At 54.4% G+C, this 70,350-nt stretch overlaps 1 protein-coding gene across 1 annotated transcript; it reads left to right on the top strand.

Annotated features, from left to right (window-relative positions):
* The first annotated feature begins 6,414 nt into the window (after positions 1-6,414).
* Positions 6,415-31,069, top strand: CPZ (carboxypeptidase Z). The gene is made up of 11 exons (XM_057705938.1): positions 6,415-6,596; positions 12,563-12,595; positions 13,540-13,914; positions 16,895-17,107; positions 19,165-19,361; positions 20,012-20,173; positions 20,580-20,738; positions 24,562-24,697; positions 26,601-26,740; positions 29,841-29,940; positions 30,605-31,069. Exons 1-11 carry the CDS (start codon positions 6,509-6,511, stop codon positions 30,952-30,954), a joined length of 1,953 nt encoding a protein of 650 aa, XP_057561921.1. The 5' UTR covers positions 6,415-6,508; the 3' UTR covers positions 30,955-31,069.
* The last annotated feature ends 39,281 nt before the right edge of the window (positions 31,070-70,350 follow it).

Genomic DNA, 70,350 nt, shown 5'->3' on the forward strand with positions numbered 1-70,350 from the left:
GGAAGCCGACATCACAGGCCCCTCCTCCACACCTGAGGCAACAGGGGCCTCATCTCAGCTCTTGTCAAAGGCCCTGGGACTGGGACATCACCAACCCCACTTCCTGTGCTTTAGATGAAGAGACTGCCCCTGTCCAGGGAGACTGACCTGGTCAGGTGGGTCTGTCTGAGCCAGCACCTGGCTCTTTCTCATCCTAGGAAGTTTTCAAACTCAGGCAAACTGGGAGCAATCCAGGCCTAAGACTCAGCATCCCCTGGGCATGGGTTGTGGGCATGCCGGGTGGAGGGCCAGGCCGGGAACTCAGGACTGTCAGAGCTGGGCCAGTGGCCTCTTTGCTCCTCCTCCATCCCTCTCCCTGGAGACCCTGGCCTGGAGCTTGCAGGAGATTGGGGAAGAGCCCGTGTCGTGGGCCTGCGGGGGACCATTGGCACAATCCAGTGATGAGGGCAGCGTGGGTCTCTCTTCTTGGGGTTCCCATTCTTCGGCCAGACCCCTGCTGTGGTCAGACTCGCTGGAGGGTCCTCACTGCCCCTGGGAGGAGCTGAAGGTCCTCAGCCTCAAAAGGCTGAGGTCACCCATGTTCCAGGCCACTGCCCCAGGGGAGAGAGCAGGCACGGGGTGTGGGTCTGGGCTCCCGGCTTGGTTCACACAAGGTTCTTCTGGGACTCTAGGATGCCCTACAAGGTCAGCTCGTCTGTCTCCTCAGGCCATTTGGCTTGCTAGGTCTTGCTTGGAGGAGATACACATTCCCCACAAGCCAAGGTGGGGGGCTCCTGAGCTTCCATGCTGGGTGGGGTGGGCGCTCTCCTCCCTGCCAAGCTGCCTCTGAGCATCAGTGCTCCGGGCTCGAGTCACGTGACTCTTGGCCACCGATCCCGTCTGCTCAGGGACGTGGAGTGGCTTTCTCCCGCATCACGGGCACCGGGCTTCCTTGCATGAAACATGGCAAGGACCAGCCTGGGAGCTGCCGCTGACGGAGGGTGCCATGTGCTCTTCCCCGTGAGCCAGCGGATCATGTCTGTGTGTGCACACATGCACGTAGGTGTGTAAGCACGTGTGTGCGGGCGCACGGGTACGCATGTGTGTGTGTGTAGATAGGGCAGGAGCCTGAGTTTCAATAGCTTGAGGCAGGCAACTCTTTCCAGACACTAAGCCGTGCTGCTCCCAGACTCAGTCCCTTGAAGCCGCTCCCTGGACGCCTGTGTCTGAGGCCCAGAGCCACTTGCCCAGTAAGCGTCAGAGCTGCTGTTTGTACTCCCCTATGATTCTGTGGTTCTAGAACCTTCCAAACCTCTCGAGCACAGCTGTGTATGTGAGTGTGGTCACCCGCTCCACGGAGCACATGCTCCACTGCCCAACAGGCTGGTGGAGCTCATGCGCTTTGTCACCATGGACATTCACTTTGTCACCGCGGGGGTTTCAGCTCCAGGCTCGGCCTCGTGGCCTCGGGGTGGCTCTGGGACAGGGGCTTGCCCTCCCTGAGCCTCAGTTTCCCCACCTCCTTCTGAGGTTGTGGTGATGCTTCAAGGTGGTGGGTCGGCAGGCACCCTGTGCGGTGCCCGGTGCCAGTGCGCCTCCTGCAGCTGCCAGCTGTCATCGCGGCTAGGGTGACCACGCCTGGTTAGGGTCCGCTGGGGGTCCCAGGTTAGCACCTGCTGTTCCAGCCCAGTTATTAATATTGCCCCGCCCCCTGCCGGATATCAGAATCCCCCAGGTCTGGGAGCTAAAGTCTGGGAGAGTCTGGTTTGGGGCTTTCACTCCTCACGTCCGACAATCTGTGGTCAGAGTGGGACATGCCAGCAGGCAGGGGCGGGGCCCCCTGGGAAGTCCTGCCATCAGCTCCCTCTGCTCCACCTCTGTTCACCAAGATGCTCGGGGGCTGGACTCACTTGTCCCACCTGCATCGAGTCTGCCATGTTTTCAGTCTCCTTACTACAAAGATCGGAATCTTGACTAGGGATGTAAAGAGGATCTGAGTCTCAGCCTTTTCTGATGAGGAGGTAAGAGCACGTGGACCCCGTGCCCATCTCCCAAGGCCGCCATTGGGCCTCTGGATGACGGTCACGAGACGGTCAAGAGAATAACAGCAGCGGGTAGAGCCCAGGCGTCCAGGGGGGCCTCGGCTGGTGGGTGGGGGCCTCCCTGCCCCGGTGCAGCTACTCTGCTCAGCCCTGGAGCCCAGAGGTGGGGGGCTTCCCTTGGGTGGTGGCATTATCCTCGGTCAAGTGGTCCAGGAGGCCACTCCTGGGGTGGGGGCGCTCGCTGTCATTCCTGCCAAGTGGACCAGGGCACAGTGTCTGGGAGTTGTGTGCACATCTGTCATATTGCACAGATCAGGAGAGCATGGTGCCAGCATAAGCAGTTCGCCCTCAGCGGCAGGGCGGGTGGGGGTGGGGTACGCGTTGACTGAGCGCATGAACAAATGAAAGGATGGATTCGATGCCCTCTTCAACCCTGTTCATCCCTCTTTCCTTCCTCCCGGCCCCACGCCGTCCTCTGCAGAACCAGAGGTGGGCGGTGTGATTGGGGGCGAGGGGGGCGCCACCTGGTAAGATGGACTGTCTGACAGGGTCTCGCCCACGGGACCCTGCACAGCCCGCAGCACTGGCCCCCACCCAGGTCCAGGGGGAGGTGGGTCCCGAGTTCCTTCCTTCCAGACACACACACAGCAGTCAGCTCCTTGGGCCTCTCGAGGCGTGAGTAACAGTTCATGGCCTGGTAGAGCCTGCTCGACAAATTCTTTTCCAACGAACTGCGTGTCGTTGGCTGTGATTGCATTCTCCAGCACCTCTCGCCAGCAGGATATATTGAAGTGCTCGCAAAATATAAGGTGAGATTCAAATAATGCAAATTATTTGGGAGAATAATAGCTATAGGTGTGGGGTCAGGAAGCAGTTAAAAAATGAACCACCCAGGCAGGTCAATGAAAGCCATCATTCCAGCCCTGGGCAGGGGCTGCAGGCATGAGAGGTGGTGGTGGGCTTCGCCGCCCTGATTCTCAGGAGGCGTGTGCACCTAGAGCCTGGGGCTCCCCTGGGCACCCCCAGGGCTTGCAAAGGAGAGCATGTCCTCTTGCCTGCGACTTCAGAGCCAGGCTGTTAGCCTGCAGGTCGAACCCTCTCTCCTTCCTGGGAACTTCTCCAGGGTGGGAGAAGCATGCCAGGCGGTGGGGCTGGACCCTGTGCCACCCTGAGCACAGCCCTGCAATGTTAAAATTCACTCTTACAGCCTTAAATCCACTTGAGGAAATGTGTGTATCCTGTTCTGTGGAAAATGCCATGGTTGGAAAGAGACAACACTTGTTAGAGGTGGCGGCTGTTCCTTTCCCTATTTTGCCTTCCCTGAAGCCCCCACAGAATTTTCTAGAAGATGGCTCAGGCACAGGCCCCTCCTGGGGGAGTGCTGTTAGTTGTGTCTGTGCCAGGCATTCCAGAACAGTATGTCAGCTGATGTGGCTTACGCCCTGTGTTGTCTTTCATCCTGGGCTTGTGGTCTTTTTTTTTGAAAGCTACTTTTCATGTGCACTTAAATGTATTGCAAAACAGTGTTGTGTCCCAAGAACTTTGTGAACCAATAAACACTTTATTCAAAGAGTCTCTCATTTCTCTGGGAAGGAGAAAACGCTGCCTTTGCATGAGCTCAAAGCCAGCTGTCTATGACCAGGAAGGTGGGCTCCCTGCCGGGCCTCCAGGATGACCCCAACTAGACCCTGTGCCGCACGTGCTGGGAGGGGCGCTCGGTTCTCCTGTGAACCTCGTGCTTTCCCGGGGCCCGAGCCAGGGGCACATGATCTCCTGGGGAGGGTTCCTGGCTCCTCACTGATGCCCAGAGGACCTGAGACCCACAGGGTGGGAAACACTCCCCTCTGCACAGAGGGTGGCTGCTGGCTCCCTTGTCGGCAGCTCCAAGCAAGGGCTGCGTGAGAGGAGGGTGGCTCTCCAGTGCCCGGCAGGGGCGGCACCGAGCCTGCGTCTGGAGAGCCCTCATGCTTGAATTAAACATGGTAACTTTACTGACCTAAGCGCTGTCCCAGAGGAAGCATGGGGAGGGGCTCCTGGCGGGGTGGAGGTGTGGGGGTGGCTCCCTGAAGCTTTGATGCTTCAGCCAGGCACTGAAGGAGGGGCGCACAGGAAACCATCACCGGGCCGGCCAGGGAGTGGCCCCCCGATCACCTATAGGCTTCTGGCTGCTGGACCACCCCCACCCCATCATCGAGAGCCCCCTGCTGAGGTCAGTCTCTGGCTGAGGGTCCTTCGAAGGATGAAGTGGTAGATAAGGGATGGCAGAGTTCTGCGCTTTCCGAGATAACGTGTGGCTTCTCGCCTGGCATCTTATTCCACGAGCAGCCACTGCAGGCTTGTCCGCAGCCCGGGGAACCGAGTTCCTGCAGACCCAGTCTCCCCCGCACCTGCTGGTGCACCTGCCCCGTCCTGATGCGCAGGTCTCAGGGCTCGCTGCGTGCTGTCTCCGCCCCTCTGGCCCATTGTGCGGTGGGTGGGCTTGGCTGGCCGGGGTTCAGTGGACGGGGAGGATTTGGCCCTTGGAAAGGGTTAACCTTCCTGTCACTTGCCCCTGATGAACAATTGGCGGGTCAGGCTCTCTCGGCCAAAAAGCTTTTGCAAGAGGCTGTTCCTTCCAACTTCACTGGGGAGGAAAGAGGGTGGTCCCAGAGGGGATTACCAAATTATTCTCCCTGGGTCTTTAAAAACAACGACAGCGAACACTGATCTTTTCCATCCAATCTAAAACGCCTCTGGTTTAAAGCTGTATCGTTATTTTTATGCACCACTCAGAAAAACAAACCCGATGAGGGGGCTGTAATTGGAGGCGTGAAGCTGACCAGCTAAGGGCTCAGGCTCAGAACTGAGCTCGCCCGCAGGAGGGGACAGTCAGGAGACTCACCTGTGCCCATGTGGGTGCATGGGGTTGGGGAGGAGAGGGAACACACCTCCTGGAGGACAGGCACCACCAGCTGGCATTCGGGAAGCCTGGGGTCTGCACTCATCCTCCCAGCATGGGCCAGAAACCTCAGAGGGGAAGTCAAAGGAAAGTGCCCAGGAGACTGGCTGGAACAAGGTCAGGAGCTCCTGGAAGGATGGGGCTGCCGTCCACAGGGACAGGGGGCAGCGTGGAGGCCAGCGCCCAGACTCTGGAAGTGCTGACACGGGTGGAGTGAGAGCCTCCTTCTCTGAGCCAAGGATGGGTCGAAGCCCTCTTCCCATGTGTACTCCCCAGTAGGTGCTGCTGCCACCCAGTCTCTGAGGTAAGTGGCATCTGGCTCTGGGGTCCGGCCTCCCGCTGACCAGGGCACTCGGCGCACGGGGCCCATAAAGACACCTGGCTCCAAATATGGTCTGGGCCAATGGCTCAGCCAGGGAGGGCCCTGGCCCAGGGGACAACGCTGCGGTGAGGACCTCCATGTCTGTCCTGCAGCGTCCCCCGTGCCAAGGGCACGAGCACACGCTGGCTGGACCACAGCTGTGGGGCTGTGAGAGGTGGCTGGCAGGCAGACGTGAGCACATCTGGATAGCAGAGCCAGCACCTGTCCAGCTCCACGGGCGGGGGGTTTCAAAGGCGTTGGCTGAACCCCAAAGCAGTCCCGACCCTGGGAGGAGAGCGGGGCTCCGGGGACCCCCTTTTTCTCACCTTGGGGCTGAGGTCCTGGGCCTCCCCCCTCCCAGGCCCCTCAAGCCCCCTGCCCGGATGGCCCCCGGTGATGCAGGCTGGAGCAGGGGGAGGGGAGGCCGTGGTAGGGGGCTCTCTCACAGCCCCAGGTGCATACAGGTCCCCCTGGAGTTGGGCTCTCTGCCCCCCTCCACACTGCCTCTGCTCTGTCAACTGGTGGGGGCGGGGGAGACACCCCGGTGAGCCTTTATGCCCCACCTGGACCTCTACTGGCTCTTTTAATGGACTGAGTGGAGAAACTGCCACGTTTCACCGAGGACCCCTGGTTTCACCGAGGACTCCCTCCCAGGTCCTGCTGGGAGACACCAGGAGGGGGCTTCTCCCCAGGGTGCAGGCTCAGAGGTGAGGAGCTGCCCACTCTCCCTGGTACCTAAAGACCCCCCAGAGACCCTTCAGGTGCATCCCCAGCCTGCGACTGGGTGGGGGGTTGGGGACACTCCCTCACTCCTCTCCAGGGACCCAGGCCCAGAGCTGGGGGGATTTGGCCTGGCTGCCCGCCAGCCAGCGGGGTCCAGCACCCGCCAGGACCCCGCCTCGCCCACAGATCCCTCCGGTCCAGAAATCGGCGTTCGTAGGCAGGATCGGCTGGGGATCCGAAGGTCAGGTGGGAGGTGGGAACCGAGCCCCAAGGGGGGGGCCCACCCCTGGGGGCGGAGCGCCGGCCCGGAAGCGGTCCCTCCCGCCGCATCGCCCCGCGCGGTTCCTGGCGCCGCCGCGCTGTAACCCGACTCCGCGCTCGCGGGGGGCGGGAGCCCGAGCGGCGCTGCGCCCCGGCCCGGCCCGAGTGCCACATCACTCGCCGCCACCCTGCCCGCCGCCCACCATGCGGCCCCCGCCGCCGCCACTGCTGCTCGCGATGCTGGTCCTCGCGGCCGCGCGGCCCGGGTGCGAGCCCGCCTGGGACCCCGCGGGTAAGGCCGGACCGCCCGCGTCCTGGGGTGGAACTCGGCGCCCCGGGACCGGGACCTTCCCCCCGCGTGACCCATGGCCCTAGAGGACGTCCCCACGTGCGCGCCCTGTGACCTTGGACCTCGGGGTCTGCCCAAGAGGGGCACCCGGCTCTCTGAGCGCATCCAGGCTGCGACCCCGGGGCGGAGCGCACGGCGCTTGGGGGCAGCGGAGGTACCCAGTGCTGCGGCGGGGGGTTCTTCTCTGTCTGGGCACAGCGGGCGGGGCGCCCTGCAGGTGGGGTCCGAGGGAGCAGGTGCCAGGACTTCGCGGGAGAGGTCGTCCGAGGTCCCCGTCCTTCCAGGAAGGGGCTTGGTCTCTGGGCCGGGCCGACTCTTGACCCCTCCTTTCCATCTCTGTGGTGTGGACAACAGCGTCTCCGGAAGTGGGCGCAGAGGGGGCCGGGGAGGGGGTGCGCTCCCTGCGGGGCAGGAGCGGGAAAGATTCTGGGGCAGGTGGAGGGAGGCAGGATTCTGGGGCAGGGAGAGGGGAAGAAAGGCGGGGCCCAGGGACCCTCCAGGGGCTGTGCGCCTGGGAGTGTGGGATGCAGGGCGGAAGCAGGGGGCCAGCGCGGGGTGGGGGGAGGCGGGGCCTGGGCTCTGACCCTCACCACGGACCTCCTGTTCTGGAGTGGGCTTCAGTTTCCCTTCACATTTAAAGGTGAGGGGGTATGTAGTCCACTGCCCTCAGGGTCCTTATCAGCAGTAGACGTCTGTGCCCCTGGAGGGCCGGCGTCCCCTCTGGCACAGGGGTCTGGGCGTGTCAGGTTCAGAATCTCTGGAGCGCTGGAGGTTTGTGGACACCTGAGAACTTGTCCCCACCAGCCAAGTGGAGGTGCCAGGCACAAAATGCCTCTCTCACATGTGCCAAGGGCCATCTATTCCTTTCCTTCTCTCTCAGCCCAAATTGAATTTTCTCTCCACCTCTGCCCCCCTTTCACCTCTTTCCTCCTCCACTTTCTGCAGAAAGGCCGGGCCAGGCAGAGTGTGTATGCACGCGTGCACGTGCGTGTGTGTGTGCCTGCACATTGTGCACAGGTGAACACACGGGATGCATATGGAACTTGTGTCATGTCATGGATGGACCCTCCCCTGAACCCCCGAGACCCCAGGAAATGTCTACTCCTATAGGCTTCTCAGGGATTACAGTCCCCTCCTCCGGGAAGCGCTCCCTGACCTGTCCTTTTCCCAGGGAGAAGTGCAGCCCCTCCCCTGGACCCAGGCTGCCTCTTCCTCACCTGGAGGGATGGGCGGGGTGGACCTCGGTCCTCTGCTTCATGGAGGCATCAGTGCCTGCTTCTAGAATAATTCCTCCTCCAGTGGGATCTTCTCCTTACAGACGAGCATGTGCGGTAATGCGGTCCATGGAAGCCTTTTCCAGACCGCACTAACGTGGGTGGGGCCCGGCAGCTTGAGTCCAGGCTGCTCTGTCCAGGGCTATATCCTCGTCCCATCTTACTGTCCCGGGGCTCAGACAGGCCCCCTGCCTGTCCCTTGCCTTCCTCAGGTCTTTATTGGGAACCTGGGGTTTGAGGCAAGTTTCATGCTCCCAGGGGCTGGGCGGGTCTGGGTTCAAATCCTGAGTCCGCTACACTGCTGTGTGGCCTTGGGCAGGTGGCCTGACCTCTCTGACCTCATTCCATGATTGTTCCTTGTCTTTAAGAGGGCCAGGGCTGGCCCCAGGTCAATCTCACTCCCTTGGCTGAAGACATCCTGACACCTTGTGGTCAAGAGGTGTAATGGTCACACGTGGACTGCTCAAAGCAGCCTGTGGACCAGCGCTGTCCAACAGAAGGATGCCCGCCAGGTACATCATTTTACATTTCCCAGAAGCCACACGAAAGAGGTGATAAGAAACAGGTGAAATTGACTTTAGCAACAAATTTTATTTAACCCAACATATCCGAAGTATTGTTTCAGTGTTTTGTCATCAATATGAAAATTATGAACTATTTTACATTCTTTTTTAAAAATAATTTTATTTATTTATCTATCTATTTATTTATTTATTTTTGTTTACTGGCTGTGTTGGGTCTTCATTGCTGCATGGGGGCTTTCTTTAGTTGCAGAGATTGGGGGCTACTCTTCATTGCGTTGCGCGGGCTTCTTATTGTGGTGGCTTCTCTTGTTGCAGAGCACGGGCTCTAGGTGTGCAGGCTTCAGTAGTTGCGGCACTTGGGCTCTGTAGTTGTGGCTCGTGGGCTCTAGAGTGCAGGCTCAGTTGTGGCACACGGGCTTAGTTGCTCTGTGGCATGTGGGATCTTCCCAGACCAGGGCTTGAACCCATGTCCCCTGCATTGGCAGACGGATTCTTAACCACTGCGCCACCAGGGAAACCCTTACATTCTTTTTTAAGTGCTAGGTCTGAAAGTTGATATTTTGCACCTAAAACACGTCAGTTTGGACTCACAGTATCTCAAGTGCTCGATAGCTGCACATGGCTGGTGGCTCCCGTCCTGGACGGTGTGTCCTCTCTTGACCCCACCCCCAGCCCGAGCTCCCCGAAGGCACCTGCTGGGGCTCACTTATTGCTCTGTGTCCCCCAAAGATATGTTGAAGTCCACCCCGCCCCCAAGACCTGTGACTGTGACTTTATTGGGATACAGGCTCTTTGCAGATACGGTCACATTAGGGGGAGGTCTCACTGGTTCAGGGTGGACCCTGAATCCACTGACTGGTGTCCTTAGAGGAAGACAGAAATTTGGGCACAGACTCCAGGAAGGATGTGGGGGGACAGAGGCAGAGATCAGGATAGTGTGGCCACAGCCGAGGGCTGCTGGGGGCCCAGAGGCTGGAGGAGACAGGAGGACCCTCCCCCGATCCTGCAGAGGGGCGTGGCCTGCCAGCAGCTTGATCCCAGGCTTCTGGCCTCCTGAACCAGGAGAGGATATGGATCCATGTCTATTGTACCAAGTTGTGGTTCTTTGTTATGGCTGCCCCAGGAAGCGAGTCCACGCACCTCTGTGTCCTGCTCCCTGTGGCCACCCCGGAAGTGTCGGTGACCAAGTCAGCAGGTGCTGCCCCCTTGTCCTCCCACTGGGCATCCTGGCCTGGCGGGAGGGTCACAACGGGCCGTCCCTCCTCCTCCCTGTGCGACCCCAAGGCGCTGTGTGTGGAGCCCTCACTGGGCCCAGGCCCTGCCCTCAGCACCACCTCGTGGGACCCTCCAATGGCAAAGGGCACCGTTGTCATCACCTCCTTTTACAGACCAGGAGACTGCACACCAGAGGAGCTCCATCCCCTTGCTTCAGTTTTCTCATCTGTGACTTAGGGAGGCTCGAAGCCACGTGAAACTGGGAGGGATCCACATGTCATATCCACTCAAATCCAAGCAGCCGTGTGGCATCTGGTGGCTTTGAGGGAGCAGGTACGGGGGTAACTGCGGCTCCGGCCTCCTCCCTGTGTGTTTTCCAGAGGCTAGCAGGGGCCCCAGGCCGGTGGGGGTTCAGCTCGCTGAGTCTGAGTCCATGTTCAGGTTCACCCCGCTCAGCTCCGGGCCGGGCTCAGGGCATGGGGGATGCGGGCGTGAGGAGGGTGCGGGGGCCTCGGCCGGAGCCGTCCGTCTGGGGAGGCCTCGGCCTCCTGAGCTGACTGAGTCGTGGCGTCCGCCTGGGTCCGAGCTCGCACGGGCTGCAAGGGCAGGCCAGCTGAGCGTGAATTCTGAGTGTGCGCGCTGGGCCTGGATGCTCCCGGGGGCCCTGCTCCCACTGAGTCCTTTCATCTGTTCTCCCAGCACTGACGCAGACAGGCAGACAACAGCGCAGTGTTCCAAGCAGAGTCCTGGGCTGGTTTCTTCTTCTCTCCTCCTTTCCCTCGTGTTTTGGGTCGTCCTCACACCTCCACCTTCTGCAGAGGGCAGTGGGCACACGTGTGGGGACACTTGAGGCCGTAAAGGCTTGGAGTTGGGTGATGGAGTTGGGCCTGTGCCGCGGGCTGACAGGAGGCAGCTCACGCTGCCTGGTTCCTCGCTCACCTCCAGCCTCATCCCAGCAGGCGTCGCGGGGCAGCGAGGGCACCGGTGGCGGGCACACTGGAGCCCTCTCTGCTGCTTTAGGGGCCGCAGTCCCGTTGCCTGGACACTTTGGGAAGATTATTCTTTTGCCTGTTACTTTATCAAGTGGTGCCAGCCTGCTAGGACAGCCTGGAGTCCTTGGTTCACCCGGTGGTGAGAGGGCACCTTGAACGTCTCCATCCCACGAGAGCTCCGAGAGCTGGCCCAAGGGGTCCGGGACTGTGGCTGCCCCGTCCAGGGTGGGGACAGCGTGGTTCCTAGTCCACGTTGGGGGAACTGAATGCAGAGGTCCTTACATTGGGTCTGCCTGGCCATCCCGGCTGGACCCCCCGCCGTGTCCCCCCCACTGGGGCCTCATGTGTGCTCAGGCAGGTTTCCCAGCTCCCAGTTCTTTTTTTTTTCTCCAAATATATGCAGTTTATTGTATGTCAACTGTATCCCAATAAAAGTTCTCAAAAAAAAAAAATAGTGGCTTCAGAGTCAGAGGACCCGAGGGTGTGTCCAGGCTCAGCCATCCCCCAGCTGTGTGACCTCAGCAAGCCTCTCGCCATTGAGCCTGTGTCCTCACCAGCAAAGCAGTGATGATGGTGGTACCTGCCTTGTGGGGCTGTTGGGAGGGGAAGTGAGGGGGTGCTCGGGACACACATGGGACAGTGCCTGGCACAGAGCGATTGTGGTCATGGCGACAGTGACCCCTCCCCTGTGGGGCACTGCGCTGATGCTCCCGGCAGCCCATAGGTGGATGTGCGATTATAACCCTTCACAAAACATGCCGTTTCCCGACCCCCAGATCTTAAGGCGAATCCCTAGACGCAGCTCCCGCCCTTGCTCTGTGGTCCAGGTCTGGTTCTGGATGAGGATATGGGGTTAGAACACGGCCTTTCCTGCTGGTCCTTGCCCCCTTCCCCCACTCCTCCTGTGCTCCCCCTGCACCCGCTTCCTGCTTTCTTGTTTATTTATTTGTTTATTTATTTGGTTGCCCCTGGTCTTCGCTGTGGCAGGCGGGCTCCTTAGTTGTGGCACGTGAACTCTTAGTTGTGGCACACATGCGGGATCTAGTTCCCTGACCAGGCATGGAACCCAGGCCCCCTGGATTGGGAGTGCAGAGTCTTAACCACTGCATCACCTGGGAAGTCTCCCACTTTATTCTTTCCTGCTGTTCTGCCACCCAGCCTGCCCTCCCCCCAACCCCAGGACCCCTGCACCAAGTGAGCTTTAAATCTGATTCTGTCTCATGGAGCCAGTTTTCCCCTCTCGGCGCTCACAGAGCACCCGGGACCTGCCTCTGACGGGGGACCTGGCAGGCAGTGTTGGTTGAGGCTGGTCTTCATGGCCTTCCCAGGGGTCTCACTGTTGGGTCCATGTGTCTGGGCCTTAGGGAGGACCCTTGAAACCCACAATTCCAAGGACAGTTCATGCATTGGTCCTCTTTTCAGGAAACAGGGGACACAGTGCTACAGCGTGTTCTGAGGGGAAAAGGCCGCTGCCCGCGTGACTCTTGGGGGAACTTGGAACGATGTGGGGTCAGAGTCCGTGGTGGGGCGGAGCCTCTGGTACCGGCTCCGAGGGCTGCTTGTGAAATATTTGGGAATTTGGTGAGAGCTAGTTCCGCTGCAGGAAGCTGAAACTGGCCATGGTGGAAGTACATACACCACGGCGACTGGCCAGCTCTCTGAGTCAAGGCTGTCTTCCGTTAGGGGAGTCGTGTGACCCCTCTGAGACTCAGTCTCCCCACCTGCGACTTGGGGGAGGAGTGGCCACGTGGACATCGGATGGTGGCTGTGAAGGGGAGGGCGGGCAGGGGGCTGGGGGCCCGGCCAGTACCCCGTGAGAAGCAGTGGTGCCTTTGTGCACATTTGGGGGATGACTGACGGGCAGGGGTCTGCGCCCCTGACAGCACCGCCCTTTCTCTCCGCAGGTGGATGCCCCAGGCCGGCAGCTGCGGACAGCGGTATGGTACATGGACTTCCTGGTTTTGTTTCGTAGGCACGATGCAGGGCCCCCACGCGGTCAAAGCGTTTTAGGGGGTGGAACCCACGGTTCTGAAGTGGGTGATGAGTAAGATGGCCTGTCAGTCCAACCTAGACCCGTTTTAAACAGCCAGACATTAGACAAAACGAAACAGGGAGGCCCTTCCCTCTGTGCAGCTGGGCTCCGGACCCTGGTTCTGCCTGGGGCGCTGCCGAGGGTCCTTCTGTTCCTCCCTGCAAGCCCCACCACCCGCGCCCCTACCCCATCCCCGCCTCCCACCCAAGGTGGGCACTGGGTGGTCCGACCTCGAAGTGTGCGTGTGCCAGGTTGGCTCTTTACCCTGTGTGTTCCCAGCTCCGTGCCCGGGACCTGCTGAGTCTAGGGCTGGGCTGAGCCCCTTCCCTCTCTGGCCCTGAGTTCCTCCTTTGTAAAACGAGGACAGAAATACTGATCTCATGGGATGACTTTGGAGATGATGTGGGGTCTGATGTCTCAGAGATGCTCAGAGCACACATTTCTTCAAGGCTCCTCCTGCCAGATTTAGGCATCTAGTAGATTCTGAGCGGAGAGAGTAGATTTTTTTTAAGTAGGAAAATATTTTCCCCATTGAAAAGTCAACGACGTGCCCTAACATGGTAGAACCTCGGCCAGGCTGGCTTTCCTGTGCCCATTTTGCAGATGTGGAAGCTGAGACCCAGAGCAGCCTGCCTGGCTCTCTCACTAGTGAGCCCCGTCTAGTCCTCCCACAGGCCCCAGCTTCCCCCCACAGGAGGCCTTGTCCTGCCTCTCCCTGCCACGCTGCAGCTGTGCATCCCTGCGGGCCCCGGCCCTGAGTGGGCTCGACTTGGGCACAGCAGGCCTGAAGTAGGCATCTCTGGGGGGCCACCGTGGGAGGGAGTGACCTGGTGACCCACCTCCCTCCAGCCATGTGCGTGGACCTGCAGCTCCAGACCTGCAGCGACGCCGCCTACAACCAGACGGCCTTCCCCACGCTGCTGCAGCAGCGGTCCCGGGCTGCGGTGGAGTCCAGCTCCGAGTACGTCCTGCTGAGCGTCCTGCACCACCTCCTGGAGGGCCAGTGCAACCCGGACCTGCGCCTGCTGGGCTGCGCCGTGCTGGCCCCCCGCTGCGAGGGCGGCCGGGTGCGCAGGCCCTGCCGGCACGTCTGCGAGGCGCTGCGGGAGGCCTGCCTGCCCGCCTTCGACGCCATCGACATGGCCTGGCCCTACTTCCTCGACTGCGGCCGCTACTTCGCGGGCCGGGAAGAAGGCTGCTACGACCCCCTGGAGAAACTGCGAGGTGGGCTCCGGGGTCCCGCCGTGCTGGGCAGCTGGGCGGCCGGGCGAGTGAATAGGACACGTGTCAGGTGGGAAGTGCCAGGGCACCGACGAGGCGGCCCTGGATGCAGGTGCCTGGCGGGGAGGGCAGAGATGTGCGAGAGCCTGAGTCCTCGATGGCACCCCCCGAATCAGAACCACGGGGCACTGGTGTGGGGAGGGCCAGTTCCCCATGAGGCCTGCCTGGCAAAGCCTGGTGATTGCCTGTGGCTGGTCCTGAAAGATCACACGTAGGATATTGGCCGGGAGTGGTAGCCAGACTCCTCAAAGTGGGGTCTGTGGAGCCCCGTGGGAGAGGGGAAGAGGGGCTGCAGAGGTGGGCTTTGGTTTCTCGTGTGACCGACCAGTGGAGGTGGAACGGGCAGCCCTGGGTGGTGGTGAACCCCTTGTCTTGGGGGTTGTGCGAGGGGCTCCTGGGGCCCTGCTTGGCAGTGATGCTGGCGGGAAGTGGGCCACAGGTGCCTCTGCGGGCCCCCCTGCCCCCCGGCTGGGCTTGCAGAGTGGGCGAGAAGGCACGGCTCTGGTGCACAGTGGAAGCTGCAGCAGCCCTGCTACTAGAGCCCTCTGTGCCACCGCTGGTTGCACGCGGCTCCTGAGTGCGACTGGGGATCTGAATTTTGATTGGATCGGATTTTAAGGAATCTGAGCTTAAAGCAAATAGCCACATGTGGCCAGGGTGTGACACTGGGCGGTGCGGGATGACGCCGGCTCCTGTGGCTTCTCTCGTACTCATGTCAGAGCTTACGAGGAGCCTCATGTGATCTGGGGCTGAGTGCCACACACGCACCATCTCAGGAAAACCCCACGGCAACCCTGAATCCTGGTGTAACCATTTTACAGATTACAAAGTGGAGGCTCTGGGAAGGCCAGTGGCCGCCTGGCAGAGCTGGTGGGGCCGGGCCAGTCCCTGGTGGGTGGATTGCTCTGTCCACTCCCCAGACAGCTCTTGGGCACCCGCTGTGTCTGTGGCTCCAGGCTGGGGCACCGAGGATGGCAGGGGAGACACAGAGGTGTCTTGGGCTGGGCCTCCCGCGAGCCCTCGGTGCCAGCTGCGCCACTCGCTGGCTGTGCTGGGCTCAGGGCTGATCCTGGAGCTGAATCTGGGGGTGGGGCTATTCTGTCCACCTGCAGCTTCATTGCGACGCGGTGGCCAGTGGGTGGCACTTCGCAGGCAGACGGGAGCTGTCTGCACGTGAGGGGGCAGGAAGCGTGGGCACTGGGGGCGGCCGGGGGGGGGGGGGCCGGGAGGCAGAGGAAGGAAACCAGACGTCTCTGTGGGGTCGAGCCTGCCTGCCCTGGGAGAGCCCGCGGAGAGGCCTGGAGAGGGTTTATTTTGGGCAGTTCCGCCACCAAATTGCCAGTTTCATCTGCTTTCTTCTCCCTCGGAAACCATTTTGAGCAGAAACAAAACCGCAGGGCAAGTGAGACGCTTGGGAAAAGCACTCGCTGTCCGTACCCCCCGGGGGACCAGCCTGCAGGGACCTGCGTCTGTCCGGCAGAGACCCCGGGCAGGGGGCCGGGCGGGAGCGACCAGGGCCAGCCTTGGGGTGCTTATGTGAGCGGGAGGGGACAGCCAGCTGGCCTGTGGGCTGTGCTGGAGAGCAGCTTTCCCTGGACCTGGAAGCCCAGGAGTTTCTCCTAAGAAAACTTCAAATTTGGGGAAAAAGCTTCTCTCTTGCCCCTCTCCCTCCCTCTTTCTCTTCCTCTTTCCCTCCCCCCTCCCCCCTCCCCCCTCCCCCCTCCCCCCCTCTTTCCCTCCCCCTCCCCTCCCTGTTTCTGTCCCTCCCCCCCACCCCATGCTCACTGTTTTTTTTTTTTTTTTATTGGCTGTGTTGGGTCTTTTTTGCTGTGCGCAGGCTTTCTTTAGTTGCGGTGAGTGGGGGCTACTCTTCATTGCGGTGCGCAGGCTGCTCATTGCTGTGGCTTCTCTTGTTGCGGAGCACAGGCTCTAGACACGTGGACTTCAGTCGTTGCAGCACATGGGCTCAGTAGTTGTGGCTCGCGGGCTCTAAAGCACAGGCTCAGTAGTTGTGGCGCACGGGCTTAGTTGCTCCGCGGCATGTGGGATCTTCCTGGAGCAGGGATCGAACCCGTGTCCCCTGCACGGGCAGGCGGGTTCTTAACCACTGCACCACCTGGGAAGCTCTCACTGTTTTATGGGTAATAATAACAGCTAACTTTTGGCCTCATCATGGTAGAGGAGTAGTCGACAGCAAGGAGCCTTTCTGAGCCCTGACAAGACGTGGAGGCGGTTTCCACTGTGTTGCTGAGTAAACAGAGCAGAGCAGGACCCTGCCTCTGCCCCCGTTACAGCTCGCTGCCCCCGGGACACAGAAACACCCGCCGTGGGGAGACAGCCAGACAGGGGTTTTCTTTGAGTTGAGGGTTCTGTCGCTGTGCCTCTTCCTTCATATTCTGCTGTTCTGTATTTTGTAGAACTTCCAAACTAACTACGTGTGACTGTTATTTTTGTTTTTGTGTTTTTTTTGGAAAAGTCGTTTTTAAAAAATTTCCTTTTATTTTACTGCCGTGTAATTGCTTTACCATGTTGTGTTAGTTGCTGCTGTACAAGGAAGTGAATCAGCTGTTTGTATACACACATCCCCTCCCTCTTGGACCTCCCTCCAGGCCCCACCCACCCGTCTGGGTCGTCACAGGGCGCCGAGCCGTTATTCATCGTAAGATGGTGAACTGTGGTGCTGTGTACGTGCTGGGGGCTGTTGTTAGCTGTCGAGATGAAGTATTCTGAAGAGGACTTTAATTGCAAACAAACACAGAATGTCCGGGGAGCCATCCAAGGGGGGCATGCGGGTCCCGACCCCCAAGCTGCCACAGTGTTTGGGGGGGTGGGGTGAGGGCGCTGGGCGTGGTCAGGGTCCCTCGTCCTTGGGGGGGGCCGGGCAGGCCCAAGGTGACCCCCAGCACCCGCGGTCCTCCCCCAGGAGGCCTGGACATCGAGGAGGCGCCGCCCTCGGGCCACCCGCCCACCTTCATTCGCTTCGCCCACCACTCCTACGCCCAGATGGTGCGCGTGCTGAAGCGGACGGCGGCCCGCTGCGCCCACATCGCCAAGACCTACAGCATCGGGCGCAGCTTCGACGGCCGGGAGCTGCTGGTCATCGAGTTCTCGAGCCGGCCCGGCCAGCACGAGCTGAGTAAGCGCTGTCGCCGCGGGAGGCCGGGCTGCTTGGCCTTGGGGTGCGCGAGCCGGGTCTGGGATCCTAATCAACGTCCCCGATGTCGGGGGGACAGGGCGTGGGCGGGGGCTTTGGGGTGTACCTGGGGCTCTGGAGTGCAGGCCGCATCCCACGGGGCGTGTGCGACCACTGTCACAGCCACGTCGCTGGGAGATGGGGGGAGGCGGCGGGCAGGGTCACGGTCCTGGAAGTGTGGGCTGCAGGAGTCGGGGCGCTCGGGGTGAGGGGTGTACGGTGGCTGCAGGCACGTCGGGCCTTGTGCGTCTGTAGTGAAAACTTAGCTGTGCTCTGTCTGTGCATTTTGTTGTTTCTGCACCCTTGCCCTGGCACGCCCGGACCCCAGGCAGGTATGCGGGGTGCTGGGTCCTGGCCCTTGACATGTGTTCCTTCAAGCTGCTGGGTCCACATTCACAGAGTCATGTGACTACAGCGACGGTTCCATTTATTTAAAACCCAGGTCCGTTTCAGCTCACATCAGGCTCAGGTCCTGTTTGGAGCTGGGGGACCACGTGGAAAGTGCCAGATCTGACCGCTCTCGGAGTCGTGCTCTTGCAGGGCTGATGAGGCGTCAGACTCCACCGTAGCCCTGGGTTACCTGCCGTAACTGAGAAGGCCATTCGGGCCTGCAGTGCGGATGCTGAAAAAATTTACTGTGGAACTGAATTTCAGGGGCAGGTTGAGGAAAAGGCAGTGGGCCCTGGGGGCGGGGCTCGGGGGTCTGGCCCAAGAATCCAGATGTTCTAGCAAAGGCTCAGCAACCCTGGCTGTAGCCTGTTTCCGGGGTAGTGAGGCCACGATGACCACAAGCCCCACTCCAGGGCACTAAGAGCACCTGGGCACGGGGGCCGCATTCTGGCCTCTGCCGGGGAGTCAGTGAGTAAGGGTCCCAGTCCATCCTTGCCTGGTCACTTGTCTGTCCCCGTGACCGTGTGAGTCAGATGGGATTGGTCTAGAAACAGCCCCATTTGACCTTGGTCTTTATAAATTACTGAAACGTACCCCTCGTCTTGGTTAAGCGGCTCTGGCTCCCTTTGCAGGGCTGGCCACACACAACCAGTTTCCATCCTGGTGGTTTGGGCCGTGTGAACATTGTGAGCCCAAAGCCCTGTCTCTCGTCAGGGGTCAGAGGTCATCTAGCCCCACCCCAGCCTCCAAGGCCCACCCTGCCTCATACCCCTCCAGCCCGGGGCTGAAGACAAGACTCTGGCTTTCAGAATGATTGGCCCACAGCTTTGGAATATGTGGGTGAGGGGTGTCCTCTGTGAGAGGGCCAAGGGCGGTGACTGGGCCGGAAAGCCTCAGGGTCGTTTATACCCTCGGAATGTGGGCGGGACATGGCCACGTGCTCTCACAGCTGGTGTCCTTTGGCTGTGCTCAGCCAGGGGGTGGGATGTCATCTTCCAGATGAGCAGTGTGAGGCTCGGAGAGGAGAAGTGACACGTCCAAGGTCCCACAGTTAGTAAGAATGTCAGGCTCCTGGTCCACTCTTCCGTCCATCCATCCATCCATCCATCAGTCTATCCCTCCACCCACCCATCCATCCATCCATTTATCCTTTCCTCCATCCATCTTTCTTCCTTCCTTTCTCCATCCCTCCTTTCCTTCCTTTCCTTCCTTCCATCCATCCATCCATCAATCAGTCCGTCCATCCGTCCATCCATCCATCCATCAATCCGAAGGCCAGCTGCCTTCCTATCTAAGCACCAATGTACAGCCTACTCTATTACACAGACATGAAGAGTGGCCATGAATGAAATTCACACGGACCAGTGATAACATATATCATTATTAATCAACATCTTGGATCTGTCATGCTAATAATTATGGCTGTACATCACAAGTGAGCTCAACAAAAGTGATGATCTTGATGAGACCTCACTGGTCACAGAGACGCTTGGGCCGAAACAAGTACGGATAGGTTCCAAAACCACGGGCCCCCCCTTGCCGTGTGGGCCCTCAAGTCTCCAGGGACCCCGGGGCGTCGAGACGACCCCAGGTCGCTGTGTCTCCCCCAGTGGAGCCCGAGGTGAAGCTCATTGGCAACATCCACGGCAACGAGGTGGCGGGCCGGGAGGTGCTCCTCTACCTGGCCCAGTACCTGTGCTCCGAGTACCTGCTGGGCAGCCCCCGCATCCAGCGCCTGCTCAACACCACCCGCGTCCACCTGCTGCCCTCCATGAACCCCGACGGCTACGAGGTGGCGGCTGCCGAGGTGAGCGCCCACGGGCTGGCCCCGCGGCTGCTGCCTTCCACTTTCCCCGTCCGCTCCCCCGCCAGCGGTTGTGCGGGGGTCTCTGCGCCCGCCGACCTGGGGGACGGAGACTCAGCGGGCATCTGCCTGGGCAAGGTCGTGCTTGGGGGCGGGGGGCAGACCGATGGCAGTAAGTCTGTGGTGGGTTAAAAGGTGATGTGCGTTGTGGAAACAGGATGATGGGGGTCGAGGGGGAGGAGCCGGCGAGGAGGAGGAGCCGGCGTCGAGGGGGAGGAGCCGGTGCTAGCTGGAAGGCGGGGGGGGGGGGGGGGGGGGGGTGGGGGGGGGGGTGGGGGGTGGGGGGGTGGGGGGTGGGGTGGGGGCCCAGAGGAGGTGACCCTGAGCAGGGCCTGCAGGAGGTGGGGAGCCAGCAGTGCAGCCCTGGCGAGGGGTATTCCAGGTGGGGCACAGCCAGTGCAGGGCCTGACGGTGGAGGATCAGCCTGGAGGATCTGATGGCAGTGGCGGTCAAGGGCGGCTCCCAGGTTCATCACATGAAGCCAGAGAGAAACCGCAGGCCCCGCCTGCGCCTCTCAGCCCAGCCCTGTGCCCCCCACCAGGAGGATCAGGGTAGGCGTGCTGACCCCTGGTTGCGGGGTCCTGTGTGTTCAGGGTGCCGGCTATAACGGGTGGACGAGCGGGAGGCAGAACGCACAGAACCTGGACCTGAACCGCAACTTCCCTGACCTGACGTCCGAGTACTACCGCCTGGCCTCGACCCGCGGCGTGCGCAGCGACCACATCGCCATCCCACAGCACTACTGGTGGGGTAAGGTAGGAGCCGCGCCGGGCCCCTCGGGTGCATCCGAGGGTCTCTGGTTATTCCGGGACCCTCGGGTGTCACCCCTCCCCAGGGCAGGAGTGCACGGCGTTTTACAGCCTTAGCCTCCGAGCCTCGGTTTTCTGCCTGTGAAATGGGGATAATCCTCACTGGGCCGTTGGTGGGATTCGGGGAGCATGCGCTGAAAGCACCCAGAGTCTGGCAGGTGCCCAGTGGCGGTGCCCAGGAGGGCTGCCTGGAGGCGGTGGCATCCGCAGGGGGTGGGGAAGAGAGTGCCGGGCTGGAGTGCACGTGTGAGTGCCTGGTGGGGCCTGAACGGAATCCTAGAGCTCGGGCATGGGGCCAGGTGGTGGGCGGGGACGTGCCTGGTCCCGAGGACCGCCTCCTCCGCCTGGGCAGGTGGCCCCCGAGACGAAGGCAATAATGAAGTGGATGCGGACCATCCCCTTCGTGCTCTCGGCCAGTCTCCACGGGGGCGACCTGGTGGTGTCCTATCCCTTCGACTTCTCCAAGCATCCCCAGGAGGAGAAGATGTTTTCTCCCACGCCTGACGAGAAGGTGAGAGGCTGGCTGGGCGGGCGTGCTGTGGGTGCAGGGGAGGCGGGGGTGTGGGTGGTGGCCTCGGGGCCCTGGAGTCCTTCCGGTTACTGGTCGGTGAAGCCCATGGAGCTCTGAAGTGTCAGGAGCCTTCTAGGCCCACCTCCAAACCCCCTCCTCCAGGAAGCCTTCCAGCCAGCTGGGAGCAGCCCCTCCCTCCTCTGGCCACCCCCCCCTTCCATCAGTGTCTGTCTGGGAGCTCCTGGGGTGGGGACCCTGGCCGAGTGCCGTCCCCCCGGCCGCCCGTGTTTTATGTCCCAGGGAAGCTGGGGTTCCGGGCGACACCGGCAGAGGGCAGTGCTGCATCGCGCATGGCGCCCGGCGCCCCCTGCTCCTGGTGGACCGGTTGTTAAGGGTCAGGTACCCTGGGCTGCAGTGGGATCAGAGCAGGAATTCTGGCCCCAGCGGTCACCTGGGCCCTGAGGAGACCCTTCCCCCCTCCGGGCCTGTTTCCCTCGCGGGTCAGCCCAGCAGGGAATGAGACCCGTCATGATGGCCAGACCCCTCACCACCCCGTTCTTCCCTTGCCCAGGGCACCCCCCGCCCTGACGGAGACCAGAGGCTGGTCTTCTGGAAAGGGTGTGGGGGTTGAAAAAACTGAGGCCAGGGAGGGGGGTGATCTTTGTTGGGCCACAGCCAAGTGCACTGGAGCTTAGTGGCCCAAACTGCCCAGATGGCCCCCACCCCCAGGCCAGCTCCTGCCCCCGCTCCCTGCTCGGGAGGCAGGAGATTTTCCTGCCCTCCTGGGAGACAGAGCTTGAAGGTCTTTCCTTGACAGGCCTGAGGGGGTTGGGAGGGTCTGAGCTGTCCACTTGGTCACTCAGCAGGCCCCTGGTGGACTGGACTCAGGCTGGAGAGCCAGGCCTGACCTCTGCCTCCTCGCACTTTCTACCTGGTACTGGGGGAAGGGCGGGGAGGGTGGGGCTGGTCCTGGACGGACAAGTGCCCGGAGCTGGCTCCCCCCTGTTCTCCCGCGGCCACTCGGAGGTCATCGCTGTCTCACCCCGCCTCTCCCTGTGTGTGCCAGGCCCCACCCCCACCGCAGTGAACAGGACTGGGCCCTGCGCTGAGGGTCCTCGTCTGGGGTGGGAGACAGACCCAGAAATGGGCAACGATGAGAGGGTGTGGCCTGACCAGGATGGGGCTGCCCAGGAGGCCAGGACGCACAGGGATGGTGTGTGTGTGTGTGTGTGTCTGTGTGTGTGTGTGTGTGTGTGTGTCTGTGTGTGTGTCTGTGTGTGTGTGTCTGTGTGTGTGTGTGTGTGTGCATGCACATGTGTGTGGTGAGCCCTCAGCCTTAAGGTGGACTTTAAGAAGGATGTCCTCAGGGGACAGCTATCCCAGTAGAGCCTGAAAGGTCAGGTGGGCACTCCCCCAGACCCCCAGGAGGGAGGGTTCAGGGGCCTGTGGGCAGTGGGAGCTAGGGAGGCCCAGCGGGGATGGGCTGAGCCCGCCTCCTCCAGAGCTGGGGGGCAGCACCTGTGTCCCCGTGACTCTTCCTGCCCTTGTTCATTCTTGCTCCCACTCACTCACTCACCGACTCCTACGACCAGCACTGTCTAGTGCCTGGAGGGGTGCCAGGTTCCATGCTTGGTGCAGGTGGGTCGTCTCCCCTGTGCCTGGCCGCCGTCCACTGTGCTCTCTGAGACCAGGGCCAACTTCTGGGTGAGGCCTGTGTCCTCCAGGCAGCAGGAGCCCCTTGGGGGCTGGACTGAGCATTTCTGGATCTCAGGGGCTGATGCTTGAAGGTGCCTCTGGAGGGGAAGTTCGCCTCAACAAGTCCCCGCAGAGTCAGAACACAGAGAGCCTTCCCCACCAGCCATCAATCACCGATCAATAACCCTTCAGCCCTGCAGCCAGCGGTGGTCTCTGTGGAAACCAGGCTCCCAGGAGAGGCTCGGGGAGTGGGGGAACATGAGGAGGGCTTGGCCAGGGTGTCCAAGTCACACCCCCAAACCTCCATGGTGCCCAGTGGGTGAGGGCCAGCGCCTCAGGGCAGGGTTCAGGGCCCCCAAATTGGCCAGGGCTGCCCGCCCTGCCCGCTCTGTGCCCCCTACACCTGCCCCTTCTGCCAGAATCCTACTCCCCAGCTGGGCTCAAGCTCCATCCTGCCGTCCAAGCCTCCCTGATGCAGTCCGCCCCGCAGTGGGAAGGAGTTGAGGTGTGTCCCAGGCAGGCTGGTCCTTCTCCGTGGCCCCGACCCGTGTTCCTGGGCCCGTGTCAGTCCACGTCTGCCCCTCCTAGCAGCCCCCCGCACCCCACCTTGTTTCATTTGGAGTGGTCATTGCCTCTGTGTCTTTCCCCCGCCCACCCACGCCTGGCCCCCTGGTGAAGCTCCTTCCCCCAGGTGGGGACTGTTTCTGGCCGGGCCTGGGGCTCCAGCGCCCTGGGGTTGTGGGGACTGGCGGTGACTTTCCCTGCTCTCCTGAGGGGGCTGACTGACAGGCGACAGGAGGAGGCCTCAGGGCAGGATGGAGAGAGGGACCGGGAGGGAGCATGGTGGGGGGAGCAGACCTTGGAGAGGGGTTGGGTCAGCCTCCCCTCACCAGCCTAGGTCCTGCTCTGCAGACAGATGGCGGAGGCCAGAGAGGTGGGGACCGGAGCAGAGTTCCAGAAACAACCCCATCAGCATCTGGACGCCTGGTGGCTGATCTGACCACCGGCGTGGGTGGCAGGGGCCGCTGGCAGGGTGGCGGTCCCTAACTGCCAACCTTGGTGGCTGAAGTACACGCGCGGGGTTGTATTTTGGGTGCTTGGTTTGTGTCTGTGGGGCTGAGCTGAAGCTTCAGTCTTATCCCTGAGAAACCAGACCCATCCTTCCCCAGCCCCGAGGTCGGTGTCTGGCCTGGAGCATCTCCCCATTCCTGACCCCACCTGCCCACCTCCCCTTTCCTTAAAGAGGGGTCCCCCTCCCAGGACAGACCTCGCCAGGGGCCGTGGGGCCTGACAGGCCCAGTTCAGGTGGGCGCCCGTCCCCTATCCATCTGACCCCCACTTGGAGCCTCCACCCTGGGTCAGACCCGCGTCCGGTCCTGGGATGGACAGGTGGCTGAGTCCCGCCCGGGAGGAGGACCCGGGGGCCCTGTTGGGGTGGGGGGCGTCATGGGGGGAGCTCTGGGCTGGGGGAGGCCAGTGAGGGAGGGACTCTGCGCCACCCAGGAGTCCGGGCCACACCCAGAGGGGCCTGCCCCCGAGCCGCCCCCACGCGGCAGATCCCCTGAGCCATGCCCCGTGTCTGTCCACCAGCCGCGAGGGCGACTGCACGTGGTTACGGCAGCAGGCAGGTGGACGCCCGCGGGGGCTGGCTGTCCCCAGGGGAAAAGAAGTGACGATTATCATAGAAGATGGCTTGGGAGGTGACGTCAGGGAAGATGAGACCCATCCCAGCCACCCCGCTCTCCCCGAGGCCTGCCCTCTGCACGGCGGCAGGAAATGCTTTCTAAATTGCAAAGCGGACCTCCAGGCGCCCTGCCAGTATCCCCACAGGGTGCCCCCTTCTCCAGAGCAAGCCCATGCTTCCTAGCCAGGTGCGCAGGGGCTCCGTGACTACCCACCACCGGTGCCCCGAGCTCTGGCCGTCCCGCCCTTGGGCCTTAGCACGTGCGGTGCCCTCTGCCTGGACCCTGGTCCCCTCTGCCACCTGAGCTGCAGGTGTGCCCTGCGGCAGCCCCTCCCGCAGGAGGCCCCTCCTCATCGCACTGCCCCCAGCTCTCCGGCCGCCCTGCAGAGCGCGCACCTTCTGCTCTTGCTCTTGCGGGGACGTCTCTCTCCGTCTCCTTTCCAGATGTTCAGGTTGCTGGCCGGGGCCTATGCCGACATGCACCCCGTGATGATGGACAAGTCGGAGAACAGGTGTGGGGGCAACTTCCAGAAGAGGGGCGGCGTCATCAACGGGGCGGACTGGTACAGCTTCACGGGAGGTGCGCCGCGGCCTGGGGGGCGGGGCGGGGCGGGGCGGGGGCCGAGCCTCCTCTCAGCAGCTTTTCCTGGGAACTCGATCCTGGAACTTCTGGGAGGGAGAGAAGCGAGGATGCGTGACGGGTGGGGTGACTTCTGATCAGGGGCGGGAGAAGTTAGGCGTGGCCGGCTTTAGTTCTCTTGCTGCCTTGGTGACGTTCACGGGTGACTGTCGTGGAAGGGCGAGACTGTGACTTTGTGTCGCCATTTCTGTGGTTTGTTTACTGTCACTTGACATCTCATGATTCCACCCATGACCAGTTCTTTGTTGCCCTCTGGGGGTTTCGTAGGGGTGCCTGATGGAGTACAGGATCCGCAGTTACATGTGAATTTCAGAGACGTGGAAGAGTTTTTAGTTGTGTATAAGCGCTGTGTGAGCCCCAGGTATCGCGTGGCACAGACTTACGCTGAAACCATATTCGTCGTTTCTCTGAAACGTGGGAGCAAGGGACACCCTGTGTCACGGGGCCACCGGAGGCCGGGCCCGCGTGCTGCCGGCCATCCCTCCACGCGGGCCCGACCCTCGTGCATCATGTCATTCGGCAGATGAGGAGACGGGGCTCAGACAAGAGAAGGACCAGCTCGAGGGCCGCGGCACGTGGCAGAGCTGGGACTCCCCCTGCCTGTCCCCCCACGACTCCTGTGGGGGTGGAGAGGGCGACCGCTCAGCTCCTGTTCCAAAGCCACGTTCACCCCCTGCTCAGCACCCCTGCTGCCCACGATGGCATGTGTGGTCCTTCCTGGGGGGCAGGTGGCTTCTCGCCCTCCCGGGACCCAGACACACGGGTTCCCTGATCCTTGGTGGGGAGGGCTCCAAGTCTCGGTCATGACCTGTTCCTGGGGTCTGCAAAGGCCCCGCTGCGGGGCTGAGCCTGGGAGGGGCCAGCCGGGCTCCCTCATATAGGACATGGACCCAGGGAGGGCATGGGGCCAGCAGTCAGGGACAGAGGGGCCATCTGCAGGGCAGTGTGGCCCCACTGTGTAGGTGAATGTGAAGTCAGGAAGGGTGGCCTCCAGGTACCAGGGCTCGGAGGAGGCCCTGAAGCTCTGAAGGCCCGGGGCCCCAGCTGCCCCAGGCCTGCCTCGGAGCACGGCTGCAGCTACTGCTGCACTAGACTTCCCAAAGCATGGGACTTCCCTGGTGGTCCAGTGGTTAAGACTTGCCTTCCAATGCAGGGGGTGCAAGTTCGATCCCTGGTTGGGGAGCTAAGGTCCCACATGCCTCGTGGCCAAAAAACCAAAGCATAAAAAAAATAGAAGCAGTATTGTAACAAACTCAATAAAGACTTTAAAATGGTCCACATCAGAAAAAACTTTAAAAAAAAAAAAGAAAGAACTCCCGAAGCAGATGGGGTGGAGGGCAGATGTGGGTGGAGTGGGGGGTGGCGGGGTGCAGTGGCGGTCAGCCCTACCTGCTCTGAAGCCTCTGCTGCCTTCCTGGCTGGCCATCAGCCTTACTGGGCGTGGCTTCCCAGCGATGGAGGTCGTAGGACCTTCCTCCCTGGGCTGTTCTCAGGACTGTCCAGATAAATGGACATTATCCTTGGGGGCTCAGGCCAGGGGATGGGCCAGCAGCTTGGACCCCAGGGGCACGTGTGGCCCCACACGCTCCCAGCTTCTCTACTGGAAGTTCTTCCTTACCCCCCGAGGAGCCACACAGATAGTGGGTGAGCCCTCAGACATGGGCGCCAGACTGCTTGGTCCCCGATGCAGCTCCCCCGTCTCTGGGACCTTGGGTGGGAGCCGTGAAGCCCCCGGGCCTCAGTCTGCCCATCTGGGAGGCGGGGGTAGGACCACAGCCCCTCCCTGCGGCCCAGCCCGGGGCCCTGCAGGGGCCGGTGTTGAGGGCCGTCCCCTGTGCTGCAGGCATGTCCGACTTCAACTACCTGCACAGCAACTGCTTTGAGATCACGGTGGAGCTGGGCTGCATGAAGTTCCCGCCCGAGGAGGCCCTCTACACCATCTGGCAGCACAACAAGGAGCCGCTGCTGAACTTCATGGAGATGGTGAGCCCTGGTGGCCTCCAGGGCCCGGCGTGGGGAGGTGGCCCCCTCGACCGGGACGCCGTGCAGTGAGGCTCAGTGCCACCCAGTCACACGATTGCACTGCGCTTGTTTAATCATTAACTATCTACGTTCATGAGTGACGTCTCGCCGGCCACCCTGGGGTGCAGGGACCAGGGCAGCCCTCAGGACGCGCCTGACCCAGCCTTGGAGCCCACGGGGTCTTCCTGGAGGAAGTGGCACCTGGGCTGCATCTTGAAGAAGGAGGGAGATCAGGTGACAGGATGGGGACCCCCCCGACAGAGGGGGCGGCACATGTTAGAATTCAGAGGAGCGTTTAGACTTTCGGGGGTCCTGTGGCCGGAGTGGGGAGTGTGGCCGTGGGGATGGGGTGGGCCCTGGGCGGGGCAGGCCTGGAGGTGATGTCTGGGCAGCAGGGTGTCCGTGTGGTCCAGGCAGGGCCTTGGGCACATCTGCCCCTGGGACTCAGAGGGGAGGACATGGGCTGCTGGGGCAGGAGAAGGGCAGCCAGACCGGGGGGTAACCCCCACCCCGGCGTGGGGCTGAGGTCATCCAGAAATAGGCCGTGACTGGGGGCCTCGGAGAACATGTCTAAAATCACCTGTCACTGGACCCAGAGAGCCAGGTCTCGCAGCGGCCTGGTGGCCACGTGGGGACCTGATGTCACCACCAGAGTGGTCCCCCCACCTCTCCCAGCCCTGCCCCGCCCTTCAGTTTCCCCCGCATGGCCCGCAACGGAGGGATGTGGTTCTGAATAAGGTAACGCTCGTGAAAGGAACGCAGGAATTCGCCATGGAACGTGACAGGGGTTTTGTAGAAGCCTCCGTGCCTTTTTGGTTTTTCCCAAGCATTTTAAGAATCATAAAAATGGCGTGTTCCCGCAGTGCCCCAGTGAGAAGCGGGACCTAAGAGAGAAACAGGGTTGCCCGAGGGAGACAAGGAGGGGTTGTGAGTGCACAGAGCTTTACAGTGGGTGCCTGCCCTGCCCCTGCCCCCCCCAACCCCCACCCCATGTGGCTTTGAATGCTGACAGCAGTCCTGGCCGGGAGGGGGCTGCCCGGTTTTATAGATGGAGGAGTGGGGGAGCTGGGGAAGGATCATGCTGGTCGGGGGTCTCTGGGCTCCCATCCCGGCTCACGGGCTGTGAGACCGCCAGAGGAGGAGACAAAGGGTCAGGAAGTGACCGGGCTGGTCCAATGTCACCCGTCCCTGCTCAGAGCTCAGACTCAGATCTGCCTGCCCAAACCCCAGTTCTGTTGTCGAGGGCCCTCCTTTCTAGAAAGATCAGGAACCTTCCCCCAGGCAGGAAGCAAGCAGAGCCTCCGGACCAACATCTGCAGCAACAGGAAGAGAGCAAGGCCGCGGAGGATGACTGCGCATAGTCAGCGCTGCTCCTGGCTCGCGGCTGCGCCGGCGACCTCGCGGCTCGGGGCCAGTTGTGGCCTCCTCGCTCGTTTCACTTTATGGCTGTCTGGTGAAAATGACTTTTAAGGAGCCTTAAACGGAGCTGGAATCGCTCCGTGGATATTGTATGTGAAGGCTCGGGGTATAAAGATTTAATAGCAAGCATGATACCGCGGAAGTGCAGGCAGCACGCGGCCGGGCGTGGCCGGGCCCCCCAGGCCGGCCCTCAGGACGGCCGCCCAGACCTCCTGATAAGGATCCGTCTGTCTCGTCCACTGAGGCCTTTCCCGCAGTGATCCTGACCAGGCCTGGGGGGCGGGGCATCTCCATCCCCCGGGTCAGGAGGGGAGGGGCGGGCCCGCCATCGCTCCTCTGCCCGAGAGCTCCGTGTTCCTGGTGCTGCATGAAGGTGACCTTGCTCTCTTCAGCCTGAGCGCAGGGCCGGACCAAAACCTAGCCAGTGCCTGCTGGCCTCACACGAGGCCCTGCTGTGTGTCTGGCCTCTGCGCTCAGGTTGGGGGGAGGGGAAAGGGCAGATGGTGACATCACAGTAAGGTCAGGGCTGGGAGAGTGGAGGCCAGGACTGTGGGATCCCAGTAGAGACCCCTGATGTGGCCGGTCATCAGGGAGGGCTTCCTGGAGGAAGAGGAGTGTGTACTGTGTCTCTAAGGAGGAGAGGAATAGGCCAGGTGAGGGAGCTGGTCAGGTGTTGTGAGCAGAGGAAGGGCCAGGATGGAGGCTGGGAGTCTGGGGGCAGCACTGACTGCGAGCAGGGTAGCCTCCGGGGGCAGAACAACCCCCCGCGCTGTTTCCCCTCCCACCCAGGCATCCCAGCCTCCTTTGACGTGAGCTTCAATCTCTGGTTGTTCTCAGCCTGATAGAGCAAGGCTGTTCAGCTTGTTCGTTGCTGGTTGTTTCAGGAGAACTGCACGGGCTCAGGGTTCTGGGAGGTGGTTTCTTTGGAAAGCGTGGCTTCCTCGTCTGCCGTGATGAGTGCAGGAGCTGCGGGGCGTGTGCTCAGGAGCGGCTGTGCTCAAGACCAGCCCATCATGAGGGTGGGGCCATCTTGCGTCCAGCTCGGCTGCTGTGCCTCACGTGTATTAATTCTTATTCCCCGAGGTGGGCACGGTGACCCTGTGTTACAGATGGGGCGAGTGGGCCAGGATGCCAGCTAGCTTGCCCAAGGTCAGGGAGTGCGTTGGTGCCTGGCCAGGACTGACACCAGGGTCCAAACCCTCGGGCCTGTGTCCTCCTGCTGCCCCACGCTGCCTTTGGGACCTCAGTGCAGAGAGACCCCGCCACACCAGCTCTGCTTATGCAGGCAGGGGGCTCAGATGTGTTCACGGGTGGACATGAGGGGGTCTGCTGCTCAGTGCTCGTGGCCCAGGAGATGTTGTCAGCCAGACCCCCGAGCTGGACTGTGGGCCATTCACACACCCGTCGCAGGGTTGACTGCTGGCGGGGTCCCCAGAGGTGGGCTCCCTGGTCACCCTTGCTTCACAGATGAGGAGACTGGGGCCTAGAGTGGGGGTGGCTTACTCAAGATGGCAGGGCAAGTGGTGCAGAGCTGGACTCAGCCGGGCCGTTTCCCTGGAGATGGGTGGGGACTGGCTGGGCGGGCTGCCGGGTGCTCAGGAGGATGCATGCCGTGCCCATGCTCTGTCCTTGGTCTCCTCAGGTGCACCGGGGCATCAAAGGCGTGGTGATGGACAAATTCGGCAAGCCGGTCAAAAACGCCCGGATCTTGGTCAAGGGCATCCGCCATGACATCACCACCGGTGAGCTCTTCCTGGGGCCACGTGATGCCAGCGCCTGCAGCGCTCAGAGCGTGCCCGTGGCTCCTTCCATCCTCTGCCAGCCTGGGGGGGTGAGGGTGGGGAGCCCGGGGGCCTGCGTCCACCTCGAGCGGCAGCATTGGGTCCGAGGTGGTGGGGGTGCACGCAGGTCCTGGCTGCCAGTGACCAACGATATGGATTCCATGTTCTTCAAGAAGTGACTTCTGGGCAAACGTCACCTCCTCAAAGATTACGGGAGGGACCCCGTTGGTTCCTATCACAGAACTTGTATCCCTTTGATAAGCTGGTGTGTCCATGTGGACTCTGGGTGCCCTTAGGGATTTCACAGCTGATTTAAAAAATACTATACATTGTGATGTGAGTTCCTAGTGGAAACACAGTCCAGAGGAAGGAGGGATTGCTAACTGTGTGGGGGATGGGATGGGATGGGCTGTGAAGGCTTCAGGGAGGAGGTGCTGCCTAAGCAGGGCTTTGAGGGATGAATAGGAGTTTGATAGAGGGAGCGTTGGGAAGGATATTCTAGGCCAATGCAAGACAAGTGCACCTTGGGGTCTGTCTGCCCTCCAGGCTGACACCCCCTGCCTCCCATTGCCCAACATCTCAAGGCTGTCTGCTCCCGGGTCATTTTCATTCTATTTGTCCACAGCTCCAGATGGTGACTACTGGAGACTGCTGCCCCCAGGGTCCCACATCGTTATTGCTCAAGCCCCCGGCTACTCCAAGGTCATCAAGAAAGTCACCATCCCTGCCCGGATGAAGAGGGCCGGCCGCGTGGACTTCATTCTCCAGCCGCTGAGGACCGGACCCAAAACGTTCCTTTTCGGGCCACAAAGAAGTGGACACGGAGGTGCCAGCCCACACGGGGAGCCTGAGGAGCCCGGCCAGGACCCCCTGGGGGCCCAGAGACAGCCCACGGCCAGCGGCAGCAAGCCCTGGTGGTGGTCCTACTTCACGTCGCTGGGCCAGCACCAGCCACGCTGGCTGCTCAAGTACTAGGCACCCCTGCCCCTGCCGGACGCGCAGGCCACACGGTCTCCTGCTCTTGATCCCGTCTTCCAGAGACAGCCCACAAAGCCGTTTCCATTTTATTAAAGTGTTTCTAGTCACCTCCGGCCGTGATGAGAGGCTCTGTGTGTGAGGCCCTGCAAGGGAAGACATGGCCCCTGGAGGAGAGAGGGCTGCCCGGCCTGTCCACCTCCATGACCCTGGGTAAGGGCTTCTCTGTCCCACAGGTGGCCAGCAGCAGGGCTGCCCTTCAAACCCTTCTGTGCGGGGCCCGTTCCCAGAACGCGAGGCCTTGAATCCAGAGGGGTATCTACTTTACAGACCGGAAACTGAGGCTCAGCGGGGCTGTGATGCCACAAGGTCCCACGTGGAGAGGCTGGTGCTGGGCTGGGAGCTGAGACTCTGGGTCCTGTGGCTGAAGGTTGTGTGTCGGGGAGTATGTGGAGGTGGGAGGAGAAGGAGAAAGGTGGGGGGAGCCTGGCTGGGGGAGTCGGGGGGGCAGCGTGGTCACAACCTCAAGGGCAGGAGAGCTGGTAAGAAGCGTCACCCAGGCTCACACTCAGAGGCTCTGATTCCAGGAGGGAGGGTCTCCCTTGGCCCTTCCTCATCCCATGTTGCCACCAACTTAGGTCCAGGGACACCCAAGGCCCCAAACTCCCCACAGGACCCCCTTCTGGTCCGCCTCTGGAGTCAGGTGGATCTGTCCATCCTGGGATCTTTCGGGCATGGAGTGAGGTAGCCTATAGAGAAGGATTGTAAAGAGGGTGTGCTAGTCAGCTAGGGCTGCGTAACAAAGCACCGCAGACCGGGCCTCAGACCACAGACACTTGTCTCCTGGTCTTGGAGGCTGGGGGTCTGAGTCAGGCTGTCAGCAAGCTGGTTCCTTCTGAGGGCGTGGGGGAGGACATGCGCCAGGCCTGTGTCCTCGGCTTCTAGATGGCCATCATCACCCTGTCCCTTCACATCCTCTTCCCTCCATGACCGTCTGTCTCTCTATCCAAATGTCTTCTGTTTGTAAGTCCTATTGAATCAGGGTCCACCCTGATGGCCTCATTTTAATTTGATCACCTCTGTAAAGACTCTGTCTCCAAATACAGTCACGTTCACAGGTACTGGAGCTTAGGACTTCAAAATAAATTTGGTGGGGGGGGGGGGGGTTGGCAGGAGGGGATGCAATTCAACCCACAAGAAAAGGATCATCTGCAAGGCAGTGGCTTCCATGCTTGCTCCTGGCTGTGTTCTTGGGGTCCCTTGCATCCTAGTGTCCCGTACCTGGGCAGGGTTGACCCCACACAGAAGTGGGTTATCCCACTGGAGCAGTGCCTTGACCCCAGCCCTATACCAGCCTGACTCGCACCAGCACAATCAGCACTGTGGGATTACTTCCTGGGCCAAAGCCAACAGGAGCGGGCATGCTTCTGATGCTAGGCGCTGATGTTTTGAGGGGAAGGTGGAAGGGGGGTGGCTAGGGCATCTTCCAGTCACAAATCTGGCCCCCATACAGTGGTTCACAGTTTGCAAAGAGAGACACGTGTACATCCAGGGATGATCTGGAGCTTTGGTCAAATGTCACAGCTTTTGGAGCCCCTCTACCCCGCATTCACCCATATGTCAGTGGTCCTGAAGATCAGCATTTATTTGGCCCCACTGTGTACCAGGCACCCTATCCCTGCTGCACAGATGTGGGTGCCGCCTAGAGAGCTTGTGGGACAAATGCAGGACCTGGAAGCTTGTGGGTGGCAGCTGGGCCCCTCCTACAGGACCCGTGTGTGGGGCTCCTGCTCTCCCAGCATCTCTCACCTGTTCCACTGGTCACAGCTGCCTCCTGGAGTCCGTGTGAGAGGCAGAGACAGCTCTGCCCAGCACTAGTTCATGCTGGGCACTGAGGACAGGGCCCCGGAAGTGGAGACAAGGACGAGGAGACAGATGTCTGAGAGGCACCCCCAGCCCCTTACTGGTGCTCACATCATCCGTCTGTGGCCCGTGGAGACCTTGTGGTGGGTTCTTTGTCCTTTTACTGGAACCCAGGAGTCCTTGGTGACGTGCTTGCCCTCTGACAGCGCCCTGAGCCAGGGTCCCCTGGCTCTGTTCCACCCTCTTGAGTGTCCTGGTTTTATTGTAGGAAACAATGTGTGGAAAGTGTAACCTGCGCACCTGCCTCCTCATCGCCACGCCGGGGGAGGGGGTGGCTGTGGCTTCCAGGCCGTGCAGAGGACAGAGCTGGAAATAGGCTTCCTTTGAAGGGAGGGAACATAGATGAGTTCATGTTCATGGCTCCCATCCAGATGCAGACTTACTTAGCTCCCCATGCTACTCTGAGAACCCCGGTTTTCAATAATGATGGGAAAGACAGAGTGTCTGTTATGATTGCTCATTTGCTTTACCCAAGTTTAAGATTTTCCTTTTTTTTTTTTTTTTCTGTTCATTTTGTCCTGGGAAACAACCCATTAAGGACACAAGGTCAAAGTTTTAGCTTTTTCTAGTCCTGGCAGCTAAGGACACGAAACTGAGGGGCAGCAAAGGACCACAGGCATGTCCCGAAGTGGGTCCTGCAGGAGACGGGTCTCCGGAGACGAGCCCCCTGGAAGCACAGACGTGGATGGGGAGGCGCCAAGACTTAAGGAGGCGGGCAAAGTTTCTGGAACTAAAAACCACCATTGTCAACCCAAATCCATGTATCAACTGTATTGAAGGAGACACTGGTGGCCTTGGTTCAGAATTGGTTTCAGGGAAGGCCAAGTGGGAGAGTAGCTTGCAGCGCAAAAATATTACCAAAAGAAAATCACGAGGGAAAAACGATTTTTGAGGGCAGACCCAGCAACCCCACATGCAAATATTAGGGGAAAAAAGAAATAATAGAAAAAATGTGAGCTAACAATGTATTCACGACTGCATATTGCAAGAGTTTGTAGGTTCCAGACAGGACTAGTGGAGCGAACACTCAAAGTATAGTATGATGGAATTCTTGAACCCTGAGGACAAAGCAGAAGTCTTATGAAAAAAACATCTTATAAAGGGAAAAAGCATCCGATTGGCTTTGGACTTCTCATTGGTTACTTTGAGAGCTAGAAGATGGTGGACCGATGTCTACAAAGTGCTGAGAGGAAAGGACTCTGCCTGGCACTCCTGAACCCCAATGAGTAATGGGAATAAATGATCATGGTAGTAGCTGATGCCCACAGAAAGTTTTCCCTGTGCAGTCAGTGCTCAAAGTGCTTTGCATGTATGAACTTGTTTAATTTGTTACCTCTCACTGATGAGTTTTAGGATTACCCCCATTGTATAGGCACAGAGAGGTTAAGTAACTTATCCACAGTCACACAGCCAGAGTTGGAACCCTGGCTTGGGGATGGGTCTGTGCTCTTTACTGCTCTCTTAATGCCTCTTCAGATAGAATTCATGGATCTCAGAGAAAGAGATTTCCAGATTTGCAGGGATCAAGGGACTCCATCACCGACGTAAGACAGAGCCCCAACATAGTGGAGACTGAAGCAGATGTCAGAGCAAGGGGGACCTGGGATTTCAGTGAGAAAAAGGAGACTCGAGAAAGTCATCACAGGGATAACTTGGTAGCCACTGGCTGTGGGAACTGGTCCTCACACTCCTGCAGTGGGGCTGGGTACCAGGGAGGAGGGGGTTCCAAAGGGGGAAGAGCTTGCAGCAGCTGGGGGTGGGGTCACTGGCGGGGGGGGGGGTGTCTTGATTGTGTGTACTAATGCAGAACCAGGAGTTTGATGCGGAGACAGGAAAGGGAAGGTGACCCCTGGTGGAAAGAGAGAGCCCAGACGAGGAGGAAGGGGGTGGGGGGTGAACAGCAGAAAAAAGCAGGGAAAGGAAAAAATCACGCAGCAAGGAAAAAGTCAACAATGAGCCCAGAAACATGGAAGGAGTGAAATGCAGACCACCAAAACTGTGCACCAGCTGAACGCCCTGTTACAAAGCAGAGACCACCAATTTGGGTTAAAAAAAAAGCCTATATGTATTTTATTTTATTTTTTATTCTCTTTTTAAAAACATTTATTGAAATATAGTTGATTTAAAATGTGTTCGTTTCAGGTGGACAGCAAAGTGATTCAGATATATATGTATATAAATACATATATTCTTTTCTCACATGCTCTTGAAGAAGCACCCTTCAAGGCGAGTGATAAAGGATGCTTGAGAATAAGGGGATATTTAAGGGATGCCAAGAAATGTAGACAAAAGTAAAGCAAGGGCATTTTTAGTCCAGAGAAGGTGGAACTGAAAATCAAAAACATTAAATGGGAAAGAAGCACTCTGAAGGATTAAAAGAACAATTTGTGAGGAAGATAAAATAATAAATCTGTATTATACACTAATCAACTTAGCAGCTAACTATATGAAACCAAGTTATTTAAAAATACAAAAAGAACATAATAAAAGCAGAATTCCAACAGGAATTGCAATGTACCATTTTCAGAATCAGACCAATCTAGTAGATGATGAATAAATAAATCAAGTGTTAGAGAAATGGAATCACGTGTCAGCAAACTCAATTTAATAGATGTATACAAAACGTTTCAAATAGAGATTACACATTCTTTCAAAGACCACTGACTGTTTATGAAAATTGATAATGTACTTAGTCCCAAAGTAAACCTTTAGAAAAATTTAAAAGTTTGAGATTTTCTCTAGCCATTTTCTAGAAAAATTAGAAAAAAATAAATAAAATTTTGATCCTCCCACCCCCAAAAAACCCCAACCCGTTACCAGTTGGAAAGTGAGATGCACACTCTTAAATTATGCTTTATCTTAAAGAATGGAAGTTTAAAAGTCTGGGCTGGGTCGTGGTCAGACAGCAGGATGCTCCACGAGAGCCCAGCACCCATCATCTTGCTGCTCCACATTCCAGGGCTGCCCTCATGTACATGGTCCCCAACTTGCCCCCATCACTTCTGCTCAAATCCCATCTGATGGTCATGCCTAGCTTAAGGAACGCTGGGAGTTGTAGTTTTTATCCCAGGTAGGACTATGCCCAATAAAAATGCCCAGTAAAAATACCATAGAGGGCTTCCCTGGTGGCTCAGTGGTTAAGAATCCACCTGCCAATGCAGGGGACGCAGGTTCGATCCCTGGGCTGGGAAGATCCCACATGCTGCAGAGCAACTAAGCCCGTGTACCACAACTACCGAGCCTGCGCGCAACAACCTGAGCACCGCAACAAAGCATAACCCCCGCTCGGCACAACTAGAGAAAGCTCACGTGCAGCAACAAAGACTCAATGCAGCCAAAAATAAAATAAACAAATAAATAATAAATCTTAAAAAAAAATACCATAGAAAAGAGGAGAATGGATTTCCGAAGACAATTAGATGCTGTACTACATCCTTGGAGTAAAAGGAAATGAAAACTGAAATAAGAAGCTACTCTGGGAGCAGGGACAAGGAAAGCTTCTCAAGGGGACACAGTGAAAGCTGATATATTAGGAAAAATTTAAGCTTTAGGTATATTCATCATTGAAGAGAAAAGACAAAAATATAGGAATTAATTTACCAGCTGAAGTAAGTAATTTTCTTAAACCCAGTATATAAGAAGAGGAAAATGATAAAGAAAAAATGTAAAGAGAGCAAAGAAACCAAAAGAGTAGAAACTATTCATAACCCTCAGAGCTGGTTCTTTTAAAAGATCAACAAAACAGATAAATCTCTCACAAACTTGATTAAGAAACAAAGAGAATAAAAGAGACAGGATTAAAAATGAGAAAAAAGACATAACTAAAAAATTGGAAGAGATTTAAAAAGATTTTTTTACAGAAAGTTTTCTATAACATAATTGCAATAAAATTGAAGACCTGGAGAAAAAGAGATAGCTTCCTGGAAAAATGTGAATTAAATATACAAAATATATTGAAAAATGAGTATAAATTACAAAATTTAACCTAAGAAGAAGTAGATAACTTGAACAGATCATGTACCAGAGAGCAGATGGAAACATGGGTGCTGAAGGCTGGGGGAGGCAGGGAGGAGAGTGCCTGCTGCTGGGTGTGGGTTTTGGGGGGTGAGGAGAAAGTTTTGGAATTAGCTAGTGATGATGGTTGTACAACTCTGTGAACACACTAAGACCCGCTGTACACTTTAAAATGGTTAAAACAGTGAATTTTAAATTGTATGAATTTTATCTTCTTTTTTTTAATAAATTTATTTATTTATTTATTTATTTTATTGGCTGTGTTGGGTCTTTGTTGCTGTGCGCGGGCTTTCTTTATAGTTGCGGTGAGCGGGCGCCACTCTTCATTGTGGTGCGCAGGCTCCTCATTGCCGTGGCTTCTCTTGTTGTGGAGCACAGGCTCTAGGTGCGTGGGCTTCTGTAGTTGCAGCACATGGGCTCAATAGTTGTGGCTCACAGGCTCTAAAGCGCAGGCTCCGTAGTTGTGGCGCACAGGCTTCGTTGCTCCACTGCATGTGGGATTTTCCTGGAGCAGGGATTGAACCCGTGTCCCCTGCATTGGCAGGCGGATTCTCAACCACTGTGCCACCTGGGAAGCCCTTATCTCCCTTTTTTAAAAATGTCAGAGAAAGGCTCATTGGAAGAAGCACCCAGATATGAAGGAGTGAGTGACCCGGCATGACATCTAGGTGATAGTGCTCACTGATGGGACGTCAGGGACTGAGGGGATGTACAATCTGTCGGGGGTGGGTCTGGGGCACACCTGGGCTCGGTCCTGGGATGCGCGCCGCACACGCGTCCTCCCATCCGTCAGGCAAGGGGAGGTGTTGCCGCCTGCCAGCTCCTAGGAGAGGCTAGTGCATCGCCAATGCTAGCTGAACCAGGATGAATGAGTGAGAAGCGGGAGCAGAGCTCGACGTGCCTGGGGAGTGGTGAGGTGGGGCAGCGCCGAGGGTGCCCTGGGGTGCTGGCCACGCTCTCCCAGCCTGCCTGTGAAGAAAATGGGCGCTGGCCCTCACCAGAGGATGGAGGGGTCACCTGAGGTCTCTCATCTTCTGAGGGTGGGGGGAGATGCGGCCTGACTGCAGACCAAGCATTTCCTGAGCCCTCTGGTGCTTGTTGCTCGTTGCTTTAGGGACTGGGAGGAGAAGGGGAGGAGAGAGCCTAGGGGTCAGAGCAAGGGTGGTGGGGGTTCTTGGCCCCTGCGGAGGCTGAGACGGGGCTGTGTGGCCTCAGGCACGGGAAACGGCGGGGCCCGTTTTCCCTGTGAAGCAGGAGAAGAAACTGGTGAGTGAGAGTGGGGGTGGGGTGGGAGGGTGAGGGTACGGGGAGTCACCCCTGGGAATGCGGGATGCTGAACGAGACTCGGGGGCTGTGAGTGAGGGGCTTCACCCGTGCCAGGGGGGCGGGGCACGTTCATGGTCCCTTCCACCCCACCCACAACCTAAGTGTGTGGCATTCTTTAGAACCCTAGACTCTTGATTGGAAGTGACCTTGAGGGTCTCCTAAGGGCTGTGGGTGAGGGGCTTCAACCGTGCCAGGGGTGCACCACCTTGAGGGTCTTCTAGAGGCTTCTCTGCTCAAGCAGAATCTCCTCTCCAACGTCTCTGATAGCTGGCCTTACAATCTGTTTGAATGCCTGGAGGTGGGGAAGATTACCCCCTTACAGGGAAGCCATCACTGTCTAGATGTTTCGCATTGTGCGAAAGTCTTCCTTAAAGGGGACCCATTTCTTGGGTCAAATGCTCTCTCTTCCCATGACAACCGTTTCAGCATCCCGGCAGCTCCCGTGGACTCACCGCGTTCCCCTCTGCTAAACATCCAGGTCCCTCCTCCCCAGGTGGGCAGTCCGCAGGGAGAGGAGAGAGGTCTGGGCAGTCTCCACACTCCACTCTGCATTAGAGCGTAAGCCACTCTCAGACGATTTTATGAGAGTCATTTTTTTCCCTTCCATTTTCGTATACAAATCTAATCTTTTGAGAACCTACTTTCTTCTAACTCACATATTACGGGTTTTCATCAATAATAATATACGATCAATTACTCAAATGTAATTGATTAGTCTAGAGAACCCTATTTTCCCCTCTTAGCTTGGGTCTGATTGGACATAAAGCACAGCAATTGCCGTGTGATGGTGGCCTTGCCCTTGGCTGTGGACTATCTTTACCTTTTAGCTGAGATTAAATTGATACACAATTTTCTAATGTTAGCTTAAGAAAAATCCGAAAGGGCACTTTATATCCCAAGCCTGCAGATGACACCATGCCCGGGCATGATAAGCAAACCATGAGCCGGATTAGGGGCCGAAATTGCCTTTGGAGCTGGCTCTGAGCTTCGTTCATCCTCATTTGGCCACACAGATAATTTTTTTGTCATCGGAAAGTTGAGTTTCATAAATCCAATAGCGCGCAATTCAATAAAGAGAATCGGAGTCTGTTCAGCCAGTCTGTGTCTCTCCCAGCTGAACCGAAACCATGACGTCTTACCAAGATGGCAACGGCATCCAGCGGACTGGCCTCTGGTGCACGGGACAGTCCGGGCCTCCAGCACCAGCCCGGGCTACGTGTCCCTCCACCAGCAGCGTGGGTCGCTGAGATCCTGCTTGGCCACCTGGTTGCCACCTGGTTGGCGGTGATGAAGAGAACCCGCGGTGTGAAGGATGGGCTCTGGGGGCCTGGACCTCAAGCCTCCGTGCTGGGGCTTACAATGGCCCCAGGTTTCCTGGGAGTGGAGGATTCGGGGAGGAAGATGATGTAGCCAAGCCACCAGGAGCTCAGGAGAAGTCTGGGGCTGGCCACATTTGCCGCCCAGTCAGGACTCAAGAATATTTGATAGGAAAGGGGGGGTGTCCTTTGAAGCCCTGACCCCAGTGCAGAATCTGCCTCCCCCACACAGCCTTCACATCACCCTAGGCAGAATGGCTTTCCCCTTCCCCACCGATTCCACAGAAGGCAGCCAACACCGCTTTAAGTAATGTGAGTCCTGGGAAAGGCTGGGTGCACACGTGGCTCCTCACCTTATTCCATGCGGGGCGTCTGCAGCAAGAAAGGGGCCTCCTCATCAGCCACCTGCAGCCCCGGAAGGAGCCTCCGAGGGGGGTTCCGAGGACGCATGGAGGGGGCCCTGCAGTGGAGCAGCTGGAAGCTACTGTGCAGTGTCTGAGTGGAGTGGCCGGCGGGGCTCCCAGCTTCCCGCCGAACGAGAGACTGAGTGACCAGCGGAAGAGGCCGCTGGGCCTCATGTCTGAGGCATCCCAGTTCAATTCAGATGCCTGAGTCGGACCAGCTCCAGTGCCTCCTAGTCCAGCACCCTGGAGCAAGTGACTTAAACTCTCCCCTTCCGATTACTCATTGGGATCATGAGATGATGCTAACATGGTCCTCACGGGCTGTCTCAGGAGTAAATGGAGAAAAGCACGGACAGATGCCCTCCACCCCAGCTGCCTCCTACTGCCAGCGGACTGATGGCCGCCGAGCAGCAGCGTGAGCTTGGCGTGGGGTGGGGGGGGGAGGGGCGCATCTTTTCCGCTAGGCCCTGGGGCATAGCCTGCCCCCAGACACATGGAGTCCTCATCAGCAGGACCCCTCCAGATGCCCTGATTCCGGAGAGAGGCAGAGTCGAGCCCCTTCCCGGTGCTGGGAGGCTCCCGAGGTGGACAAGGCAGGAGGCCTTGGACCCTGATCCTTCCCATCCCTCAGGAGTGGGAACCTGAGGGCCTGGCCTGGCTGTGAGGCTGTGGCCTGCCCCCTGGGTCTCACGATCCCTCCTGGGGACGCCTGGGGAGGTGATGCCTGGGAGACCTTGGCGTGTGCCGGTGATCACCAGGCCTCCCTCCCTGGAGGGTCCACGGGTGGAGGACGGTGGCTGGATCCTGTTGTGGGTTGGGATGTGCGCCCACAGAAGCGATGCTGATGTCCAAGCCCCAGGTATATATTTGGAACTAGGGTCTTTGCAGGTGTAGTTTAGTTAATACAGGGTCATGCTGGACTGGCTGGGTCCTAACCCAATGACTGGTGTCCTTCTAAGAAGAGGAGAGACATGGGTGTGCAGGGAGAGGTCACGTGATGACAGAGGCAGAGATGGGAGTGATGCAGCCGTGAACCAAGGGATGTAAGGACTGGGGCAGCCCCCAGGGCGGGAGCAGCCTGGGAGCATCTCCTCTGACAGCCTCAGAGTGGGGCACGGCCCTGCCTACACCTGGGTCTCAGGCTGCTGGCCTCCAGACTGTGAGAGAGGGGTTTCTGTTGTTTTTAGGTGTCCAGTTTTCAGTGCTCTGTTAGGGCCACACCAGGAAACAATACAGACCCTTCTCAAGTGATGGCTGGTCCCCTATCCGCATCTGCTGACGGGATCACTCGAGGGAAAAGGAATTGGGCAGTTATTCCCCAGGAGCTGGGGGCATCACGTTTCTCCCCGGGGCGGTCACTCGATGAGAGTGGAGGAAGCAAATTCCTCCAGCGCTGCGGCCTGCGCGCCCCGAGCGCAGCGGGATGCGCATAATTGGTTTGCTTTGCAATTCTCTCCCCTCAGTGGAGACAAATTGATTTGTACGTGGACATGGGCTGTCACTGGGGGGCGGCTGTCTCGGTAGAGGACGAGATGTGCCGGGTGAAGGAAGGGCGGGCTCTGGCAGGGCCAGCAGTGGCAGGCCACGCCAGGTAAGCCCTCTGGGGGCAGCAGGAGGTGTGCACCGAGGGACCTGCAGCGGCATCTCAGGTCCGGGGCCTGTGCCTTGCCGAGCACGTGTGTGCTGAGGTCTGCCGGCGAGGCCCCAGAGCTGCAGGAGCAGACACACATGCTGGCCTGACCTGGGCTCTGGCCTCCCGGCAAACAGACGCTATTCCGGGAGAGGTTACAGGCAGGGGGAGGCTGCTGCCACAGGGCAGGACCAGGCGCTGTGCACAAAGAACAGAAATGATTTAGAAACCTCAGAGCGCCACATCCAACAAGAGAGGACAAGGACGATGGCCAGGGAGGGTCTGCGCGGCGCTCTCCTCCTCTAGGGCGGGGCCGGCTTTCCGTGGGTCTGATCCAACCTCCCCTGCACCACGGCTGCTACGCCCATCAAAGGCGCAGTCTCCTCTGTGTTCTAGAAGGAACACGTATGAAGAAACTCAAGGCAGTGCCTCCTCCTGGGTTCTGTGGGAAGATACCAGGGCGTGAAGGAGCCAGGTGGAAAGCGCAGACAGAAGCTAGAAGAGCCGTGGCCGCGTGGCCCTGGTGCTTGTCTTGGGATTCTCATCGGAGGCGTGATGTTCATTTCGTGTCTCTCTGCTTCTGGTATTTTTCCAGTTTTCTATGGTAAACGTGTGGTCTAGGTCACATCAGAAGGCATGACTGATTAGTTTAGCTCAGAGTTCCTGCGGGAAATGTCAGCCTGTTTCTGAGTTGGCGCTTGAGCTGGAGACCCGCTGGGGGGTGGGGGGCTTCCTTTCTGCTGGCTCGATTGCTCCACACGTGACATCGGGGCTGGGTGGGAGGGTGGCTGTGAGCCCGACGGTGGCACAGCTGTGCCTGCGGGGCTGGAGACGCACGCTGGTTTCAGGCTTCCTCGGAGGCATTTGTGATGCAGAAGAACTCAGGCGTGGTGGAGACTCCGGTTCAAATCCTGACCCCTCCTCTCCCTTTTTGGGGCAACCTGGAGAAGGTGCTCGAAATCTCTGGACCTCAGCTTCTTCATCCATCAAGTTGGCGTCGTATCCGCTCAATCGGTGAAGTCACGAAGGGTCTGACACATAGTAGGTCCTCAAAAGCTGGCCGCTAGGGTTTGCTATTAATGTGATCTAGATGCCAGGAAGCATCACCGCCGGCGTGGGGCTGAGAGAGAACGGCAGCCCCCTGTTAGTTTTATTTTTCCTTTATGCACATTGGTGATTGAGACCTAGTTGCCCATTGAGGATTTACACATGAGGTTAAAAAATAAAAATTGTAGGGAGGGATAAATTAGAAGTTTGGGATTAACGTATATACGCTACTGCATATGAAACAGATAAGCAACAAAGACCTACTGTATAGCACCGGGAACTCTACTCAATATTCTGCAATAACCTATATGGGAAAAGAATCTGAAAAAGAATGTATGTAAGTATATGTATAACTGAATCACTTTGCTGTACACCTGAAACTAACCCAACACTGTAAATCTATTATACCCCAATAAAAATTTTTAAAAATATAAAGTAGCCCCACCAATTTAAAAAATTAAATTAAACTAAATTAAAAAGAAAAAAGAAAAAAAAATGGCTGTGGAAGTAGGAAAAAAACAAAAAATAAAAAATTCTATTCTATGTCCCAAAACGTTTGAGAGTTTATAGAAATACTAACATAAAGGAAAGAATTAACAAATGAAGGAATCTGGACAGAGGGAAAATAAGAACGGGAAAATAAGGCGACGTCACAGGTGAAGGTAATGCACTGCCGCTGGAAGCTCCTGTATGCGCGCTGGAAAGTCATGCCTGGACCTCAAACCAAAGATGGGGATAGGATGCATGGTCCACAGTGTCTGCAAGATTTAAAATGTCAGTTATTCGGAGGAAAGACAGGGCGTCCTCACATCAGGGCCTGAGAGAAACTGGCAAAAGAGAAAGTGGGTTATTAATGACTGCATTAGACACGTTTATTGAGGACCTACTACGTTCCCAGTGCTGGGATACAGCCGAGAGCTAATGGGACATGGTCTGTGGATGGGGGGTGCCCTGTGACCCATGGTTGCTCACATGGCGCCTGCTGTTCTCACCCTAACAACTGTCCTACCTGGCCGGGACCACCCGTCTCAGCTTACGGGTGACGTGTGACCTGCCCCAAGCCTCATGGCAGGTGGGAGAACTGGGTGTAGCTCCATCCTGCCTATGGTTCCAACCACTGTACGAGGCCCCAGCCCCCACGACCCAGGGGAGAGGCTCCCAGTGTGGCTCCCTCTGCACTTTCCCTATTCTTTCTGGTCCGACTGCATCTGACTCTCAGAGTTCGGAAACGTCATCCTGGAGGGGCTCAGACCTGATCTGGATGAGACATTCAGCTCTGATCCGGCTCAGCTCAAGAATAAAATGTGAGGGTGGGAGGGAGGCTCACGAGGGAGGGGATATGGGGATGTATGTATAAATACAGCTGATTCACCTTGCTGTACAATGCAACACTGTAAAGCAATTATACTCCAATAAAGATCTAAAGAAAAAAACCTTTTTTTAATGGAGGAAAAAAAAAGAATAAAACGAGAGAGACAGAGCGGACACGGAATTTCTTCTGTGTGCAGAATTTCTTAACACACGCTGCCAGCGCAGGCTGGTCCGGAGCACGGGCTGGTCCCGAGCCGGCAACCCCTGGACACGTGATGAGTGGCAGAAGGAAGGAACAGTATTGCTGGCGCTGACCCGTCCGGCTTGGCGGGTGAGGCTCCCGTGTTGAGTGATGGGGAAGGCTCCGTGGCTGCTTCCCCCCCACCCCTGCCCCACCCCTAGAATCGGGGGTCAGGTGGTCTCCAGGCCGAGGCCACGTTGCCAGAATTAATACGTAAGATAAACAGGCCCTGGAGGCGCTGATCAAGTTCCGCAGGCCCAGGTCAGAGGTCTGCTATTTAGGTGTGAGAAAAGGTTTAGGGAGGACCAGGGTCAAATGTGCGCAGCCAGACAGGCTGACCACGGGCTGGCTGCGGGCCTCTCCCGGGCTGCTTGGGGAAACGGCGCGGTCAGAGTGGACTCATTACTCGGAAAGGCCGGGAAAGTTGTCTGCAGCTGCTCTCGGCTGCCCGAGCTCATCAGCGTCAGCCCCTCGCTGGCCCCCGGGGCCCCGCGGCTCCACGGCATCTCGCCCCATCGGCTCCAGCCCCATTGCGGTGCAGGGCGGGGGATGGGGAGGGTGATGCCGGTGGGTGGAGGGGCCAGGCAGTGGGGCAGGAGGGGTCCTCGGGGGCCACGTCCTGACAGGCGCCCCCCCCCCCAGCCCAGTGACGGAGAGCTCACTACTTCACAGGGCATTTGGAGAAAGCTGGTCCCCTGGGACAACCCTGGGTCTTACCCGCTTCCACCTTTGAGAAAGCTCTTCCCACATAGAGTTGAGCCTCGAGCCCCTGCTGTGGCCGGGTGGGCTGGGCTGGGGGTGTCTGGCTCCGTTTTATGGTTGAGGGTCTTGGTCAAGCCGCTTAGTCTTGGGGTCCTGCTTGCTCACGGAGAAGGGTGGCGGGAAGGGAGTCCCCTCACCATGCGACCCGCGGCCCCATGGGAATCCCCAGGCCTCTCCTTTTAACCTTCAACTTGTATAAAAATTTAAATAAACCAGAATCCTCGTCTTTCTGTCTTAGCCGTGGTGATAACTGATATAATAACAGCTGCTTGTAATAACCCCACTGGAGTTCTCAAATCGTTCTTTAAGCGCCTCAGAGACGGAAGTCAGTGCCCAGGCCTGCGTGCTGACTGAGAGGCACAGGCCAAGTTAGAATAGAAATGAACAGAACAAAGGAAGGCTTTAAAATCGTAAAGGTATTCCAACATTTCCGCAAAGAAATGTGCACCCAGGTCTCGTGTCACATAAAAGCCTGGGAACTAGAGAGTGCCTGACCGTGGCCCTTCCTGGTCACCTCAGGTGGACCTTCCACGCTGGGCGCCTCCTGCCTCCACCTAAACCCTTGCTGTGCGTCCACCATGCGCCCACTTGCCGAGCCCATGCTGCGATTCCAGATGTCACTGGACAAAAAAGGCGGCCTGGGGTGGGGGTGGGGTATTCCAGGAGGGCTTCCCAGAGGAAGAGGCATGAGTGGATCTTGAAGGCACAATCAGAGCTCCCTGGGGAGTGAGTGGAGAGGGCGTTTGCGGAGGCTGCTGAGCTGTGAAGTGCAGGCCTTCGTTGTGCCGGCCAGAGCCGGGGCCCGGGAGGATGGGGCAGAAGGAGGGGCGGTGTCTTCCAGACGTGACGGACCTGGTGTGGTCAGCCTGCAGGTCTGAGCCCCAGGCCTCCCCTCTGGAGCCTGTGCTGTGGGGGAGCAGGGCTTTGGGGTGTCCCCCAGAGAAAAGGGGCCCTTGGCCCAATAACTCTCGGGGATTATCTTGGAGATTCCCAGCGCACGCCATCATGCTAAGGGCTCTGAGAAGCCCTGAGTAAGGAAAGCAGCTCACTGGACCCCGGTGGCGCCCCAACGTGTTTGACCACGGGACCCCCTTTTTCACACGACCGAGGGAAACCCCAGGAGGTCAACACCGGGTGCATCGCCGCCCCCAGCAGTGGGGCCCACGGACACGCTTGTGATCGGCCCTGACGACACGGTCAACACGAGATTCTCATCCACAACCCCCGCAGCTCCAGCCCTCCGCCCCCGCAGCGGGGAGGCGTGAGCCCGGGGTTTGAATGCGGCTGGGTGCTCACCAGCTGGGCTGTCCCGGCCCTGGCTCCCCTGACTGGCTTTCAGGGGGTGGAGAGAGGAAAGGAGGGGGTGGACGGAACCTGGAGCTCGGAACTGGGTGCCTGGGATGCCGTGAGACCTTGGCCAGGTGCTGTCAGTCTCGGGGGTGGGGAGGAGAGGGGCTGGGCCTGGGAGAGGAGGGTGTTCCAAGGCTAGGAATCCTGACGTGCAGCTCCCCCGACTCTGATGCTCCGTCTTCCCGCCCGCCCAACACACATTAAAGCCATCTGCCCACCCGGCCGTGAGCGGCTGAGCACGGATGCCTCCTGACCGCTGACCAGAACGCTCCTCAGCCCCCAGCTCGCTCCAGCGCCGCCAAAATAGGAAGCAGACTTCCTCCGCATGCCCAGATCCACGGGATGAAAACCCAGAGGAGCAACTCTCCGCGAAAGGAGACAAATAAAACCCAGCCTCCCCTAGAAGATGGAGGTGCCTAATTCTTTCCAGGACACCCGGCAGGGCGGATGCCAGGTGGGAGGGGCCGCCACGCAGAGGACGTGGACCTGAGGTTCCCGGGGCTCACGGGGCTGCAGACCCCGGAGCGTCAGCTCAGCCTGGAGCCTCTCCGGGGGTCTGAGCTCTGCTAGCACAGTGTGGACTTTCCTGGGAGCCAGGCTCGCAGCTTAACCTTCAGGTGGTCAGTATCACTCCCACAGTTGGGGAAACCAAGGTGGAAAGTGAGCTCACTTTCTGCAGGTCACACAATGGGAAAGAGACAGGACCTGGGACTTGAACCCCACGGTTCTCTCCGCAGCCCTGGAGTCTTGGAGTCGGGGAGACGGGTGTGACTCAGGGCCGGGAAGCTGGGCCCCAGGGACCAGCCCTCCGGAATCACCACTATTGCTTGGTCTCTGCCGTTGGGCCTCTGCAAGCAGGCTACCCTCCCACCCGTTCGCCTCCATCCTGTCTGCCTTTGGACCTCAAGCAACGTGAGCTGAGCCCCTGCTGGGCAGTCTTGGCCAGAACGTGGGCTGGAACCTCTGGGGTGAGCAGCTGTGGTCTCCTCCACCTCAGGGGACCCAGGCTGCCCGGAGGAGCTGGCGAGTGTGGCGGAGAGCCCGCCCTGCCCCGTCAGACCACCAGGCCCAGCTCTGGGTTCCGCCGTGTCCACTGGTGGCAGGATCACTCAGCCCCTCTGTAAAGTGGGCTGGGGGGTGCAGGTATGCTTCAGAAAGGGACGATGTAAGGACCAGTGGTTCCAAACACGCAAAGCGCCCAGGAGGCTGTGCAGGCACTTTGCGTCTGTGCACTAGTGTGCTGCGACTGTCTAACAATCGGCTCTCCAGAAAGGAAAAACCAACCAACCAACCAACCAACCCTGATTAGTAGTATTTGCAGATTTTCATGGAGTAAATGCTCTTACCATGGCCGTTTCGGTAATTTAACAAGTGGCCCCAAAACTTCTGGACTGGAAAGATGAGCCCCCTGGAGCTGCTGTGACCTGGGATGGTGCAGCAGCCTCCACCCATCCCCCCTCCCTAGGTGCTCAGCCTTGCTGCTGGAAAGAGAAAACCAGGGCTGGAGCCGGGGCCCCTGGGCGGCTCCTCGGGCTGGGACTCTGAATCCAAAGCTCCACAGAGGATGCCCCGGTGAGGTTTTGGAAAACAAAACACACAAGTTACATTTCCTGTCCCAGGAAGATCACCGCCCCATAAATCACCCCCGGGGAGGTGGTGGGGTTGGAGCATCCTCTTGCTGTGTAGACAGGGCCAGACGAAACCCACTGGAGAATCAGCTACCCTTCAGTGGGTCTGGAGACTGAGGTGTCCATAATTCACTGCAATGCCCGGGCACTTGCATGGAAAAAGGGACTTTATAGATGTGACTGAGGACCTCGAAATTTGGAGATGATTCCAGATTATCCAGGTGAGCCCTACATGTAATCACAGGGTTTCTTATAAGAGGGAGACAGAGGGAGTCTCGACTACAGAAGTAGCACATCTGACGATGGAAACAGATGGGAGGGATGAGACCAGGAGCCAGGGAATGCCAGCAGCCTCTAGAAGTTGGAAGAGACGAGGAATGCTTCCTTCCCTGGAGCCTCTAGAAGGAACCAGCCCTGCTAACACCTAGATTTTAGGCCTGTAGGACTAAAATTTCTGACTCCTCACCTCCAAAACTGTCATAAGAAATTTAAGCCACTAACTTTGTGGTAGTTTGTTACAGCAGCAGGAGAGACAATGCAAGTTGCAACGCATTTTCCTGCCATTCTTCATGTGGTTTCTTGTTCCTAGGACACACTTCCTCTAATGAACTCCTACACATCCTTCAAAGCCCCACTGAAACATCACCACCTCTGACTAGACTCTCAGTCTAAATTGGTGGCTATTTTCTCATTGCACACACCTTGTACAGAACATGTTTCATGGTGCTGTGGCTAGCTCTGCAAGCAAGTAGCATCCTCTCCATACACACCCACACACACAAGAAGGCAGAGAAAGATGTATTCCTGTGTCTTCTCACCTCCCTGGGACAGACCTGCTGCTTAATGACCTGTGTGAGTGCTGAATGAACCCTGGCTGAAGTGATTGATCAGAGGAACATGTCCCTCCAAGTGGAGACCCTTGAGCGTGCCTGCTTTTGGTAATAAGCATTTCTGGAGGAGAGATGTATGGGGGCTCAGGGAAGACTTAGTGGTGATCCAGTGACCGGCACAGACTAGAGTCCTGCACGTAAGCACAGTGCTGGGGAACGCAGCAGGGTCTCTGCAGGGGGTGGGGGAGGTCTGATGTGGGAGGGCAGATGCATGGGAGCCCAGGGAAGTGGGAGGTGGGAGGAGCCGGCTGGCAGAGGCTGTGCAGACCTGCAGGGCCCAGGGCTGGCCCTTTGCTGGTGCCATACAGACCAGACCTGCTTCCAATCTCCACATGAGGAGCCTGGTCCTGAGGGTCCTGCGGGCTGTCCCAAGGGTGATTCTAATGTGACGAGGAATCCCACCTGCAGAGGTGGGAGGGCCGCCCCACAGCTGCTCTGCCACCAGGGGTGTCCTTGTGTGCTGGGGGAAGGGCAGACTCCCCCTCTGCAGATACTACCACCGACTGGATTCTGTCCTGATCCAGGCTTCAAAGTGGAGACATTCCAGAGTCAAATCCACCCTCAGACACGCACAGTAGCCCCTACACACACACACACACACACACACACAGGAACCACGGCAGGATCTCAGCAAGCGAGCCTGGCCAGGTGATGGCCTGTGAGCGCCCCCTGCTCACACCCCAGACGCAGCCTGGCAGCTGGAGGGAGCCCTGGGCAGATGGGGGTGGGATGAGCCTGAGATGAGAGAACCCAGGCTCGGGGACCACAAGATCCGCCCAGGGTCCCCCAGGGTAAGCCGCAGCGCCGGGCCGTCCGCCCCCAGAGGGATCTCTCACCGCAGGGCTCCCCGCACTTTTCCTGGCACCTGCCAAAAATAGCTGGCTTTCAGGCCACGTGGGGAGGGCCCCACTGCATCAAGAGGATAAATGCTTCACCACCTACGTCACCCAGCCGCGTCCGCGGGCCTTCCTGAGCGCCGCTCCCTCCCACCCGCCGCAGGGGAAACCAGAGACCATCCTGGGTCTTTACCCTGAGGTTTTCTAAATCAGGATCCCTGGCCTAGAGGGCCCCTGGTGGGTTGGGGTTGGAGAGAAGACCAGTTTCATTACAACAATTTACAATAAAAGGGAGTCTTGAGACTCTCGCCTTATTGCATATCAAGTGGGAGCATCTTAAACAGAGACTGGCAGTCAGAATTCTTACTCCTGAGGCCACCTGAGCCCTGAAGGCATGTATTCGGGTGTCTGGGGGGGATGCAGAGTAGGGGGTTCAGTAAACCCCGGACACCAGTCTTGCTTCTCTCAGCATAGGCAGCAGGTAACCCCATCTGCCCCACTTTCCGTCTCAGGAAATGTTTATCCGCATGTTCCCACGGGTCACCCCCTGTGGCCGCCATGGACGGCATTCACTATTCTAGTCCCCAGTGTCCCCCCGGACCCCAGTCTGAAGTCTAGCCCCGCTCAGACACTGCCGGGGTCGTCTGACCACGGGTTCCGCTCCCCAGCCTCGCACCCCAGGGTCCCTCCCAAGCACTGGCCCACACAACCTGCCAGCATCCCCCCCCCCCCCCCCGCCCCGCCCCGCCTCCAGAGAAGCGGACGACGTGCAGGCAGCCTTCCCGGCTCTCCCTGACCACCCCCAGCTCCCGTGCTTCCCTCCTGCCTCCGGTGGGTCAGGATGAGTGGGCCCGGGAGGGTGGAACGACCAGCTTCTCCACTCTCCCACCAGCTGGATGACCAGGGGCAGATGCGGAACCAGTCTGGCCTTGCTCATTCACTCATTCACACACCAGACACACACAGTCCAAACATGTTTATCACATGACCTCATGTGGCAGACACCGTGCTCCACCTGTGCCTGGGAACAGGCCGCCACGGCCCTGCCCTCCTGAGCCCACTCTGGTCCATTTTCCTAGTTCTGTGCCGGACGGAGCCTTTGTCCAGAAAATGCAGATTGGACTGACATATCATAAAATTCACTTCTTAAAAAAATGCATGCAGCTCAATGTATGACATTTTAGAATCAGCTTATTAAGACCTGCACACACACACACACACACACACACAGAAATGTGGTTGGAATTATACTGAATCTATACATTGATTTGGGGCGTCTGACTTCTTTCAGGTCGGGAGGCTTTGTCTCCGTGAATTGAAAGAACATTGAGAAAATATTTTTTCACCTATTAGGTCTCCTAAAACATCTGTCAATGATGTTTAACGACTTTCTCCACAGAGCTCTCTTCTATCCTTTTCTAGATTTATTGCTAGGTGTGTTTTAGACTTATTGTTATGGTTTTTAGAATGTTCACAGAGTGATCCAGCCATCATCACAGTCCAATTTAGGGCACTTTAATCACCCCCGCAAAAGAAACCCCATCCCCATGAGCAGTCACTCCTCATCCCTGCTTGCCCCAGGCAACCCTAATCTACTTCCCTTCCCTAGTTGGCATATAAATGGAATCACACAATCTGTGGCCTTTCGTGACTGGCTTCTTTCACTGGGTGTCACCTTTTCAAGTTTCATCCATGCTGTAGTCTGTCTCAGAATTCCATTCTTTTTGGTGGCCAAGTAATATTCCACTGTGTGGGTCAACCACAGCCCTCATCCTTTGTCCGCTCATCCGTGGATGAGCTTTTGGGCTGATCCACTTTTGGGCTCTTATGAATAATCTTTCTATGAACATTCACATACAACATCTTGTCTGTGACATGTTTTCAATTCTCTGGGGTGTATACCTCGCAGTGGAATTTCTGGGAGCAGGATTTGAGTAACTATAACTTCATAAAACTTTCTGATATCAAGGGTAAGCCCTTATCCTTGGTGTTACTCTGCAGGGTCTTGGCTCTTCTTGGCATTTGCTTTTCCATAAACATTTTAGAATCAGCTTATTAAGCCACACACACAGAAATGTGGTTGGAATTGTACTGAATCTATAGATTGATTTGGGGAGAACTGACGAAGCTTTGTCTCTATGAATATGGTATATTTCTCCATTTATTAGGTCTCCTAAAATGTTTGCCAATACTGTTTAATGACTTTCTCCATGGAGCTCTTTTCTATACTCTCTTAGGTTTATTGCTAGATGTTCTATAATTGCTGTTACTATTTTAAAAATTAGATTTTCTACCTGTTTGTTGCTAACTTAAAGTAATATATTTTAAAAATATGCTGATCTAGTTTTCAGAAACCTTGCTAATCTCTTAGTAATTCTGATAATTTGTCTATAGATTATTTGGGGTTTCGGCAGAAAACGATGATGTCATATGAAAATAATGTCAACTTGGCTTTTTTTCCCAAAATCATTCTTTTCTTTCTTTTTCTTGCCTTACTGAGCTGGCTGGGACCTCCTAGTCGTGTTGACTTGAGGTGGACACCCTGGCCTGGTTCCTGATGTGTAAGAGAATGTTTTTAACAGTTCACCTCCACGCAGGCTGTTTGCGTAAATTAGGTGGGTATTCAATGTTGGTTAAGGAAATCCTAGTCTTAGTTTGCCAAGTTGGTTTTTAAATGCTGAGAGAGTACTTAGGACTCGTTATGTGTGTTACTTAATTTTTTCACAGCAACCCATGCACTGGGTCCTGTTCTCTTCACTTTACAGATGAGGCACAGCAAGGCATGGTAACTTGCCTGAGGTCACACAGCAGAAGCGGTAGGTGGATTGCCAGGGTCCAGGTTACCAGTCACCACCTTGCTCTTCCTTCAACAGCAAGCATAAAACAGGTAAAAACCTAAGGTGGTATAAATAGCAACAAAACCCAAAATTTGGTTCTTTGAAATATTAAACAAATCTTTACAAAGACTGCTTAAGAGAAAAAGACAGGGCAAAAGTAAATAATATGGAATGCAGAAGAGGACACGGCTACAAGCACAATAGGGTGTTATAAAATCCTCGGAAACTGTTGTGAGCAAGTTTATACAAATATTTTGAAAAATTAGAAGGGGTAAATTTTTTTCTCCAGAAAAATATGTTATCAAATTTTACTTAAGGGGGAATAGAAAACCTACAACCATGAAAATAGCTGAGCAGCCTCCAGCCATTTCAAAGGTGAGTTTTAACACATCTTCAATTAGCAGACAATCTCCACCTCGTTCAAACTTTCAGAGAAGAAAAATAAAAGCAGCTTGAAGAGGTGGTGCACCCTAGTACCAGACCTGCTGACAGTCTTTAAAAGAAGAGACAAATGTGGGCCTGATCTACACACACATGTAAAACCTTAAATGAAGAATTAGCAAGTTCAGTCCAACAGATTATTTAAAAAATCCATCATGAAAAAGCAAGCTTTATCCTAGAATGTAAAGTTGTTTCAGCAAAAATTAGATCCACGCCTCCCATAAAACTTCTAGATGGATCTAAAATCTTAAATGTGGAAAACAAAACTATTGGAAGAAAATACATGAGATGAGCTCAGAATCTCAGGGCAGGAAAATTCAGAGTCAAGAGACAAAGATCATAGCTCGTAAAGGAAAGAGGGATCGATTTGATTACATCAAAATTTAAATGGTCTGTAGGACAAAAGACGCACAAAGATAAACATCAAGCAACAGAAGACATCTGTGGCCTATTCATCAGAAGGAAAATTAATACCCGGGATGTACCCATCATGCCGTGACCTGATGAGGAAGAGGCAGACAACCTCTTGGAAATGACAAAAGATATAAACAGAGGGGAAGTCTGAATGTCCAGTGAGCATATAAACAGACAGATGTTCAGGCATCAGTTAGACTGGCTCATCGGGGGACGTGAGAAGGAGCAGCACCCAGCACTGTCCTTCCAGGAATTCACCCTCCGAGGCCATGACCCACGCCTGGCCAGGCAGGCACAGGGGCTGGTGGCAGTTTGCTTGCCATGGCAAAAAAAAAATCGGGAACAGCCTCTATGCCCATCCTGTGGAATGGATATATAAAATGGAGGTATAAACATACGATGAAATATACAGCGCAGTTAAAACAAAGTTTGAACATTTCACATACATTTTTAAATGCGTAGTTCAATGCCAGCTGTTGTTTCCAAATGCCCACCCATGCAGAGGAGGAGGTGAACCAGCAGAAACCATGCTCAGCACCGCGGGGCCTTGGCGGGGGCGGTGGAGGAGCGTGTGGAATGGGCAGGAGACACGCACACTGTATCTGTGACTTTTATTCTATTTCCTTTATTTCATAAATCTAAATAAAAACAATCACGTGGGTATTTGTGGATTCTGGGAGTTGGGAACAAGGGTGGAATTTTTCCTCGATGCTTTTTTGTGTTTTTAGAATGTTTTAAAAGAGACCCTGGAGGACAAAGGACATGAGGGCGGAGAGCAGAGATGGGGAGAGAGGAAGGGGCTCCCCTCACCTCCTGCAGGCATGACTCACCCAGGCCGCCGGCCGGTGGCTCCGTGCGGTTCCTGGCTATTGATCGGAGATTCACTCTCTGGCCACAAGCTCCCCGGGTGGTGTCTGCAGCAGTAGCTTGGATCTCAAGAATTGCCACCCCTGGGGTAAGCCGGGCAGGGTGTACAGACAACATGGTGGAAGAGAGGTCAGACCAGGAGCTGGAGAGCCCACTCTCAGGCCCAGCTGCCCCTCAGACTTGCAGGGTGGCCTTGCACAGGTCACACCCTTTCTTACCCACATGCTGACAAGGAGGGTCTGGCGGACCTCTGAGCACAATTCGGAAGCCTTGGGGAGGCCACATCACTGCATGCATCATTGGGAAGCTGAGGAGGACCTGCTGAGAAGGGAGCATTTGCTTGGGGTCTTGAAGGATGAGTAGGAGTTTACAAGATGGAGGAAAGAAGGGTACTTGTGTCTGAGGGAACAGCATAGACAAAGTTGCAAAAGCATGAGAGGGCCTGGCAAACCCAGGAAGCTGCAAATAAGCTGAGTTAATTTCACCCTCGACATGCCAACCACCACTCCACCTGTGACTCTGGCACCTGTGACCTCCAGCGAGAACAGGCTTGCACTTGCCAGGAAACCTCACCCGGGGCTGCACCTCCAATCCCTGTGTTGAACCATCTCCCCTGCCCCAAAGAGCTGGGGAGTCATTTGGGAGGGTGAAACCTCTTCCAAACCCTGCATGGGTTTCACTTTGGGTTCCAACATGGGAAAATAAAAAAGTAATCCACTTAACTGAGATATATGGCTGCTGCCAATGACAGCAAAACAAATGCTGCCTTTCTCCTCCATTACCATTCTGGACCAAATCAATATCAAAACAACCAAAGTCTAGACGCATAAATGTCAAACTATTTAACAAGAAGCAGTTAGCACAGAAAAAACACTTAAATGGCAATTGAGGGGTCTGATGAGCCTTAAAGTAGCTTACAAGGATTTATGGGAGATAAAAACAGTTTAACTAAGCCTGGAGCCCGGCCCTGAGGCCCAGCACAGAGGCCAGCGGGGCTTTGTCTTCCCTGGCAGGCTGCTGAGCGGGGCTGCCTTGTCCAAGGAGAGGGAGCCTTTATTCTTCTGGTTCATTTCTGCCTCATCTAGCAGCAGATTGTATTTGTATCAATAATAATATAACGTGATTTTCATCATGTAATGTTGGGCTGTAGCCCTGTAAGTGCAGCTTGTTTCCAGTTACCCCAGGTCCCACCTATGACCTGTTTAAATATAGCGACAGCGACAGCCGATCGAGTGACTGCCATATTCCAGGCACACACATTACCATGTATGATCATAATCCACCCATGAGGCGGGGACTCTCGCCTTCATGGGGAAGGGGAGGAAGTAGAGGCTCCGGCTTCGCTCGAGGTCACTGGTGGGTGTGCACCTGAATCTCTCCGCCCCAGAGCCGTGCCCCACCCCCCACCACGCTGTCACACCAACGCGCACTGTGGACTTGGTACAGGTGGTCCACGTGGGTCCCCAGGGAAGAGGAAGATGCCCTCCCCTGAGGACCCATCTCAAGTGGCCTGCGACTGCCCATTTGCTGGTTAGTGGAATCGATGGTGGCTTCTTAATTGTTGGTAATGACTTCAGGCCCATCCAATTATTGCCGCACTTAACTAGGGTCTGTAAATCACCTTAAGTACTTGGAGGGCGAAGGAGAGTAAGATTGGAATTTGACAACGACTCAGATGGCCGTGGACTGAGTCACCACCCCTCCTTCCATCAGCTCCTGAGGCAGGTCAATGCTTTCCTACAGGGAGACCTTGCTGTAAGCAATAGGTATCATTTCCAGGGTATACTGGTAAATTTCAAGGCTGTGACCCAGAGTCATCTTTCCATGCGCTGAGGAGAAGGTTGGCAGTTTTTCATGAAGTTCAGATAAGGACCACCTACTGCAACCGGCTTGTTGATTCTTCTTGAGGTGGGTGTAACCATGGTTCACATCTCCCTGCCTCCATAGCCTCCGATTAAGGTGGAAGCTACAGCCTGGATGACACTCGGCCGCCTTTGTGAGCTTGTCGCAGCTCTGCCTGTGCCTTCACTGGACTGGATGCTCCAGGGCAGGTATAGGAGCAGCCACAGTGCCCAGTATACAGCATATGCTCATCGATGCTCTCTGTTCAATGATAAGTGGAGTTTTCTTTCTTTGAAATTAAAGGACCCCCACTTCTGGCAACGTAATGATTTAGATATCTGGAGAACTCATCCCAGTTCAGAACAACTTAAAATGCTGGATGAAATTATACACACGTTTTATACATTTCATGTAAAATATTTTAAGATGCATGTTTGAGCTAGTAAGAAAAGAAAGGGAATCCCTCGATGGCTAGAAATGGTGAGAACCACGAACCCGGGATAGCAAGTCACCACAAAGGCATGGTTCATCGGGAGACCCCTGCCCAGCTCAAGTGTCTCAGAGACAAGACTTGAAGGGCCCCATGTAATGAGGGGACAAGAAACAAACCCAGGGCCCAAGCAGGGTCATAGGTTGGGACAGAGACCCCTACCTAAGCCAGTACTTCTGAAACGGGATGAGAAAGACACCACTTCACAGAGGGACATGGTGAGTTCTGTGTAGAACAGAGAAAGCTCCCCTGAGACTTCCTCCCCACACAGGAATCCCCACGAGGGCCTGAAGTCACACTGCTGTGTGTCCCCCCAGACAAAGAAAGTAAGGTGGGAAGGAGGCTTAGAGTGGTCCTAGGATACTGGAGACTCCAGGTTTCAGGCAGGGGGAGTGCAATCCATCCAGGGGATGCATTCAAGCCAGGCCTCAGACATTTTCTGCATAGTAAGTTACAATTAATATAAAATAACAATGTTTTTTAAAAATTCTTATTGGAGTATAGTTGATTTACAAAGTTGTGTTAGTTTCAGGTATATAGCAAAATGAATCTGTTATACATATACATAATTCACTCTTTTTTGGATTTTTTTCCCCCATGGGCCATTACAAAGTATTGAGTAGAGTTTCCTGTGTCCTTATTAGTTATCTATTTTATATACAGTAGTGTGTATGTGTCAATCCCAATCTCCCAATTTATCCTTCCCTCCCTTAAAAAAATAAAATAAAATATAAAGTAACAATGAAAAAATAGTACCCGAGGAGAAGTTACAACATTGAAAATATACAGAATTAGATCCATAGAAACCATGACAGTGGAATCATCAAAGAATATATTTTGTGTATTTAAAGAATTAGAAGTTGGTGTTTAAAGTTTGCACAAGGAGAAGAAATGATCAACCATTTGAAAGAAGCAAAATGAAATTCTAGAAATGGGAAATGTAAAAATTAAAGTTAGAGAAACAAGCAGCAGAGTTGATGCAGCTAAAGAGAGAATTAGTGAAAGGCAAAACAGACGTGAAGAAATCACCCAGGATGTAACCCAAAGAGACATAGAAAATATGGAAAAGAAGTCAAGAAATAGTAGAGAAAAGTCTGAGCATTTCTAACAGATACTGGAGTTCCAGAGGAGAGAATGGAGAGAATAGGGGAGAGGAAATAAGTGAAATAATTGGGCAAAATTAAAATGCTAAATTAAAAAATAAAGATGAGATGGAATTTGAAAAATATCTCTGTGCTGTTTGTGAAAGACATATGTATAGCTTAAGGACAGAGAAGAACTAAAAGGAAAATAATGAAAAAGGTCCCCAGGAAACTATTTGTCAAAAAAGCTGGGTTAGCTATAATAATAGCAACTGAACGACTTAAAGTAAAAACACCACTACAGATAGAGTCATTGAATTTAGCTAGTTTTCAGTTTGTAATTCTAAACTTGTTTACACCTAATACCAACCTCAAATTTCAAATATGAGGTATCAAAGAGACCACATTCTCTGACCATGATGCAATTGTTAACACCAATAATACATCATACATGTGGAAACTTTAAAATGCACTTGTAATCTGCTCAAGTCAAACAAGACCATGTTATGAAAATTAGCGGATACTAGAAAAGAATGGTAATAGAAACACTACATATCAAAACATGGAGAGCAGCTACAGTAGTATTTAGAAAAAAATTGTAAACTTAAATTCTTATATTAGAAAAGAATAAAACTTAAAATTAATTATCTAAGCATGAGAGGTAGGATGAGGAATACCAAGTAAACCCAAAGAAAATAAATCACGAGGATAAGACTATAAATAACAAAAGAACATTATAAGGAATTTCATAGCACTAAATAAGAAAATGTAGGTGAACTGGCCATATTTCTAGAAAAATGTAAAATTCTAAACCCAACTCAAGAAGAAATAGAAAATTTAAGTGGTCTTATAAGCATTAAAGAAATAGAATCAATAGTTTAAAAATCTTCCCAGAAACACACACACGCACTCACACACACACGTGCACACACGGGCACAGTCCTAGGTGTTTACAGGTCAGTACAACCAAACATTCAAGGAACAAGTAACTCCAATCACTCCCAAATTCTTTGAGAGGATAGAAAAATAGGAAACATATTCTAGTTCATTTTAAAAAATAGACTATTTTTTAAAGCAGTTTAAAGGGGCCTCGCAAAATTTAGAGGAAGGTACAGAGATTTATCATATATCTCCTGCCCCCTCCCACATATAGCCTCCTCCAACATCCTCCACCTGATGTCACATTTATTACAATCTTCTGCAATAGATAAGCCTATACCAACACATCATAATCACCCAAAGTCCATAGTTTACATTAGGGTTTGTTCTTAGTGTCATACATTTTGTGTACAACAGTAAAAGCGTACGTGTACAAAGACATGGGTACAATGACATGTATCCACTATGACAGTATCATAAAGAATAGTTTCAATGCCCTAAAAATCCTCTGCACTCCATTTGTTCATCCCACCCTCCTTCCTCCCCCACACCCTCCATCTCCTGGCAACCACTGGTCTTTTTACTGTCTCCACATTGCCTTTTCCAGAATGTCATATAATTGAAATCATACAGTATGTAGCCTTTGCAGATTGGCTTCTATCACTTAGTAATACGCATTTAAGTTCCCATGTTTTTTTCATGGCTTGATAGCTTGTTTCTTTTTGGCACTGAATAACATCCCACTGTCTGGATGCACCACAGTTTATCCATCCAACTACTGAAGGACATCTTGGTTGTTTCCAAGTTTTGGTGACTATAAATAAAGCTGCTACAAATATTTGTGTGCAGGTTTTTGTGTGGACAAAGTTTTTAGCTTATTTGGGTAAACACCATGGAGTTCAATTACTGGATCATATGGTGAGAGCATGTCTAGTTTTGTAGGAAACCACCAAAGCGGCTGTACCATTTTGCTTTCCCACCAGCAATGACGAGAGTTCCTGCTGACCCTCTTAATAGATGTTGAAAACATTTTTAAAAATCACTCATTAAATTCCATTTGTGTCCTTTAAAAACTTACTGCATTAGCAACTAGGATTGGACTGGAGCTTCTATAACCTGATGAAGAGTATCTAAAAATCAATAATGAAAAGAAAAACAAAACAAAATATCATACTCAATAATGAAACAAACAAACGAAAAAAACCCCAATTCCTTTAAAGTCTAACACAATACCCATTAATCACACTTCTAGTCACTTGTATTGATAATAAGTCAGTATAATAAGACAAGAAAAAGAAATAAGCTAAATAACAATTATAAAAGAAGAAACAGAACTGCCATTATTATTCTATGGTATGGTTTTTCTACATAGAAAACCCCAAATAATAACACAGAATCTATTAGAATTAATAAGAGAATTTAGTAAAGCTTCTAGATAGAACAGCAATAAGTTAAAGTCAATTGAATTTATATGACAACAGCAGTTAGAAAATACTCATTTTTAGTAGCGACAAAAGGTGAGACATTAAGAAATACATCTGGGGGGAAAGCAAGGTGGGGGCATTGGGGTGGGATGAATTGGGAGATTGAGATTGTTGTATATACATTACTAATAAGAAAAATCATCAAATTGTACTTTTTAAATATATGCAGTTTATTGCATGTCAATTATAGCTCAATAAAATTTCTTTTAAAAAAAGGAAAAAAAAGAAATACATCTGAGAAAAGATATGCAGAATATTAGGTAGAAAATTATAAAATATTTACTGTAAGGCAGTAGATAAGACATAATGGTGAGCTCTGTGGATGAAAGTCAATGGTCAGTTTTTTCCCTAATGAATCTATAGATTCAATACAATCCTAATCAAATATCCAACAAACTTCTTTTTAATAAAACTTGGTAAGCTGACTGTAAAATTTAAGTGGAACAGCAAAGAAGCCACAATTAGCTAGATACTTATGAAGAAGAGGGTGAACATAGGAGGAATTCTCCTTACTAGATATAACAGGTATTGAAAAGTTATAGTAACAACAGTGGTGTGATATTGGTTCATAAATAGACAATACAGGCAGATATCAGAGATGTTGCGGATTCAGTTCCAGACCACCACAATAAAACAAAATGTCTGATTTCTCAGTACATATAAAAGTTATGCTTATACTATACTGTAGTCTATTAAGAGTGCAATAGAACTATATCTAGAGCAACAACATACATACCTTAATTAAAAATACTTTATTGCTAAAAAAATGCTAACATCATCTGAGCCTTTGGCAAGTCGTAACCTTTTTGCAATAGTAACAGCAAAGCTCACTGATCACAGAGTCTCATCCACCAGAGGGCAAATAGCAGGAGCAAGAAGAAGTATGCTCCTACAGCCTATAGAACGAAAACCACAGCCACAGAAAGATAGAGGAAATGAAGAGGCAGAGGCCTATGCACCAGGTGAGGGAACAAGATAAACCCCCAGAAAAACAACTAAATGAAGTGGAGATAGGCAACCTTCCATAAAAAGAATTCAGAATAATGATAGTGAAGATTACCCAGGACCTCGGAAAAAGACTGGATGCAAAGATCGAAAAGATGCAAGAAAAGCTTAACAAAGACCTAGAAGAATTAAAGAACAAACAAATAGAGGTAAGCAACACAATAACTGAAATGAAAAATACACTAGAAGGAACCAATAGCAGAAAAATCGAGGCAGAAGAACAGATAAGTGACCTGGAAGACAGAAGGATGAAAATCACTGCCATGGGAGAGAGGAAAGAAAAAAGAATGAAAAGAACTGAAGACAGGCTGAGAGACTGCTGGGACAACATTAAATGCACCAACATTCACATTCTAGGGGTCCCAGAAGGAGAAGAGAGAAAGAAAGGACCCGAGGAAATATTGGAAGGGATTAGAGTTGAAAACTTCCCTAACATGGGAAAGGAAAGAGCCACTCAAGTCCAGGAAGTGTAGAGAGTCCCAGGCAGGATAAACCCAAGGAGAAACATGCCAAGACACATAGTAATCAAATTGACAAGTTAAAGACAAAGAAAAATTATTAAAAGAAACAAGGGAAAAATGACAAATAACGTACAAGGGAACTCCCATAAGGTTAACAGCTGATTTCTCAGTAGAAACTCTGCAAGCCAGAAGGGAGTGCCATGATATATTTAAAGTGATGGCAGGGAAGAACCTGCAACCAAGAATACTCTACCCAGCAAGGATCTCATTCAGATTCAAAAGCTTTACAGGCAAGCAACAGCTAAGAGAATTCAGCACCATCAAACTAGCCCTAAAACAAATGCTAAAGGAACTTCTCTAAGCAGGAAACACAAGAGAAGAAAAGGACCTACAAAAATAAAAACAAAACAATTAAGAAAATGGTAATAGGAACATACATGTTAATAATTACCTTGAATGTAAATGGACTAAATGCTCCAACCAAAGGTACAGACTGGCTGAATGGATACAAAAACAAGACCCATATATACGCTGTCTACAAGAGACCCACTTCAGACCTAGGGCCACATATAGACTGAAAGTGAGGGGAAGGAAAAAGATATTCCATGCAAATGGAAATCAAAAGAAAGCTGGAGTAGCAATCCTCATATCAGAAAAAATAGACCTTAAAATAAACAATGTTGCCAGAGACAAGGAAAGACACTACATAACGATCAAGGGATCAATCCAAGAAGAAGATATAAGAATCATAAATCTATATGCACCTAATATAGGAGCACCACAATACATAAGGCAAATGCTAACAACTATGAAAGAGGAATCGACAGTAACACAATAACAGTGGGGGACTTTAACACCCCACTTACACCAATGGACAGATCATCCACACAGAAAATTAATAAGGAAACACAAACTTTAAATGACACAATAAATCAGCTGGATTTAATAGATATCTATAGGACAATACATCCAAAAATAGCAGATTACATGTTCTTCTCAAGTGCGCATAGAACATTCTCCAGGATAAATCACATCTTGGGTCACAAATCAAGCCTTGGTAAATTTAAGAAAATTGGAATCATATCAAGCATCTTTTCTGACCACAACTCTATGAAATTAGAAATAAATTGCAGGAAGAAACCATAAAAAACACAAACACATGGAGGCTAAACACTATGCTACTAAATAACTGAGAGATCACTGAAGAAATCAAAGAGGAAATAAAAAAATACCTAGAGACAAATGATAGAGAAAACATGAAGATACAAAACCTATGGGATGCAGCAAAAGCAGTTCTAAGAGGGAATTTTATAGCAATACAATCCTACCTCAAGAAACAAGAAAAATCCCAAACAATCTAACATTACACCCAAAGGAACTAGAGAAAGAAGAACAAACAAAACCCAAAGTTAGTGGAAGGAAAGAAATCATAAAGACCAGAGTAGAAATAAATGAAATAGAAACAAAGAAGGCAATAGCAAAGATCAATAAAACTAAAAGCTGGTTCTTTGAGAAGATAAATGAAATCGATAAACCTCTAGCAAGACTCATCAAGAAAAAGAGGGAGAGGACTCAAATCAATGAAATTAGAAATGAAACAGGAGAAGTTACAATGGACACTGCAGAAATACAAAACATCATAAGAGACTAATACAAGCAACTATATGCCAATAAAATGGACAACCTGGAAGAAATGGAGAGATTCTTAGAAAGGTATAACTTTCCAAGACTGAACCAGGAAAAAAGCAATGTGATACTTTCAGATGATTAAATGACTATGGCCAATTGCATTATAGAGCAATTTTCTCCTTGGAGCTGATAATCTAATAAACTTATATTGTCAATGAAAAAAAAATCACTGATCACAGATCCCCATCACAGATATAGTAAAAATGAAAAAGTGTGAAATATTGAGAGAATTGCCAAAATGAGATGCAGAGACACAAAGTTAGCAAGTGTTGTTGGAAAAATGGCACTGATAGACATGTTCAATGCAGGGTTGCCATAAATCTTCAATTTGTTAAAAAATAAAAAACACCCTATGAAGCACAATAAAACAAAGCACAAAAAAAGGAGGTACGCCTGTAGTTAATTAAATGGAATATTTAGACACAGACCTGTGTATAAGTGGAAACTTGCCTTAAGATTCTCTACTGGTGGGATATAAATTGATAGAACTACTTTGTAAAGCAATTTCTAATACAGTTGGAGATGCACATACTCTATGTCCTAGAGATTCCACTGTTCAATGGATATGTTATCAGAATCAATCAGAAAGACTTAGCGATGCAAATTTTCAGTGCAACCCCAGCCCTACTGGGGAGGTGGGGCCCAGCAGCCTGTTTTAACAAGCCCCCCAGGTCATTCTGATGCATGCACAAGTTTAGCACTGGCCAGTAGAGAAACCCTGGCCCCCATTCATCAGAGACATGTGCATCCTGAGAAGCTGTGCGGAGCAGAGCTGCTGAGTGCTGGGCCTGGGCTGACGTGGGGTGGGAGGAGCACCCTTGCTTCCTCCTACAGCCCTGCAGCTTCTTCTTAGACCCCTTTGCAGCTGCTCCTCCTCTAAGCAATAATCTCAGATGTTGGAGCCCCCATATGCTACCTTGTAGGTGCTGGCAATTCAGCTGTGAAAAACAACACGAACAAAAATCCCTGCCTTCAACAGAGCTTACAGCTTAGTGGGGAAAGCAGCTTTAATAGAGTCACAGAAGATTTTAAGTAGTTACAGCGGAGTAAAGGAGCTCTGGGGCAGGAGTGGAACTGCCAGGGTAGGCCTCACTGAGAAGGGCACAGACTTGAGGGAGTGTACTGGGCAGCTGTCTGGAGAAGAGTGCTCTGAATGGAGAGGGCAGGCCATGCAAAGGCCCTGGGGTGAGCTGTGCTTGGCTGCTCCAGGAGCAGTGAGAAGGTCAGAGTGGCTGGTCCAGAGTGAGTGACTGGGAGGTGACCGGGGCCAGATGGGGTAAACTTTTAAGGCATTAGGAGGACTTTGGGGTTTTTTTTCTAAGAACTTTTATTGAGATACAATTGACATACAATAAACTGCCTATATTTAAAGTGTACAATTTGATATTTTTTTCTTATTAGCAATGTCTATATGGCAATCCCAATCTCTCAGTTCATCCCCCCCAACCCCCCCCCCAACTTTCCCCACTTGGTGTCCATATGTTTGTTCTCTACATCTCTGTCTCTATTTCTGCCTTGCAAACTGGTTGATTTGTACCATTTTTCTGTAGTCCACATATATGTGTTAATATACAATATTTGTTTTTCTCTTTCTGACTCACTTCACTCTGTATGACAGTCTCTAGGTCCATCCATGTCTCTACAAATGTCCCAACTGCATTCCTTTTTACGCTGAGTAATATTCCATTGTATGTATGTACCACATCTTCTTTATCCATTCATCTGTTGATGGGCATTTAGGTTGCTTCCATGTCCTGGCTGTTGTAAATAGTGTTGCAATGAACATTGGAGTGCATGTGTCTTTTTGAATGATGGTGTTCTCTGGGTATATGCCCAGGACTGGGATTGCTGGGTCATATGGTGACTCTATTTTTAGTTTTTCAAGGAACCTCCATACTGTTCTCCATAATGGCTGTATCAGTTTACGTTACCACCAACAGTGCAAGAGGGTTTCCTTTTCTCCACACCCTCTCCAGCATTTACTGTTTGTAGATTTTCTGATGATGCCCATTCTCACTGGTTTGAGGTGATACCTCATTGTAGTTTTTATTTGCATTTCTCTAAGAATTAGTGATGTGGAGCAGCTTTTCATGTGCCTCTTGGCCATCCATATGTCTTCTTTGGAGAAATGCCTATTTAGGCCTTCTGCCCATTTTTTGATTGGGTTATTTGTTTTTTTTTTTTGATATTGAGCTGCATGAACTGTTTACATATTTTGGAGATTAATCCTTTGTCTGTTGATTCATTTGCAAATATTTTCTCCCATCCTGTGGGTTGTCTTTTCATCTTGCTTATAGTTTCCTTTGCTGTGCAGAAGCTTTGAAGTTTCATCAGGTCCCACTTATTTATTTTTGTTTTTATTTCCATTACTCTAGGAGGTGGGTGAAAAAAGATCTTGCTGTGATTTATGTCAAAGGGTATTCTTCCTATGTTTTCCTCTAGGAGTTTTATAGTATCTGGCCTTACATTTAGGTCTTTAATCCATTTTGAGTTTATTTTTGTGTATGGTGTTAGGGAGTGTTCTAATTTCATTCTTTTATATATAGCTGTCCAGTTTTCCCAGCACCACTTATTGAAGAGGATGCCTTTTCTTCATTGTATATCCTTGCCTCCTTTGTCATAGATTAGTTGACCAGAGTTTATCGCTGGGCTTTCTATCCTTTTCCATTGATCTATATTTCTGTTTTTGTGCCAGTACTGTATTGTCTTGATTACTGTAGCTTTGTAGTATATTCTGAAGCCGGGGAGTCTGATTGGGAGGACTTTGGCTTTTACTCTGAGTGAAATGAGGAAACACTGGGTTTTGGAGCAGAGAACTGAGGTGAGAAAAAGGATCATGTTGGCTGCTGCTTCAAGAACAGTCTCTAGGGGGCAGTAGTAAAGCAGGGAGACCTGTAGAAGATGGAAGGATTGGGTTGAGATGATGGTGGCTTAGCCAGGGAGGAGCAGCAGAGGGAAGAAGTTGTCTGGGTCTGGGTGTATTTTGAAGGCTGAGGCAGCAGGACTTACTGGCAGCTTGGATGTGGGTGGGAGGGCAGTGCAGACAGCCAGGGTGACTCGGGGTTTAAGTCCCCTCTGACTGAGGCTACAGGTGTAACGTTGGGGACCCTAGGTGGACAATGTCTATTGGCATCAGATGGAGAGGTCGCATGGACAGCTGACCTTGTGGGTCTGGAGTTCAAGGCCAGGGTGGAGGTTGTACATGGGGGTTTAGCTATAGAGGGATGACACCACCTGGAATGCTCATGGCCAGAGACGGGAGCTGAGGACAGAGCCCTGGGGCCCAAAGGCAGAGCCAGTAAGGAGACCGAGGCAGGAGGGAGGCAACTGTCCTGCACAGCATGTAAGGAAGGTGTTTCCTGGAGGAGAAATGGCCCAGCTGCATCAGTGCCACAAGTGGCCACGTCAGGTGGACACAGAGGCAGCCATGGGGTTGCAAAATGGAGGCCCATGGAGGCCCTGTCTGGGGCATGTTGGGGAGTGGCCAGTGGAGCCACCTGGAGGGGTTTAGCAGTGGCAGGAGGTGATGAGAGGCCTCTCCTGATGTGCTGCTGTAAAACGGAGCAGGGGTCAGAGGCTATGGGTAGATGGGGAAGCGGCTGAGTGATAGGGGAGAGGCAGCTGGGTTACACACCGTGGGAGGATCCCCTAGAGACGTGAGGAGACCCAGGGGGACTTTCCCCAGTAGTACTTGGGGCACCCCAATGGTCAGGCACCCTCACATGTCTCTGCCCCCCACCCACTGCAAGACACAGGACAGTTCTGCAGCCTTGCAGCCACAGTGACCCTCTTAAGAGGCATGTCCCCTCCAGCACCAGTCTTGTCCACTCCCTTCAGTGCTCCGGGGGCAAAGAGCAGTTACTAAGGGAGACTGGGGCGTCAGGTCCAGACTCCCTGCCTCTCCCTTGTGCTTGGCCCACCTGCCACACAGACCTGAGTCCCCCAACTCATCACAAGCACTCATGCCTCCTGCCTTTGCATATGCTGTTCCCTCTGCCTGGATTACCCTTCCCTCTGCACTTCACAGGGTTCCCTCCTCCTTGTTCTTCAGAGCCCTCTGAGCCCCTCCCCGGCCATGGCAGGTAAGATTTCACTTTCTTTGTTCTTTATGCCTGAAACTAACACAACATTGTAAATCAACTACACTTCAATTGAAAAAAAAAAAAGATTTCACTTTTCTGTGATTATTTGAAACCCCTAAAGGCAGGAATGCTTTGGTCTTCTTTCTTGCTGACCCACACAGCTCACTATTTGTTGGATGGGTGGATGGATGGCTGGGTGGATTTGTATTCAATATTACATCAGCTCCACAGAAGCAGAGCCTGAGTCAGGGATTCTGTGCAAGTGGCTTATTGGGAGGTGTGCTCTCGAGAGAAACTGGAGGATGGCACTCTGTCTCTGGGCTCCTTGAGGCTGCAGGGCTGGGTGTTGTTCTCGGCATTAACCAGGCATTGGCCGCAGGCCACCTGGTGAGGGAGGGGGGTCTCAGCCTTGACATCGCCCAACCAGGTGGCTCAGGCTGGCTGGGGGCAGTTCTCAGAGAGGAAGGAGGCTGGGAGCCATTAGCACCAACATCCCCAGCAGCTGGGGACCAGTGGGGGAGGAAAGGAGGGAGGGTGCACCACCAGGTTAAGGGGCTTGGGGTGGGGTACCTGAGGCCACAGCCTCAGGACCCCAGCACTTGCTGGAGATGCAAATTCTCGGGCCCCAGGCCTGCGGCATCAGATGGGCTGTCTGTATGTCATGATCTCTTGGGGGATTCCAATGCTCCTTGGGCTTGAGAACCCACCACTGCGGGGCTGCACAGCACTCTCCACACCTCTGCCTCTATCATTTCATGGATGAGTGATGGAGGCCTGGGGTCTCCTCCCTGAGGGACCACAGACCCTGCCAGCTCAGCCCACTCCTGTCCCGGTGGGCGAGGCTCCCAGGGTCGCCATAAGAAGTGACCACAAACTCAGGCCTTGAAACAACAGACACGGGTTCTCTCACAGTTCTGGAGGCCAGGAGTCTAAATGAAGGTGTCTGCAGAACCAGGCTCTCTCAAGGCTTCTAGGGGAGGGTCCTTCCTGCCTCTTCCCGCTCCTGGCAGGCCAGGTGTCCCTGGGCTTGTGGCTGCATCCCTCCAGTCTCTGCTGCATCTTCACGTGCCCCACCCCCCCGCCCCTGCATGTTCTCTCCTCTTCCTATAAGGATACTTTTCCTTGGATTTAAGGCTCAGCCTAATTCAGGATGATCTCATGTTGAGATCTTTACCTTAATTAAATCTGCAAAGACCCCACTTCCAAATGTAACCACAGCCTGAGGTTCCAGGTGGACCTGGATTTGGAGAATGTGCTGCACAGTGTCTTTCTGGATATTGATCTTGTTAACTTTCATCAGCACCAATCTTCCCCTCTGGTCCATGAGCCTGGGAAGCAGGGGCTGTTTCTGCCTTGTCTCTGCAACCCCAACACCATCCCGGGGCCTGTTACCTCCTACGAGCTCACAAAGAGAGCATGGGAGGAGTCCAGGGAAAGGAAGATTTTTGGAGCCAAACAGGATTGGGTTTGGTCCCTGCTCTGCCCTGTCCCCTGTGTCCCCGGGTACATTGGTGACCTCTCCGAGCCACAGCTGGCTTGTCTGTCGGATGGCAGTAATGGCATCTACATGTAGGGTTTGTTGTGAGTTTGAAAATAAAGTAAGTCACCAGGCACAGGCTGCATACCCTGAATGGCAGCTGTCTAAATTATACGTGTTTCTGAATTGACCCCCACCAGGGAGGTGGAGAAACTTGGGATCTTAGAGACCAGAACAGGAAAGGACATCACACATCATCCAGCCCGCATCCTGGTGGACAGATGGGCCGCCAGGGATCCCTGAATCCCACGTCTGCAGTCTTCCCACCAAATCCCCAGAAGGAAGGGGGGCGCTTCCTGTGTGGGGAGGTGCAGAGCCTGTGGCCAACACTCTCAGAGGAGCGGGAGGTGGTGACCTTGTTTTAAAAAGCACGGTTCCAGGAACAACTTGTCGGAGATTGATCTGAGGGCGACGCTGAGAATCGGCTGCCCCGGTCCTGCTCCTACCTGGGCTGTGCCCGCCCTGCTCTGAGCTTTTCTGGTTACTGGCATCGCGTTTCTCATCAGAGGAAAAGACATTTGCCTAAATTTAGAAGCTTTTCTGGAAGAGAGGGTGCAGCGTGACAGTCAAGGGCCAGGAAGGGAACACAGCCCAGGCCACAACCTCATCTGCCCACCAACACTCAGACAGGGTCCCGTCACTGTGGGGAGGGTCAGGGAGGGCAGGGGCTGCTTCCTCTGCTGGGCCCTCCCCGCCGTGTGGGCCCAGTGAGTGTGGAGCACAGAGCACACCAACTCGTGTCTCCCCCGTGTGTGTGACTGTGCTGGTTCATAATTGAACAACCCTGAGGTTAGTATCAGAGCTGATGAGAGGTGGGGCCTGATCCCATCCCCTCCTTACTCAAGCCCGTTTTAGGTTTCTCTTCTCTCCCCCAAAACAGAAGGTTTATTTCCCCTGGCGACCGTCTCAGAGTCAAGGGTCAAGGCCCCTGTCTTTGGCCTTGGTCTGCCTCTAGAGGTGGGTGGTCAGAAGCATACAGAGGCTAAGCCCCCGGCACTGTAGCTCAAGAAGATGTGGGAGTACCCACTTCCAGATCCACCAGTGAAGCTTTGGCTCCACAGACATGATGCAACTTCATAAGGTCAGGTCTGAGATCAAGCCTCTTGCCCCCAGACCATTGTCCTTCTCATGGTGGAGGATCCCCTGCCTGGAGCAATGTCTGGTCCTGCCACCCCGTGCTCAGTTACCAGGTGAGTAAAATGCCCTCTCTGCCCTCTCTGCACTACCCTTCTTAGCCATTAAACGCCTCCCGTTCCACTTCCCCACCCCACCAGCCAGAGGGGTCAGAACTTGCCAGCTGAATCCATATCCTTCGAGGAAAGGGGTACCACTATGATATGTCCTGGGATCCCAGTGGACCATGACATACGGAGCCCCAGGAAGGGCTTTCCCCATCGAGTCCTCAGGTCCAGGGCGTCCACGTGGAGGTGGGGCTAATGGGAGAGTCCAGGGCGGTGGTGCTGGGAGCTGTCCCTGGTGCTGACCGCAGGCATGGACGGCTCCTCAACTAACCAGACTCAACACAATATCTGTCTCAGCCCCGTCCTTTCCGCCTTTCCAGGACCCTTGCTTCATCCAAATCCCATTTATAACTATTATTTCACTCTC

This window comes from Hippopotamus amphibius, chromosome 13 (genome assembly GCF_030028045.1).
Source record: "Hippopotamus amphibius kiboko isolate mHipAmp2 chromosome 13, mHipAmp2.hap2, whole genome shotgun sequence".
NCBI classification, from domain to species: domain Eukaryota; kingdom Metazoa; phylum Chordata; class Mammalia; order Artiodactyla; family Hippopotamidae; genus Hippopotamus; species Hippopotamus amphibius.

What these genes read in the sequence shown, in the direction of transcription:
- CPZ (XM_057705938.1), top strand. Translation starts at nt 6,509, where the DNA reads ATGCGGCCCCCGCCGCCGCCACTGCTGCTCGCGATGCTGGTCCTCGCG. An exon ending in CTCCCACGCCTGACGAGAAG is followed by an intron (nt 20,739 to 24,561) that starts GTGAGAGGCTGG and finishes TCTCCTTTCCAG; the next exon opens with ATGTTCAGGTTGCTGGCCGG. An exon ending in TGCTGAACTTCATGGAGATG is followed by an intron (nt 26,741 to 29,840) that starts GTGAGCCCTGGT and finishes TGGTCTCCTCAG; the next exon opens with GTGCACCGGGGCATCAAAGG.